The following is a 72,089-nucleotide window of genomic DNA, read 5'->3' as shown; positions in this document are numbered from 1 at the left end:
GTAGGTTATTTAGATATCTCAGGTTATGTTTAATTTATATAACGTTTTTACTGTACCATCTGATAATAAACAATATTCTCATGTCAACAAATAGTCAGAAAGTATTAAATCAGTTTCAATGTTACAAATCTATTGCTATGTTTAGAAAAATGGCAAGTATGTTTAAATTGTGTTGATATTATTTAATGTTTTACCATATTTGTTTTTTGATGTTTTTTCGTTTCAAAAAGTATGAGTATGTGTAAAAAGGTGACATATTACATGTTACGTAAAGTTAAGTCTTACTAAGGGGATCAAAAAGTATGCGTATGTGTAAAGCGAATAAAACGTTTCGTCAATTTCAGTATATGAATTAGTTTTTATTTCTTGTTTCCTGTTTCATCAAGCCTTGATCAAGGACATATGTGACTGATTTGTCCATTATCAAAAAACCAAAATTGATGTTTTTTCATTTACATGTTTTTATACTTTTTAGTTTCCGTGATTTATCGCTTTTAAAAAGGAAAAAAATTAACGCATTTTAAATTGATACAGAAAGCTTATCGAAATTCCTTTAGGGAAATAAAAATTTCAACCGTAAATAATTCCATTTTTTTCTTTTTTTTGGTTTTAACCTTTTTTGGCATTTTAAAAAACTTTAACAAATCACTGATAAGTAAAAAATTTATTTGGGTCTTTTTAATTCTTTTATATACGTAAATATGTTATCATTTAAAAATTAATTCTTTAACCCACTATATATAAAATAATTCCTCCAAAAAGGTCTACTTTACTGTTTTTTGTTTTTAGATATTTTTAAGATGCGATGTTTTTTTTTTGTTGTTGTTTTTTTAAAAAATAGCAAGAAATAAACTCAAAGATAACATATTTGTCGTTTAACTTGGTTTGAAAGTATTTGTTTCCTCATCATAATGATATACGATATATATATTTCGTAAAACAGAAACATTTAATTAGGTTTACTTATTTAAAATGACTTATTATGTGTAATATCTTTTTTTTGAAAAGACATAATATATTTCCCCACATATTTTTCAAAAGCCATGTATCTACTAATGATATTGATTAACTAATTGTTATTAGAATAAAATATATCTTTAGATGCATGTTGCAACGTGACTTTGTTCTTGTGCATGTAAATCAGAACCTTGCATTACTGTTTGATAAAGTAAGACAAAATCTACAATCATTTTGATATGATCATTTAAAGAAAAATAAATTAAGTATTTTAAGCAGAGCACATCAATTAATGTTGACGTCATGTGACGTGTCAACGTGTATGTGGCATTAAATATAATATGCATATATCTAATGATTACGCATCCGAGAGCTTGGTCTTACTTCAAGACAGACAACATGCCAACAGTGTTTGGTTCTTCAGCACAACATTTGCAAATACTAAATACCACAATCAGAACTTGATTTTACATTTTGCTAGTGTAACTGAACATGGTTTTACTTTAAGAAAAACTTTAGTGATAGAAAAATGTATATATATACATTCTGATATATTGTCACATTTCTGCAAAAACGTGTTATTTCCTTTTAAATTATATAAGAAGTTAGCCTGTTATTGCATACAGGTAACAATATATCAATTTTTTATAAGTTCTTGACCACGTGCCTAAAGTGATGCAATCCTTTATACAAGTTAGAACAAAACTTTGTATCATACATTTAATGCTCTCTTGATGAAATGTTAATTTGTAAAAGTGTAGCCACAACTTATTAAATGTCGTTCAAAAAAAGAGCGCTTCTTTGTCATGCATATAAAATGATTTCTATTCAAAAGTCACATGGCTTGGCATCAATCCATTAAAAGTCTGGAAAAGGGAAAATCATGCAAGAGCAATGAAGACACAAGTAAGGTGTAAACATTGCATACTATGTTTGATAAAGTCTGTTTATGAGATAAACTGTAAGGTCCAACACCAAACCTCATTAATTCCCCCACAGCAAAGTCAAACAGAACAAAAGACAAAAACAGAATTCCTAAGGACAGCCCAAATACGGCAAATCAAACCTCACTCGGAACTAAAATACAGGAACATTTACTCGGTTTGCTTGCATCCGTTAAAGAGAGATAATTGAAAAAGCAATGTCCATTACGCCTCCTGGCACTTACCAGCGGTTATAAACCTTCGACACCTAATGTGCTGAAATGAGTGATTCCGAAGAACCAGAAAAATATTATAACACTGCATTGAAAATACTGGGCAAAATTTTACAGCTGTTACACGGAACTTGACAGAGCAAGTGATAAAGTATTAAAATCAGGAAAACGACATACTCCATTCAAAGAATTACACTGACAATGACCTTATGTTGCCGGTACTTAAACATCCGAAAAGAAAATTGACCTTAAAACATGTCCTAAGACGAATTAAATTGATTCGTACTTTTGCAACTGTTCAAGATTATTATTTACATCCTCACATTTTGACAATAACATCATGTCGATGTTTTTTTCAGGAGAATAGATGTTCAAAATGTGTGTTTTGTTTGTTTTGTTTTGGGTTTTACGTCACATCGACACAGTATAGGTCATATCGCGACGTTCCAGCTTTACTGGTGGAGGAAGACCTCATGTGCCCTTCCGTGCATTATTTCAGGCACGAACGGGCACCTGCGTAGAACCACCGACGTTCCGTAAGCTAGCTGGATAGCTTCCTCACATGAAAGAATCCAAAGTCCCTGTCGGGACTCGAACCCACCGCTGTGAGGGGCAAGTGGTTTAAAGTCAACGACCTTAACCACTCGGCCACGAACGCCCCCAAAATGTGTGTGGCCAATCTGTGAACTCTATTGAGATGAATGTATTTCACAATTTTCGTTAATGTTTGTATATATATTGATTACAAAAATTATTTCAATATGCAAATAATAAATTAACTTCTATGGCAAACACTTTGTAAGAGTTTTCGATTACATTTTGATGTTCCACCTCATTGACCTAATTTTGGTCCCAGAAAAATATGTTATGTCAATATGATTTCAGCGTACCAATTTCCTCAAGTATGCAGTAAATAATCAAGTGTTTTTGTGTTTGCATTGTCATTTATGCCAACAACGCTAGTTTTATGCTGATGGCATGGGACATCTGCGTTGAGAGGGTTATCACAAGACGATAATCTTGGTGCTGTCAATGAGTATGACAGAATGACCATTTTACATTGAAAAGCAGATATTTGACGGCGATCATCAGTGGAAACCTGAAATAATTTGTATAATAATTAACAGACAATAGATCCGGGCCGGACAGTGATAACAAGCCCTGAATAACATCCAACGGGCAGAAACCGCCAGAGTTATAATAAAATTTGCAGATCGATTATTACATTACCGCCCTAATTTTTTACGTTATTAACTTCTTAAAATTGTACCTGTACACCTGGCGTTTGTGTTGCATCTATATATTACTGTCCTCGCACCCTTGCACCGGTTTATGCACAGTTCAACATAAAAACATGAACGGTGAAAATGGATTTTGAAACATGCGCAGCTGTCATAAGGCGGTAAAGTCATTATTTGATTAACAACTTGTATTCTTTGTAACATTATTGAAAGACGATGACATGTTGATGATATTGATAATATTCATACAAAATTAATCACACGAGACACTGAGTTTTGCTAAAGCAAACATAAGCGGCAATTATTATTACTTTGAAATCTTCTTTGTGATATTTCTCATTAGTTTTATTGCAGAAATTCCATATCAATAAAACTTTTTAGACGTTTTTCTTAACATGAAAGGAGTTATTAATAAAACATGAAATTAAATTTGGAAGATACTATTTTCAGGGAACACAATCAACGACGATCATTTAAATGTAATTATGTTCAGTAAACATATGTCTCAATCAAATGCAGGACATATTTGTAATTAAGGCTAGAATAAACTCAAGCCTCAATTAATCAAATGTACTATAGATTACAGTAGTTCAAGAGTGATAAACAGACACACAGACTGGATAATTATAGAAATAATGATGAGAAATGTTAAAAGAAATATAAATTATATGTTTTGATACGAAATGACAGTTCAAATTTGAAGCCCGAAACAGTAATAACTTGCAAAATGGAAGCAAAAGATCTATTGACACAATACTAAAACAAACGTGACATTTAGTAGCTATAAAACTTTCGGTTTTATATAAAAAAGAAACGGTATTAGTACGCTAAACACTTTTATCTAAGAATTATCAATTCCAATTGCACTTTGAGAATTTTTAGAATTCTTTTAATCGGACAATATAATACCTGTTATTTTAATATGACATTTGTCAAATAGAAACAGTTGATTTCTGTATATATTGTATTATTTGTGTATTTTAATATTAAACTCTTTTGTATTGTAGAAAATTAAAATGGATTATTATAATAATTACTTTATCTCATTATATAAATGATCAACTGTGCAATGCATTTATAGATGATCAATGTTCTCAAACTAGTCTATATTAATTAATAATTCATAAGCCAAGGGCGGTAAATGTAAATACGAGTATATCGCCGAATGAAGGATTCTATGCAAAAGGCACTGTAATCAATTAACACCTTTGTGAATGATTAAATAGGTAAGTTGTTTTCTGAGACAGGTTTTGATGTTTAATACTGTCATATGAATATCAAAACACAATATGTAAGGGATATTACTTTTACTTGTATAACATTGGAATTGTAAAGACATTTAGCAAATGTGGAGCGCAATTTAACAGATGAATACTTTTTAGTTTGCTTAACATGTCTTAATGATATGTAGATGATAACTTATCGAAATATAAATGCTGAGATTTAATTTTATTAGGATAGAACTGTTACTTCAGATTATCATGTATTCATGGAATCAACATCTATGTCGTTTTCTTATCTTTCCGTATAACTCATCTTATTTTAGGAGCAGGATTGTTAGGTATTTGGAAAGGGAAGGTCAAAGCTCAAAGATTTCTTTCCAACATCAAATAAAGCCTCTGACATTGACGCAATTGAAAATTTCTTGAGGCTATGTGTAAGCAGTTTTAATATCCGGTATTACTTTACCGCCCTGTAATTTCGTCAGAATTAAATAACAAAACTATAGGTTAAGAAGAATTTACTTCATATTCCTAATAGTGTGCATTGCTTTTGCTTCCAAATGCAGCATATAACATTAAATAACACTACCCGGATTCTGCAAAAAACAGGACACAAAAATGTAACAAATTTTACTGACTTGATTGGTGGGTTATTGATCACGAATGTGTTTACCTGCAGCATAATCAATAAAATGATACATTAAGCGAAATCTTTGATTATTGCTTTTTAATTTTCCTTTATTTGCTTTGAGTTCCACTATATAAAATTTCTCTGATCTTTCTTTTATTCTTTCACAATTTCGTTGCTATCATTATTGCTTTAATTGCGCATTTTCTAATGATATTCAACACAATAGAAGAACAAAAACCTCTGAGCTAAAATTAAGGTTTAGGATTTTTTATTTATTAAATCAATTATGTTTTCGTCTAGATATTCTAAATGGAACGTATATTTAGTTTATATAGAACAATCAATTACACTACTGTTTTTTTGTTTTGTTTTGTTTTCAAATTAAAATCGATTTTTCTGACTTTTCTAATATTATTGAATTTTTTAGACTTTATCTTCCGTTCTTAACTGTAAGGGTATTTTAAATTTGTAATTTATATTGTGAACTAAAAGATGTATATCTGTTCTAAAAACAACACAGATGTTTAACCAGCAGGTAAAGTAAAGTTTCGTTTTAACTTTATTTAATCTCATTTACTGTGTTTATACTATCATCGGCGTTGTTGAAATTATGCCAAGAGAAGGAAAGTGCCGTCACGCACACGTTGTAGAAGTCCTGGTAGCCCAGCAGTACAGGGTTGACGCTCACCCCGCGGTCAAGTGAAGAGGCATGATGTTCAAAATGCATAGACATAGTTTAAAATGTTATGTCTGAAGGGTTGTCAAGGAAAATGAAAAAAAAAGATTTTCGCTTGAGCCATAACATGTAATAATAATCATGGTAGGATCGTCTTTATGATACTTGGTAGAAGAACAGCATTTTTGTGTTTTTGCTCCGATAAAAGAACTTATTCCCTAAAATACTGATATTGATTCAGCAGAACATCTAAAATTCAAATATTTTACACCAATCAAAATAATTCCACCTTGAAAAATTATCAATACCTTAATACAGAAATTATATTTTAGATAAACAATGATTAAACTACTTCCTGAAAAATACGAAATAAATTATACATACAAATCTCTCTGATGTATTTATCAGTAGATGCAAAATTCAATTAATAATAATTTTCATACACACGCATGAATAAAAAGACGTAAAATACTGAACATTCTGTCAAATACAGTGATTTATAGAGAAACAATGACTCTTTGAGGAAACCATTCTTGTTCGTCTTTAATTTTCCTACTGGAGCAGATTACATGTATTCCTGTCGATGTTTATTATGTTTTGAATGTAAAATGTTCAATGATTATTAATAGCCCCACATTTTGTTTCTGAGTAAAACAAAAAAGTAAGCCAGATCTAATTATATTTATCTGTCTGATGTAAACAGAAAACTTACGATTCATATAAAGCTACATCGTGACAACATGATATGCCTCATTGGACTCAAAGATTTGATCAATTGTGTAACATAACGACGAGCCATAAGAACAGTAATTGTTTAGCATAGTATAAAATCTTGTTTCCTTTTAAGTATGTTAAAACAGATCGTTCCAAGTTTTAATTCCCTACTTGATATTTCGCGAGCAGGTGGCTTTTCCTGCGTCTGGGCATAATACATGAAAACATTTAATTTTATTTTTTTTCCCTTCAAAGTATGTATTTAGAATCGACAAAACAGACATTTTGTTATATAATGGTTCGGTAAATATTTTAAAACCGTCATGAAATCATTATGTATAGAAAGATGTCATGCAATTTACCTTTCTGTAAACGGAAAATAATATTATACACACGGAAATAAGAAATATAGAAGGAGTTTATTCATTAAATGGCATTGATAAATGGTCATGCTTTTATTTTGGACGTGCAATCTACTGTTTCAATAAAATGTAAATGTCTGCAGTGTATATACTTATTGACCAAATATGCACGAGCCTGTTAACACATCATGATTAAATAGCTGATTTAATAAATTAAGGTATTAGCATCCTAATGCACTACCTCCGCGTTGAAGAGTATTCAAATAGGCTAGAGAACTACTGTTAACTACATTGAAAATGAGGGCCATGGGTTCAATCCCCAGAAGGGTCAACTTTTTTTTTCTTTCTTTTTTTCTTTTAACATTATTTATGTATCTCTCGTGTCCCATTTGGAAAGAAAAAAGTGTTTAATTTTGATTTTTTAATTTATATAGGTATTTATTGGCTAAATTATGCTAAATCTAGTAATAAATATGGTACCTGATATGTTCAAAGTGTAATATAATCAAAACTAGACGGTAAAAGTATTTCATATTTTACAAGATCAACCAATATACTTTTTTAAAAATTTAGGGAAACTTTGAAAACAGGCATTTATTTGGGTAAATTTAAAGATTTTTTTTAATTAGGCTCCCTAAGTAGAAAAATGGTCAGACACGTGGTAAAAATGGGTGGGGTAGGGTAACATTTTTATACAGATTTCATAAATTTTAAGTAAAAACCATAATTTTGCTTATGTGGATTGTTAGCTGAATGGTACTATTTGTTTCTTACCAAAAATTAATGGAAAAACATTTTTCATTAGAAAGTTATTGCAGATTATTTAAAGGTTCCTCATTTCTGAAAAAGGGCCCTCATAACATCCTAGCTTGAGTTCAGAAAAGTGGCCATAACTTGATTTCCGTACGGTAAACTTTGTTTAAATTTTGCATACAGGTGTACTTTAAGGTATACATCTGACCAATGATGTCAATTTTTAGTTCCTTATAGTGCCCATTAGGGTCCTAATACCTTAAATGTAAAAGCTGATATTGATACAAAATGAAAGACAAAATTATAGATCTTTATAAAAATGCATATGCTGAGCTTTGCATGGATCTAAGTAAGCAATGCTATCTTTGCACCAGAGCAACATATGATCAATATAAGAAATATTTTAAAATTTTCAATTAAATGAATTAATAATAAACTGAAATTTATTGATCTGTCAACAAGTTTAATATAGAAAAAGAATTCATTAGAGACGGGCCAGACAGTTTTATATATGCCCTGGATAATATCCAACATCAAATACATATAAACTTTGCGGGTCGATTTCTACCTTGCGGCCCTTTTTTCAGTTTATTAACCTCTAAATATTGTACGTGTACGGTCGACGTTTGCGTTGCATCTACGAATATCAATTATAAATAGTCTATACAAATAGCTATTGATATATACATTGATGTGTTTCTTAAATCAAATGCTAAACGCTAGATATATAGAACGGTCATAAAGCAAAACGTTATGTACAATTTCATAGTTTATTCTGTCCGAACTTCATTTTCATGTCAGATAGGTTACCTTTGGGGTTTTGTTATCAATATAATTATAACAAATTTATACTGAGCAGTAATAATAAAGGTGTTCTGTCTGTTGCCAGAATGTATCCTGATTATTAAGATTTATATGTATGTCTCAAATGTAAAAGAAGTCTGTAATTTTCGTCCAATGAAGAATGACGAAAATATTTGTGTGGAAACCTTATTCTATTACAAACAAAACATGTCCAGCTAACACAAGAAATGTTTTCTTTATAGTTAACATGATAACGGAAATAGATATTATAACGGAATCCGTAAAGAACGCCCAAAACGGCAAAACCGTGCTGAATTAGACTGTTCATGGAAGTTATTTTAAACTGCAAGCCACTGTCCTCGCTCCTTTTTACCGGTTTTAGCAGAGTTCACCATAATAACATTGAAATGGTGAAAAATTATAGTTATAAGGCCGTAAAACAGTATAATTATGATAAATAAATTGTATTTTATAACATTATGAAATACTTTGACATGTTTATGATATTGATGACATACCAAAACCAATCACTCGAGACAATGAGTTTTGCTAAAGCAAACATAATTATAAATACTTTGAAACCTTCTTTGTGTTATTTCCCATTAGTTTTATTGCAAATATTTAGTATTGACGCTTTTCGAAACATGAAAGGAGTTATTAATAAAACCTTATATTAAAGTCGGAAGATAAGATTTTCACGGAACACAATCAAAGAAAATCATTTAAATGTAATTATATGACTTAAACATATGTCTCAATCAAATACAGGACATATTTGTACATGTAATTAAGACAAGAATAAACTCAAGCCTCAATTAATCAAAGTATTTTAGATTACAGTTGTTCAAGAGTGATAAACAGACACGCAGACTTGATTAGTATAGAAACAATGATGAGAAATGTTAAATAAAATATAAATTATATGTTTTGATATGAAATGGATGTTCAAAATTTAAAACCCGAACCAGTAAAAACTTGGATAAATTATGCCCAACATGCAAGCAAAAGATCTAATGACACAATACTAAAACAAACGAGACATTTAGTAGCTATAAAACTTTCATATAAAATAGAAACGGTATTAGTACGCTAAGTACTTTTATCTTAGTATTATCAATTCCAATTGCACTTTGAGAATTTTTAAAATTCTTTTACTCGGGTAATATAATACAGTTATTTTAATATGAAATTTGTCAATTTGAAATAGAAACAGTTGATTTCTGTATAATATAATATATTTGTAATTTGTGCATTTTAATATTAAACTTTTTTGTATTGAAGGAAATCAAAAAAATATTTTATAATAATTACTTAGTACCTTATAATTTGAATTATCAACTGTCCCAAAATTTATATTTATGTTCAAAAATCAGTCTATATTTATCAATAACTCATAAGCCACGGTCGGTAAAAGTAAATACGAGTGTATCGCCGAATGAAGGTTTCTATTCAAAAGGTATGGTAATCAATTAACACCTTTGTGAATACCTGATTAAACAGGTAAGTTGTTTTCTGCGTCAGGTTTAATTTTGATGTTCAAAACTGTCATATGAATACCAATAGACAATATGTAAGGGATATTACAATGGAATTGTACAGACATGTAGCAAATGTGGATCGCAATTTTAAGAACTTATATTAACGGATGAATACTTTTTAGTTTGCTGAACATGTTTTAATGATAGGTAGATGATAACTTATCGAAATATAAATGCTGAGATTTAATTTTATTACGATAGAACTGTTAATTTAGATAATCAATCAATTTTTTGTCGTTTTCTTATCTTACCGTATAACTGATCTTATTTTAGGAGCAGGATTGTTAGGTGGTGGGAGGGGGAAGGTCAACAAGCTGAAATATTTATTTTCAACATCAAATAAAGCCTCTGATATTGACACAATTGACAAGTTCTTAAGGCTATGTGTAAGTAGTTTTAATATCCGGTATTACTTAAACGCCCTGTAATTTCTTATTCTGATACCAATATCATTGTTGCATTGTTTCTTATTCCGGAGAAAGCACATATTTCGTGAATCGCTTTTTTTTGTTGAGTTTTGAACAGAGATAAGAGTTTTCTCGTTGGTATTTATTCACGACTTCAAAATCGTAAAGAAATGTAAATGGACATACTAAATGCATTATATTTACACTCGACTGTTAGTTGCTATTAGAGTTAAACAAATAAATGTTTAAGTAATTACAATTACGATTAATCTGAACCTGCATTTAAACATGATATGTGTTTGTGTTTAAAATAACGTTACGATAAACAGATAAACTGACAGGATTTACAAATAAAGTTAATATCGTTCAAAGCACTATTAGTCTTGGATGCATATTGTGAGGTGACAAACGCCCTCAGTTAATATTAAGAAAAGTTTGTTTTAAGGTTGTAAGAATTCAATCAATTTACAAGCTGTTTTTCACTTCTGTACAGTTTCTATATCTATACCGATTGAAATATGAACTTATCGTTTCAACTTAAAGATTATAGAAATATTTTAAACAATGCTTGGTAGTGTTTTTTTTTTCTTTCTTGAATATGTTATCATTGTGTCAAACTAGACGAATGTGACTGTTTCCAATGAAATGTGTAATATCTTATAAAATACAATTTCAAAATATGTACTTATTTACTTTCTTATACATATTCCTATTTCCAAATTTCCGTTTAAAAGCAGCACGCCTCCAGATTGATGCTAATTTTCATGAAAATTTCGTAAATGTATTTAAAAGTAAAATATTGTGAGTTGAACAAATAAAGCAATTTATATATTGCAATCGACACTTACAATCCAAGAAAATTACCAAAAAGTGGTCAACATAGGCCAAAACAGCCCTTACTGCGTTAGTAACGCAGTAGAAATATGGTGATAAATACTGCAAAAACAGTCTTAAACCGCATATAATATATAAAATATCACTTGGATCTTGAATGTTTCTACCTTTCTTAAAATATTAGTGCATTTTCTCAATTTTTATGAAATATTTTGGCTCATCTGGAGGCGTGCAGCTTTAACTTAACTGAAACATCCCGGCATGCGCGAGCATTTAAATGACATTATTATGATACGCAATGATCTATGTAAATGCTTATTGCTCTCTAATAAATAATAAAAATATGACATATTTTGTATAAAGAGCAGGAAATATGTCGTAAGAGCCTAATGATAATAGTCTGTGCATTATATTATAATCATGTAACCGCTGCTAAATGGCTCTTTAAGAGGAATTTGAATTTCGTAATTTCCACTGAATCGACTATTGTTTTTAAGTTTTTTTTCTTGGATTGATATTGTATTAAATAATTTCCGTCACGTCTTTATTTTATTGATATAATTTAAGATCGGGTTGCCGGGTAATTTTACATGACGTGATCAGAACTAAAAAACAGAATTGTAGGTTAAGTTAAACAATCTTCATATTCCTAAAAGTGTACATTGCTTTCACTTCCAAGTGTAGCGTATAACATTAAATGACACTGTCCGGATTCCGCAAAAACAGGACAAAACAAATTTTATTAAACATATTTTACTGATTTGATTGGTGGTTATTGAACACGAATGTGTACTTGCAGCATAAATCAGGAAAATTATACATTAAGCAAAATATTTAATTATTGCATTTTAAAGTTCCTTTGTTATTTGCGTTGAGTTCCCCTATATAAAATGTTTCTGATCTTTCTTTTAATGTTTCAAAATTTCGTTGCTATCATTGTTGCTTTAATTGCACATTTTCAAATGATATTCAACACAAAAGAAGAATAAAAACCTCAGAGGAATTTCATAAACATGAAAGATCAACTGAGAAAAAATCAATCCCTTGCCCACATTATTAACGTTAAGATTGTATTTTACGTGCATTGGTGGAAACAAATAAAAACATTTTTTAATTAAAATCTTGAAATGTAGTCGAACCATCACTGCCATAAACTAGCTTCTTACTGAAAAATTGAATTGAAAGCGAAGATATCAATATTTTATGTATAGATTTTTTTAAATGATAGGTGTGTTTGATGATGATTGAAATTTACTGACAAATTAAATTAAATTGTAAAATTTAAAACAAAACTTAGTGAAGCAGAAACTTTATTATATGTTATTGTAGAATGATGATTTCCTTTGGTCGTAAATAAAAAATGACATGCTTTACTACTATTACGTTACATCATGTTATTATTGTGGAATAGAAAAGCACGTGTAACATCATTTAAACAGTAGACAAGCTAGAAAATGGAAACGTGAGCTAAAATTAAGGTTTAGGATTTTTTATTGATTAAATCAGTTATGTTTTTTTTTCTAGATATACTAAATGGAACGTATATTTAGTTTATTTAGAACAATCAAATACACATTTGTCTTTTTTGTGGTTTTCTTCAAATTAAAATCGATTTTTTTCTGACTTTTCTAATTCAATTGAATTTTTCAGACTTTATCCTACGTTCTTTTCTGTAAGGATATTTTAAATTTTGTAATTTATATTGTTAACTAAAACATGTGTATCTATCCTAAAAACATGTTTAACCAGCAGGTAAAGTAAAGTTTTTTTAATTCATTCATCCTTTAAACTTTATTTAATCTAATTTTATGTGTTTATACTATCATCAGCGTTGTTGCAAAGAGAAGGAAAGTGCCGTCACGCACACTTTGTAGAAGTCCTGGTAGTCAAGCAGTACAGCTCTGGCGCTCACCCCGCGGTCAAGTGAAGAGGCATGATGTTCAAAATGCAAAGACATAGCTTAAAATGTTATGTCCGAATGATCAGAAAGGAAAATAAAGAAAGGGTTTTCGCTTGAGCCAGAACAAGTAATAATAATAATAGGATCGTCTTTCAATACTTAATAGAAGAACAAGGCTGATCACGTGTACCACATCATTTTGTGTTTTTGCTCCGATAGATAAAATAACTTATTCGTAAACATTTGATATTGCTTCAGCAGAACATCTAAAATTCAAATATTGTACACCAATCAAAATAATTCTACCTTGAAAAATTATCAATACCTTATTACAAAAATCATATTTTAGATAAATAATGATTAAACTACTTCATGGAAAAATATTAAATAAAATTATACATACAAATCTCTCTGAAGTGTTTATCAGTGGATTCAAAATCCAATTTAAAATAATTTTCATACACATACATGGAAAAAAAGATGAAAAATACTGACAATTATGTCAAACAGAGGAAACAATTACTCTTTTTGAAAACAATTCTTGTTTTGTCTTTCATTTTCCTACTTTCCTACTGGAGCAGAGTACATGTATTCGTGTCAATTTTCATTCTGTTTTGAATGTAAAAGATATACAATTCAGTTCAATGACGAATAATAGACCCACATCTGAGTGAAACAAAAAACAAGCCAGATCTTATTATATTTATCTGTCTGTTGAAAACAGAAAACATCCGATTCACATAAAACTCTTTCGTGACAACATGATATGCCTTATTGGACTGCTATTGTCACGCATATATTTAATTAATGTTGTAACATAACGACGAGCCATAAGAACAGTAATTGTTTAGTATAGTATAGAAATTGTTTCCTATTAAGTATGTAAACATATCGTTCCAAGTTTTAATTCACTACTTGATATTTCGCAAGCGGGTGGCTTTTATTGCGTCTGGGAGTAAAACATGAAAACATTTCTGAAAACATTTTCCTCTTCAAAATATGCATTTAGAATCGACAATTTAGGCTAAAAATAGATACGTTGCTATATATTGTTACGGTATTTTTTTAAAAGCGGACATGAAGTCATTGTGTATCGGTAGATGGCATGCGATTACTTTTCTGCATATAAATAAAATAAATGTTTGTCATTACGCTGTTTGAGATCTACCATTTAGACACAGTTAATTTGCATGTTTAGTTTGAGTTATCGTGTCCGTTTTAACAAGAATGGCAATGAGCTTTCTTTGAATTTGATAATATCCTTACCTTTAATACCGGTGTTTTTTTTCTAAAATATATAATTGTTTCCATACATTCCGTAACTAGCTAAACATATTCTAATTATCATAATTTTATATCACGTTTACTCAACATCAAAGGCATCAAACCTACAAAATTATACACACATTTTAAAAACGTTTAACTTTTACACTGGTAAATATAGTACAATAGTACAAACCTTGCTTAATAAGTTGTCACATCTTTCTATCGCATTGCTTAGTTTCTTTAAATATGTCAATTGCCAAACGAAAAACACCACTTATGTTTGCACGCTTTTGCTGATAAACATATCATATTGCATTGAAGTATAATAGAAGTTCATAAACAATTCCGAGTTAGATAAAGTTAAAATTAGAAAATTATATGACAAACCTTTTAACAAAAACATTTAAGATGCCTTTATAACTTTGTGGCCACGTCTGCCATAGAAGGGCATGGAAAAGATTAAGAATTCCCTCTTACGACCACGGACCTGACATTGAAATTAAAATTGATGTAAAAAATGTGGAAATATATCCATAAGCAAATTACGAGGTCAGCATAATTTTTGTTGTAATAATTTATATAAAAACTAAAGATATTTTAATAATATATGAAATCGAGGTTAATTATTATTCTGGAAAATGTTAGAACACGTGATACCGGTAATGCATTTTAAGTTTTTAGATTACCTGATTTTATACTTTATTCAACTGATGCCGATCAGAAAATGTTTAAAGCACATAAATATATAAACATAACTTTCAAAATATTGAGAAATTAAGATGGGCAGTGGGTAGTTAAATCACACACTTGTCATCATCCGGTTCCTCATAACACATGTAGGTGCACGTCACACTTTTTGTTCTTTCACAAAATCAATAAACATTGATGAGATTGGTATATGTAAAAGTTACTTAAATTACAATTTTCGTACATTTACGTGATAAACTATGTCATGGTATTAAAACGTCCCGGTTGAATGATATTGTAAACTAGCTGGAAGTAAACAATCGGCCACGTCTCAATCTGTTTGACAACTACAGCATTGCCAGTCCACTTATTCAAAGGAAGTGTATAATACAAATTGTGCAACATTATGTAATACAGGGGTAATAAAATGTAATCCTTAACACCCTGCAGTTTCAGTTAAAATTTTAGATGGAAAAGTCGTCTAACGATCTCTTAAAAAGAGGAATTTTGTGTTTGCGCTTATTTTAATGAACTATGAGTCCCTTATAGTTTCGTATATCTGTAATAGATACAAATCAAGTTTTAAGTACTTCCTGCTTTAAGTTATACCATAATTCTAAACTATTTAAATTACTGTTTTCCGGATTACATAACTTAAAATCACGCCTATTACAGCCTTTAATTATGAACAATTGTAGTTACCGTTATTGCATTTTTACCCTACGCAGAATGCGTTTGGGCGAAAAGCAACATTCGTTACTATGGAAAAATCGTATTGTAAAAAGTTCTATAATGAATGAAAAGTTTTAAAATTCAATAGTCCAATAATGTACCATACACAATGGTTTTAATTTATAGTTTAAGCCGTAGACCATTTTCGTTAGTTTTTTCGAACTGTTATGTAATCTTTCATGCGTCGAATCTTATTTCAGTGTTGTGTTTTGCTTAAAGTATTATAAGATGACCTCCATTAGAGCGACGATATGACATAAAATTGCACTTACCTGATTCTGTAGATGTCAGTAGAAAAAAATATAATGAAGTTATAAAAGATTACAAACCATAGCTTAATTGCATGATTTATGTTCTTGATAACATGTTTACGTGCAGCAAATGATATATAAAGTGGAAAGTGTCATTGACTTTTGCTTTTTCTTGTTTATCTAGATTCCACTCTATAAAGATCTCTGATTTCGCCTTTTATGTTTTAAGATTTTCCTACAATCTTTATTGCTTTACCGCTCACTTTGTCAGGATGATTTTTACAATTATTGACAAAAATCCAAATCTTGGAAGAATTTTATGAGATATTCATCTGGACAATGTACGTTATGAAAAAAAGCAGATAATTTGTTGTTTTTTTTGTACATTGATTGAATTGAGTATAGTCAAATTAATCTAAAGTAAAAACGTGTAATACAGTGTCAGTCCATGACATGCACACTTGTTTTCTCACATAGAAAGTAAATTAAGTAATATACATGAATATTTTAATGACTAAGATAATGGTTGAAAACTGTACGACATAAGCTTGGCTTTATTTCAACATTGAAAAGACGTAAGTAATAAGTAAAAAGATTACTATATCTTACCTATGCTTAGTTTTTAGTAAAATACTGACATTGTAAAGGTGTATTGAAATCTTGGAAATTCTTATTTTGAATAAGAGAATGTATTAACTGTTTTTGGAAAGCTGCACTCCGTATTACTGTTATAGTACGTTTGATCATTTCTATGTTTTTCAATATTTTGTAGAGTTTAAAACGTAACATATCTTTTCTGTGCGTAGTCAAAAGATGTTGATTGTTAATTTAAATAAAAACAATAATCAGGATGTTATAACATCAAAGTTATTAATAATATCTTTAATTTACCATTGAAAATGTTTATTAATGATCACAGTTCATCATTCGTCTTTGTTGTAAAGAAAAAATTTGTTAACAATGTTATACACATACACCCCTTCATATTAGTAATCAAACTTAAAAGTACTACCATATAAAGTCAAATTATTTTGTATATTATATCTAATAAAAGTCTTTAAAATTTAATATGTTTAGTTGTTTTATCTTTAATTCTGAAACATTTACGAATCCTAAATTTTTTTATACTAAATACAATGCTTGTACATATTGACTGGCATAATTTCCTGCATTTGTTCAACGATATTTATTTTGAAAATATGGAATACAGGATTCCTGTCTCTGATTTAACTATCCTGTCTTCTGAGGCGAGTAAATTAAAGACAGGGAGAAAATTTATATAATTTATTTTGTTTCGGTCATAGAACTTTGAGAAAAATCGTGAAAAAATATTGAAAAGCAGATAAAATAAAAGTTTATCAACATTTAATTTAATAAAATATAAAACGTGTAAAAAAATATTAAAAAGCAGATATTATGTTTTTGAAAATAAAAGTTTATCAACATTAATAAAATATAAAATAACAATGCATTTGCGTGAAGGAATGACAAATGCATTTTTTTATAAAAAAAAATGAAAGTTTAATTCTACTTGAATACTACTTTGAAACATTTGCTTTTATGAATAATCATTTTAAATCAAGAACCATAATCTTCATTGTTTCTGCATTTTCATTTTCATTTCCCGATGTAGAATATTCCCTGTATGACAAGGTTTCTAAAATATTTTGTTCATTTACAATTACGTATGATGGCACGTATAAGAATAACAAATGTGATACGATAGAAATTAGTTTTAGTAAATGTTTTGAATTTTTGACCCCTGAGGATTTTTTTGTCATTATTTTTTCCTTTTTAATCAAAACGTCATCATCCTCAAAGAAAGCAACACATATCATTTCAAATTGAAACCGAAATTATCCGAATAACATAAGAAAGACGCCCCCCCCCCCCACACACACACAAACAAACAACATAATTTTATGACTTTATCTATTACTTAAACCCGACGTATTTCTAGCAACACACTTCATTGAAATGTTAAATAGAGTGAGAAGCTTTCATTGATTATTGCATTTTTGTCGTTTGTTATTTTCATTCCACTCTTTAGGTTCTTTGATGTTTAATGACAGTAAATACAATCTTCAACGCTTTAATTGCGGAATGTCTATTGCTGATAATAATATCAGAAAAACAAAACTAAATCTCCGGAGGAATTTTATGAACTGGTAAAGCAGAAGTCAACGATCATGTTACAACTTTATGAATGTCGTTTCACACTACGAAGTGCGGCTGGAAATGCATTCTATCAGTGTCCTTATGATATATCAAGAGAGGGATAGTCTGAGGCATTATCCGATCTGATAAAGTAAGTGTATTCGTGTTGATGGAAACTGCTTTGCAGCACCAAAATGCTGTAACAATTTGGTATATATTTGTATCCTTGCAGTTTCATAACATTTATTTTTACATGTTCAAATTATATTCCATTTCTAGGTCTAACTTCAGTTTGTATGCTATTCATTAAAACAATTTATAATTAAACTTGGACAGGTGGTCAAAAAAATGGTTAGTCAAATTTAATCCTTCAAAATCTGAATCAATGTTAATATCCCGTAAAACAAGATAAGTAATTCACCCGTCCATTATTATGCAGGGTCAACCAATAAATGAAATAAATAATCATAAACATCTAGGTATAATTCTTTCAAATGATCTTCGCTGGTCGGCACATCTTGATTACACTAAAACTAAAGCCTGGAAAAGAATAAATATAATGAAAAAACTTAAATTCATACTTGACCGGAAGTCTCTTGAGATCGTCTACCTTTCATTTATTAGACCTATCCTTGAATACGGCGATGTCTTATTTGATAACTGTATCAAATTAGAAAAAACGGAACTAGAACTAATTCAACATGAAGCCGCAAGAATAGTGACAGGAACAACCAAACTCGTCTCTATTGACAATCTTATGTCTGAAATTGGCTGGGAAACTTTAGAAAAAAGGAGATACAATCACAAACTTATCCTATTTTACAAAATGAAAAATAATCTCACTCCAGACTATCTCTCTGATCTTGTCCCTTCTTCTGTTGGCTCCGAACATCGATATCCCTTAAGGAATGCCCAAGACATACAGACCATTCGATCACGCACAGATTTTTACTATAAATCCTTTCTACCATCTGTAATAAGAGACTTCAACGCCCTTCCAGTTCAAACCCAGAATGCACCTACGCTTGCCGCTTTTAAGCGCAGTCTTAAAAGTGAAGTATCAAATATACCGAACTTCTTCTACTATGGTGAGCGAAGAGACCAAATAATGCATACCAGACTTCGAACGAATTGTAGCTCTCTTGCATCTGATTTATTTGATAAGAATATTGCCGAGTCTCCATTGTGTGATTGTGGGATGGTTGAAAATTCCTATCATTTCTTCTTTATTTGTCCAAAATATGTACATCTACGTCCCAATCTACTAAACACTCTTTCCAACTTTTGCACTCCAACTTTGCATGTTATTCTTTATGGAGACCCTGCTTTACCTGCGGACTCCAACACTGCTATCTTCGCCGCTGTTCATAAATTTATAAGAGATACTAAAAGATTCTAATAAGTAATATACTAGTTGTCATACAACAGAGTGTTCACACAAGTTTTTTTTTCCATGAATGATGTACCAAAACGACAAATGATATAGAAACATCCGCAAACTCCTCTTTTCTCCATCTTTCTCTTTATTATTTTCTTTCAATTACATATATGTATTTGTAATTATTTATTGTTTCTTCGTTTTTTTTTCTTTATAGGGTTTAATTAAAATTATGATAAGCCATGTATTATGTTAATATATTGCTTTTGTTAAAGGATAGGACTACTATGAGCTATTGTAGCTCTCGGTCCAATTCCTTTCTGCTTAAATTGTAAATTATTAACATGTATATATTATCTGAATAAAAATATGTTTAAACCAATTAAACTTGTAAACGTAAACTCGTTTAAATACTATGTTTAAATGATACTTTCTGATTCTCGTATCGATGTTATAATTCAATATGTTTTCTTGTTTACTTTGTTTCTCTCTGATTATCCGCTTTGTAATCACAGCAATAAAATGTTTCTTTTATGCTCGACATAGATAAGATCCTGTTAGATCGTACGTCTTATTTAGAACCTTAGTGCTGGTTTTGAAGTACAGAGAAACGGTGTCAATACAAAAAATCCAGGATGTTCACTTAATAATCCTCTACCCCCTTTTTTATTCGTTTACTTTTATTGGCAAAATTTAATTATATCTAGATTTTTCTTCAGATTATTATGCAGAATAGTTAAGTTCGGTATCCTAAAGGTTATCCAACATGACAACATTAAAAAAGTTATTTTTGAGATTCTTTTTAATTAAGCCTGATCATTAATGATTTTTTTCTAAGTCATGTATTAATCGATTTCCACTTGTCATTACAATATCTCCTTATCTTCTATTTAAATCACATTTTCATTCTAGGTATTCAAATAAATTAATCAATTGTCTTGATTAGTGTACCAACATTAAGCAATAATTATACATTTCGTTGCATCGTTGCAAAACATGTTTATGTTTTTTGAAAAAGTACATAATTTGTTTACATGTTTGACATATATTACCGATCACTTTTACCAAAGAAAAAAAACAATATAACATAAAAACATAGTAAATAAGTAATGAATTGATCTACGACTTATAACCAACTTATATACTCTCGCGGCATACTTAAATGAAATATAACTATATAATGAGATGATTTCATTGGTTTTGATTTTATTTTGTTATGTTCATTCCACATTGTAAAGTTTCTTTTGATATCGCCTTAAAGACTGTTAATGCAATCTCGAACGCTTTAAGAGCGCACTTTCTCTTGATGATCTGTGGATGATCATCACAATGGAAACACTAAACTCGCGGAGGATTTTTATAAGCTAGAATTCATCTATGTAAATAACTGGGATATTATATTCCATGCACATTCATCGAAAAAAGTAAACAGTAATTGAAAAAATATATTGTATAGTATTCGCAGTTCAGACGGGTACTTTACAAATTATCAAAAAGTAACCATTTTCGGCGTAACACAGTCGGTAGACATGTTCATTGATTTATCTTACTTAATCTGCTAAGTGTTCATATCTTTTTATGATATGTTTTTCTTATAAAAAAATCATTTATTTAAGACACTTTACGCACTTCTCAGGTCAAAAATATTGCCTGTACATTTTTATAGATAAATAAATAAAGTAAGGTAACACAACATCAATAAAAAAGAAATAATATCAGATAACTGGCTAGGGTTTAGCTATGCTAATAATTTCATCTGTTTAACCAACTTCACCATCCAGATGTTCAGAGTGTTTTTACTAATTAACTATTTTAAACGCTTTACCTATTTAGATTATTATTGTAAACTACTGGGTACACATTTATTAAATAAACTCATTATTTATGTTTTAAATTAATAAGGCAGTTCAGATTTAAAAAAAATCTGATACAGCACATACACTAGACCTGTTTCTCACAGATGACATGCACTTGTCTCCGATTGAGTTCAAGAAATGCATCGAGTCAGTAATGAAAATAATGCCAATAAGGAGTTTAGTCTGTAAAAGACGTTTTTGAGATAATTTGTATACTAAGATGAAATAATTACAGACCCTTAATACATCAGGTTACACGTTGCCTATTTTACCCGCTTATTGTTTGCATAATATAAAAGCAATTTTCGCTCCAATTTTCTACTGTCAACCACAACGATGTATAAATAAGCTACTAGTACACAGTATTGTACGGACTAGCCAAAACTGAGTATATGTTTCGTAATCACAGCAACAAAATGTGTATTTTATGTTTGACATAGATAAGACCCTCCGAAGTTGAACTTCTAATTAAAAAGCTTAGTGCTGATTTTGAAGTACAAAAAACGGAGTCAATACAATAAACCCAGGATGCTCTTAATCCTCTGTTCTGTTTTGTCTCTTTTTGTACCACGGGCATACAGATTATATATAGAACACTTAAATTCGAAAGCTTTTTAAGGATATCTAACATGGCGAAAATAAAACATTATTTTTGAGTTTCCATTTATTTAAGCCTGATTATTAATGACTTTTTTAAAGACTTGTTTAAATTAATGTCCTTAAAGTTTCTAAATTTGATTACAAAAACTCTTCATCTTTTGTTAACATCACATTTTCATTCTTGATATTCAAATTTTAGCTGTTCAAAACACATACATGTAGTAATTTCCGTTATTGATCGAGTTGATAGAGGGCGCGGTTGTAAATGAAATTATTAATCAATTGCCTTAATTGTTGTACTAATATTATACAATAATTATATTTTTCGTTGCTTCGTTGCAAACATGTTTATGCTTATTGAAACAGGAACATAATATTTGACATGTTGATATATATTACCGATTACTTTTACCAAAGAAAAAAATGCAAAATAACATGAAGACATAGTAAATGAGTAATGAATTGATCTATGACTTATAACCAACTTATATACTCTCGCAGCATACTAAAATGAAATATAGACTTACACTTATATACACTTATTAGCTTTCATTGATTATTGGATTTTAGTTTTCTTTTGTTATTTTCATTCCACTCAGTAAAGTTTCTTTTGATAACGCCTTTGATGTTTAATGACTGTTAATGCAATCTTGAACGCTTTAATTGCGCACGTTCTCTTGATGATCATCACAATGGAAAAACTAAATCCCCGGAGGAATTTCATAAGCTAGAATGATGAACTGTGGACAATTACACCATTCATCTACGTAAATAGCAAGGATATTATATTACATGCACATTCATCGAAGAAAAAGTAATTGAAGAAAGAAAATTGTACAGGTACTTATTATTGAAAAGTACCCCTTACTGTTGGAGTACGGTAGTAGGTGGAGATGCTAAATTGTTTACCTTACTAATACTTATTGTTGATAAGTGTTTTACTTATCATATTTATCATTATCTCTCTTATTATTTCATTTTGTTGTATATATTTTATTTATTGTTTATTCACAAGATACTAAGCACTGCTCTCTCTCTTATTATTTCATTTTATTGTATATATTTTATTTATTGTTTATTCACAAGATACTAAGCATTGCTCTGTTCAATAATTATACACAATGAAAGGTAACACATCATCAGCCCATATATTAATAACATGAAACAACTCTTGAGGCTCGAACTCATGATGGTAAATGAAAGTGCGTGCAATTCACAGATATTCGGAGTTTACCGTAATTTACTATTCTAATCGCATATAAGTAAATGTACATGTTTACCTATTTTGTCGATCGAAGTAAATAAATAAATTTAGAAATTGGAACTATACCATTATCTTTGCGACATATAATCCGTTGCTTCATCGGATTGGATTAATATATAATGCACGTCTAACATTACATTATACTAATATTTAAACTTATAAGGAAGAGCAGTTTTTATAAGTCTGATATATACATATAAATTAACCAGACCAGTTTTTTTTTCTTAAAGATAGCGTGCATTTATCTCCGATTGACCTTTACTTCTTGTCAGTGATTAATAATAATGAAAATAAGGAGTTTGTTTAATTAATTCACGTTTTAAGAGATTATTTTACTTACATGATATGCTTATAGGTCCTAAATATATCAAATATGAAAAAAATATATATCTCATTAATGACAAAGCTTCCCTCTTTAAATTTGACTGAGTAAGGCTGGAAAGAGGGCACAGGTAAGGTCATTTGTCAACTTCTTGAATTTCTTTTTTTCTTCGCCGAGTGCTGTTGACAGTGTCTTGTACAAGTATATTTAAAGGTATATCGGGTGATAAGTACTCTGGTGCGTTTAAAGGGTGTAAAAACGACTTGATAAATTTATTCTTCTTGATGGAAACAACTTTGTAGGATCAAATTAAAGGTAAATTCGATTTTAGTTCAACAGAACCGAAGGTATTAGTATCAAAAGAGGATGTTCCGGTGTCCGGCGTCTGTCGTCATGCTTCAACATTCATCTCCTTCTCAGAAACTGCTGGGCATATTAACTTCAAATTTGGTTTTTAGCATTTTGTGTGACAGTCACACTTTAATTTGCTCATATCATTTCAATTGTCCTCTTTAAGGGGTCAATAGGGCTAATAAAGAAAACCCCTAAAACATCGTTTTCTACTGATCTTATTAATGTATGATTGCCAAACTGTGTAGCATTCTTTGATAGTATGTTATCCAATTTATTCAAATTAATTTTACTTTTAGGGCCTATAGAGCTAACAAAAGAAAATCTTAAAGCAATTTTTACTACTGAACTAACTGCTGGATAACTAATAAAACTTTAAAATTTAAACCTGTAAAAGGAAAATGCTTTACAATGATACGATTTCGCAATGTAGGTTATAATTAGAATATTTTTTACCTTGTTTATTTAGTCTCTCTCTGATATTACGTTTCGTAATCACAGCAATAAATTGTTTCTTTTATGTTCGGCATAGACAAATCCTCCTAGAGTGTGCTTCTGATTTAAAAGCTTAGTGCTGATTTAGAAGTACAGAAAACGGGGTCAATACAATAAACCCAGGATGCTCGTTTATAATCCTCCGTTCTGTTTTAACTCTTTTACTATTATGGGCATAAAACTCGAGATTTTGTACAAACTGTTTTATGTAGAATAGTTAAATTTGACAGGATTTTAAGGTTATGCAACATGGCGAGATTAAAACTTGTGCAGGTTTTGTTTAACTTAGCCTGTTCATTAATAACATATTATTTTCAAATTTTAAATGTATGTCTAGTATTAATTGGTTTCCTTAAGGTTTTCACATTTTAATAACAATACTTACAATTTATATTCAACATCAAGATTTTGGTCTTGGTTTTTAAATAAAAGTAATATGCTTCATGTGGTCAAATTGCATTGTAATAGCCGTTATTGAAGGATGCTGTAAATGAAATTAATGATATACTGTCTCAATTATTGTCCCAATTATTGTAATTAATCAATGTTTATATATTTCGGCGCATCGTTGGGAAATAGTAATCTTTTTTCTGGGAAACTAAGTTTATGTAAAACAGTCATCTGTTGTTCACAGAGAAAAATATTTTTATTTTTAAAGTATTACATATTACTTTACGAGACTAAAGCAAAATAACACGAGAACATTAAGATAGAATATAATAACAGTGTGGTAAATATAGTACAAAAATTGACACGACAGAGCATCGTTGTCATAGTACACAGTCTCCGACATTAAAGACATTAAAATCTTTTAGTCGAAGATATTCATACTTTTTTCTATTAAACGTTTTATATTTGTACAGCTTTGGTGATTTCCCATTTAAGGTTATTATATTGTATTAGATGAAGCGCCCAAGCTACAATACACTTTAACTGTATGGAAATTGTTGCATTAGCAACGGAACTGTGTTGATGGTAAATCTCTCAAAATCAATACACGTCATTCATGGAAATGAATACAAATGAATTTATACACAATTAGTGTGTCTATATGGTCCTAATTTATACGCTATAATTATTCAATTATTGGTATAACCAGTCAATAGAATACTGAATTGCCTTTCTAACTATTGATATTTTCATATATTAAACAAGAAAAATGCAGAATCCCCAAAGAACACGCAAAATGGCGAATGTAGTCTCGGTTTGGTTAAATATAACCAATGCATTTAGATTTCACTTTGCAATTCAAGACTTAGTTCATTTGAATGATTCTTTTTTGCCTGAGCAAGACTGCCTTTTAAGTTTACTCGTATATATATAAAGAAAAAATAATGTTTATTTTTTATATGTTAATAAATAAGTGATTTGATATTGGCCGAGGGCCAATACGACTGAACCGAGGACAAATAACAGGGCCAATATCAAATCACTTATTTATTGACAATTTTATTAAATAAATATTTGTACTTATAATATTTCACATTTTATCCTCGGATATTTCTTCTTATTTTAATTCTAACATATTTTAATTATAACAAAAAACTACTGTAAAAATAACTACATCTTATCAGTTTGTTTGGAAAATCTTCCTTTTGTTACTTATATTGTACATGTACAACAAAATGTCAGACTGTCTAATGTCTACTGTGATTCATGCGAGCTCCCAACATCTGAAAACTTTGTGTTTTCGTGAAATCTACACGTTGTAAATTTGTAACACAATCGGTAATATAAATTATACATAAAATTGTCAAACTGTCCGAGGGCGGTCATATTGGCTCTAAGCCGAAGGCCGATACGACTGTCCCGAGGACAAATAACAGGGTCAATATCAAATCACTTATTTATAAACATATAATATTGAACAGTAGAAATATATAACGCTATTTACTTATAATTAACAAATATATTGACATTGAATCATTCGTAAAATAGAATAACTCGTAACTCGTACTTTAAGATCAAACTATTTAAAAATATACAGCATATATTCTGTTTTCATTTTATTTTCTAACAAGTTAGCTGGTGTACCTTCCGGTGCTAATGAAGTATTTGGACTACTTATCAACTTCCACTGATTAAGAAGTATTTTGACTACTTATTAACTTCCGGTGATTAGGAAGTATTTTGACCGCATATTAACTTCCGATGATTACGAAGTATTTTGACTACTTATCAAGTTCCACTGATTGAGAAGTATTTGGACTACTTATTAACTTCCGATGATTAGGAAGTATTTTGACCACATATAAACTTCCAATGATTACGAAATTTTTGGACTATTTATCAAATTCCATTGATTAGAAAGTATTTGGACTACTTATAAACTTCCAGTGATTATGATATTTAGACATCTTATAAATACCCGGTTAATAGGATTTACTTGCACTACTTATAAGCTTTCAGTGATGAGGAACTATTTGGATAGTAATAAGCCTCCGGTGATAAGAATGTGTTTGGACTACTTATATGATTGTAATTTCTCGTATACAGGACAAACATAATAATGTTTCTTTATAAATATCAACCTTTATCGTCAATTGATGAATAAAATTGTCTAGAATTTCTCACACTTTACCCTTGTTCTCACTATACATCTCATTTAAATTAAACTTAGTAAAGCTTATTGATTCCGCAAGGGTTTGTTCTATCTCGACGTTGTCCTTTACGATGTAGAACTCTTTTATGGCTGTGTCGTCATTGCTTATGTAACATTAAGGCTAAGACGACATTAAGTAGAAAGTTATCATTAGGTACTGCGGCTTATAATAGGTTTGATTAGATTTTCCTTGCATTGCGTAAAATATGTTAAGTGAGCCGTTTAATTGAAATATAAAGTATTTATTTCCTTGATATTTATTATAACTATTATTATCTTAAATGCGGAAAAAAAGAGAAAAAACATCAACAACAAAGTCGACATTGTTCTGAATAAGTGGAAACAATTTTTGTCTGATTATTTATATTTAATTTATTTATTGTTTCATAAAATTGAAATTATGGAGAGCGTTAGCTGTCGAGTATTAGACATTTTATCTTAAACAATTTATTAAAGTTGTTAAATTTACATAGAAGTGTTCTTTGTGACCTTTAAATAATAAAATAACAAAAACCACTCACACAAAAGTGATTTTGGATCACGGTGCGCGGCATCTGTGATACACTTGTACTTGTAGATTGATTTGAATATCCGGTAAATTAAAGTGTTTAAATTTTATTTTTAAAGCCGCACGGTTTGTTATAGATATAATAATATATAACATCTTTATAAAAAAATTGGAAAAGTGTGATCCCTCTGAAGAAAATAATCGTATAAAATTACATGAAAATTGCAGACTAGGTTTGATTGAGTCTGGGCATGAGGAATAATGAAACAGTGCAACATCCCTCACGCCCTCTAGCACCGGCTTGAACGGTACTCAATTTTCAACACTAAAATTGTTGGAATCAGTGATCATGAAGGACCAGAAAAATATTTATGGTTTAAATATATCTATGTGTACTTGTATTATTAGCTCCTGTATAATTTTTAACTGCATCATCTCTTTTATATCTTTTTATTAAATCAAATCTCAGTTTAATGTCCTAGAATCCGTGACCTTTAATATTTAAAACTCACTGAATTGCCTAAGACTCAATAAACAATAAAGATTACTCACTGTGCATATTCAGCCTTGTGACTCAATTTCCATTTATTTATTATTTGTTGGTTGCACTTTGCCTTCGTAATCTTTAATACAATATTATTTTATTATCATACATTTTGCCACTTGACAATTTAAATTAAGATAAACCATTGACCTTTAAGCTGTATTGTGCATTGTTTCCTTCTCATCATACTATTAGTCAACGCATTATATCATTTTCATTGATGTTTATTGCATGTCCGGCATAAAAGAACGTGCATCTAAAGATAACTAAAGATACATGTTGCAAATGATTGTTAAAAAACAATGGGAAATTAATTAAAAACAATGGGAAATCCATTAGGAAATATTATTTACTTTTGAAATAAATAACAAACGTTTAATGAAATACTATTAATCTTTGTTTTAGGCTAGCAGGACAATGGCAACTTTATTTACATAACTGTATCTAATTTTGTTTTAACATGGTTGATGTCAATGTAGTAAAAGACACAATTGAAGTAAGTGTAGAAAATAATTCTGATTTGAGTATGCTCCTGTATGCCTGCTTGCTTACGAGCAAACTTTAAAATTATCATTTTTGACGGAATTAATGAATGTTTAGGGGAACTAAAATTTTGCTATGCTATAGTCATTTATTGTATAAATATGCGTCTGTCAATGTTATAGTCATTACTTGTATAAATATACCTCTGTTGATTTATGAAGCGAATGTAGACACTGGAAAGAAGTACTTAAATAGTACAAATATTCGTGCAATATCTGCAAATACACAATCTGATTATCAGACGTAGTGTGAAATAAATTCTAAGCAACATTTTGACAAACGTTCTTTTCATTGTATTGGTATAATTTTCTTTTACTATAAAAAATAACTTAGACTTTGTGTGTTTCTTAGTTCGGTAAACCAAAACGCCTGTTTATGACATATTCCGTCATATCCCGTTCATTCAGTCCATCTAACCGACTTTCCTAGTTAACTAACGAGAAATCACCAATTTCTTGACTATATGAGCCGCGTCACGACAAATCCAACATAATGGGTTTGCGACCAGCATGGATCCAGAGAAACTGACAGCGAACAGCATGGACCCTGATCAGACTGCGCGGATGCGCAGGCTGGTCTGGATCCATGATGGTCTCAAACGCACTATGTTGGTTTTGTCGTGACGCGGCTGAATTATTATTTTTGAATCAGTGGGGAGAGACATATATGCCCATTAGACGGAGACACTTAGTCTCGCCAGTGGATGGAACAATCGACCCCTTGATCACAAGCCCGGTACTGTCCTTTCTGAACTAGCGGGCGGTTCTAGGTGCACAGAAACAAGTACACGACATCTGAACAGAAACATTCGCAATAATTCAATTTATTTTTCTTTATTTATATAATCCTTTATATACAGTAACCTGATTCTATAAAGATGTACTTTTCCAAACGATTTTGCACCTGAAAAAACGTACCCTAGAAAGCAGATAAAGAAGCGTATGTGGTCCACACTGATTTTCTTCAATCCTTTGATCTGTAATCTGATGTTAACTCCACTATGCATTATAACGGTAAGATATTTTGTATACATAATGCAAGTAGAAAGTTTCAATACCTTGTCGGCTTAATATGTTTTGTTTAAGAGTAATACTATTATGGAACTTTCGATTAAATACTACTTAATATTATATGTATTGGCCAATTAGTAACTGGAAATACAGGATAACTATTTATACAGAAAACCAACAAAAACTTTTTCTCAGTGGTTAGATTCCAATTTGGACAAAAATACATTTTCTTTAAAATGTACTATAAATAATTAATCTGGAACAAACGACCACCCTCGCGAATTTTCGTATATTTTGATCTACAATTTTCTTTTCTTTATTCTTCTTTTTTTAAGTATTGCTTATATTTAGCCCGTTTCAAAATTAAGACAAGCATCACCATAATTAAGCGGAATGTATAAATGTACCTCTTCCTTTCAAAGACATTTTCTCTTTACTATAAACTTTTGATTCACATTTTTTATATCCAATGTATTTACCTAATAACTAAATACCATGCAGTGTTTCAATATCAGCTTTTTGACTTGAAAAAGATTTATATTGATAAAATGTATGGCCTGATAATATAAAACCATTAAGTTGACACTGACAAAATAATATGCGTTGTTTATTATTTCTCAATTAGCAGACGATATATATTTATTGATAATCCCTAAGAAGTAATTATCAAATACATTCAGATATATCTGATTATGATAAAATCAATGATTCAATTGCAGAAGGATTTTTAAATTCTTATATCAATAAATATAACATAAGTAGGAAATAAGTAATGACCGCTTCAAAAAATAGACATAATGAAACATTGCGTTTTTGGATCTGTAAGTTATATATGATATATATCAGTTTTGTGTTGCGAAAGGACAATGTCGATTCTAAGAGTTTAAAGTGTTTTTAACCTTAAATATGGTATCATTTACGTTTCAAAAAGGTTATGCTGTAACTGTATTCGTTTATACCAAATGGAAAAAACGTCTCAAGGGATATATATCTATAGCAGTATACTTTACGGAGAGTAGGTTTAAATGTAGGGACTATCAAATTTAATTCATTGTTATTAAATTTCCTTATTTCCTTTTTTTTTCTTTTTTTTTTTTAAACCGAGATGTTGATAAACTTTGGTTATGTTATTAGATTTATGTGCGTATGTTTAGTTGTTCACAAAATGAGACAAATTCGGACAAACCATCATTTTTGTATGTTCTTATATGTCTTCATTAGATATATACAAATGTATTTGCTTTACAAGAATAATTTAATATATGTCTCAGTCTGCTGTTTAATGGTATATCATTGACACAATGCTTAGATATTTTAAGCCGCGCCATGACAAAACCAACATAGTGCGTTTGCGACCAGCATGGATCCAGAGCAGCCTGCGCATCCGCGCAGTCTGATCAGGATCCATGCTGTTCGCTGTCAGTTTCTCCACTTGTAATAGAGTTGGTAAGCGAACAGCATGGATCCTGATCAGATTGCGCGGTAGCGCAGGTTGGTCTGGATCTATGCTGATCGCAAATCCACTATGTTGGTTTTGTCGTGACACGGCTCATTTAAAGATCCTGTAACACAATTTTTATGGTGTTATATCATAAATATTATGCTCAAATTAAGATTTATCAATTTTGTAAGTTCCGAAAAGCATTATTTATAAAGATATTACTAAATTTAACATTTCATAAAAATAAAGGGAGGTAATAAAAAATTTATTTTCTATAAAGTCTAAGTCAAATGTTTCAATAAGAAATGAAAGCATATTTTAATGATTACATATAATATGTACACATATTTACAGTACAGTACATATTTTACATATTCTTCGATGTTTGAAAATTGTTTTATAAGCATAATTATATACCTTTATTATATGATCTAAATATAGCTGCAATGTCTATTGGGGCCTCCGTGGCCGAGTGGTTAAAGTCGCTGACTTGAGATCACAGGTCCCTCACCATTGTAGGTTCGACCCCCCCTGGTTGGATTCTTTCATGTGAGGAAGCCATCCAGCTGGCTTGCGGAAGGTCGGTGGTTCTACCCAGGTGCCCGCTCGTGCCTGAAATAATGCCCGGAGGGGTACCTGGGGTCTTCCTCCACCAATAAAGCTGGAAAAAAATCGACGAAAAAAATCTCGGCGGGACGCTCTAGGATGGCCCGACTTGAGTGTACGGTCGCCCATATGGGCTTTCCGGCGGCGACCTTAAATAAACGCATTAAAAAAAAAAAGCTGCAATGTCATTGGTCCAAATTTGTTTTTATGGCATATTTCTCGATTAAAATATCATTACTTTACTATTATACTTTTAGGCTACACCACAATGATGAGTATAAACTTAAATTATTTTTGTATGCGCAGCGTTCGCGTAGTCGTTGCACGCCTAACACATGCGTCTTTTTTCCCCGCGCTTCAACGAGGCAAAACTTGTACATGTATTTTTGTGATTTTTTTTATTTCTTAGCCAAATTATATAATAAAACAATTATTGACCAGTGAGCCATTGAATATGATGTGATATTCACCGACAGAAAGTCATATTAAACTCGTCTATCGCGTCGGTCAATATGTCATCTGTCGGTGAATATCACATCATATTCAATGGCTCACTAGTCAAATTTTCAATCAAATGTGGTATACAACCTTAATAACAACATACAGGATCTTTTAAAGGTACGCTCTGTCTCAGAAATGTTCAAATGCTTCCTTCTGTAGCAAACATGTGTTGTTGTTTTAAAAATAGATAAAACATGTGAGCTACATGAAAATAGTTCTAAATATGAAAAAATGACACAGGCAGCACACTGTTATCAAAGTGGTATTTTGATTTCCAGTCAAAATCCTAAATAAATGTAACTGCATTTAGAATAAAAAATAAAAAATAAGAACAACACAGTACTGTTTTGCTACATTGTCAATGAGAAACTTTTGGCATTTTAACAGGACACCAACATAAATAAATAATTAAAAAATATAAAATATAAATTAATTAATTAATTAATTAATTAATATAAAAAATAAATAAATAAATAAAAATAAACATTTAACATATAAAATAAAATTGTTTTTTCGGGCTTCTTTGGCTTTTAAAGAGTTCGGGGATAAACTCATGTCATGTTAAATCTAGTTCGTCTTTTTGTTAACACGTGATAAATAATATCCTCATTCATTGGTAATGCTTTTACGTTATATCTATCCTAAGGTCTCAGAAGACGTCTTTTTCTATTATACACTAATTCTCGTATTTCGATTACTTAGTCGATGATGAGAATTATATTCAAAGACAGACACTACAGACGTAGGAAGAACATCTTACAAGCCGGCATATCCATAAATGTCTCTTTATCAAATGGTATAGATCCGTAGTCTCGGAACAGTTGACACGCCACTAAAATAAAACTGGTGGTCTGTACAAGAACAGAGAGAAGATATAAATATACTAAAACATTAAACACATAGAAAGGTCATAGCTTTTAATTATTTTAGAGGAAAAAAAAAAACAAAACAAAAACGAGCTGACATGGCAGATTCCTAGCTGTTGAGATTAAAAATCTCACTTCCGTTTTCTTGCGTGTACATTGTATTTTTGATGGTAACGTGTATGCTATAAGCAAATAAGCATCGTTTTCCAACGATTTTAACAATTAACATGCAGCACAGACTTTCAAATGTATAGGATATATCAATTTTCTTAGAACACCGGCGTTTCTCTTTTTTTCCCTTTTTCCTTCCTTCCTTCCTTCCTTCCTTCCTTCCTTCCTTCCTTCCTTCCTTCCTTCCTTCCTTCCTTCCTTCCTTCCTTCCTTCCTTCCTTCCTTCCTTCCTTCCTTCCTTCCTTCCTTCATACCTTCCATCCTTTTTGTATAATTACATCAAAAGCACACAGTGTATCAGAAATGAAAACTTTTGTTTATTCTTCAGAATGGGCAAACCTGTATTTAATAGTATTTTAGTAAACGATCTAGAGCATGTATATTAGATATAATTACAAGCCTTTTTTGGAGGTAGATGATAAAGTAAATGTAAGTATTGTAGATTGAAGTGATGTATAAAAGTTACGTACATTTTTTTTTATTTTTTTATTTATTTATTTTTTTTGGGGGGAGGGGGTAGATAAGTTTTCTTTATCAACAATTAGTATTTCTTTCTAGTCATTACTTTTTAATAATTTTGAAAATTATTTCTATTTATTTATTTATTTATTTATTTATTTATTTATTTCAATATTATTGATGTTGTTTATATAAAGCTGTGAAATCTAAGCGGAATACATCGAGTAATTGTATTTGTTTTTCTAGTCCTACATGTATGACAGAGTTTTTTTTTCACAATGCCTTTTTAGAATATTTCACCATTTCCTCATTTTCTGTTTCACCTGTGTTTGAAAATATAAGAGTATATATTATGCAAACAATACATTTATTACATAAAGAGACGCTCAAAAGTCTGACGCGGGGAGCCAGTGTCTATACTCCAGAGAGAAACATATGGAGAAGTATGCGCAATTGATCAGTCCCTAATAACTCTTGCTTTAAATTAAACCTGGGGATATGGTAATGAGATTTTTCCAATTAAGGCGATGCAAAAATACATCTAGGGAAATTTGCTGAAACTTTTCGGATTTTTAGCGACACACAAAATCAGTTATTATTTCTGCGACTCTTTCTGTATCTTAGACGAACGGTAACTTCGATAACCAATCGATCCGCAGAATTTCATCTAGCGTCGCACTTTGCAACTGAACTTCCTTGGATTGGAAGTGCTAAATGTTACCTATTGGACACATTGATGACAGTTTGATCTGTTTCAGGAATATATTGGGCGGTTAAGTCTGGAACAATAATATTCATTTTATTACGCGTAGGAATTCATTAAACAGATTGTAAAATGTGATTTTATCTTCCAGGAAACTTTTTACTCTGAGAAAGAAAAAAAAGTCACATATTATTTAAAATTGTATGTGAGACTTAACGCGGATGTATTCTATTTATTATTGGTGTTTATTTATTAATGATACAAATCACTGTTTTTAATTTATTTCTTTTAGAAATGTGTTCGATGGAAGCGTACCGCGGCTATATTGAATTTGTGAAAAATATTTTCTCATAGTTAAATATTAACTAAATCGTACGTTATTTGATAAAAGATAAACTAATTCTATATAGAAAAACCATGTAACTAGCAGTCACTTATTATGTCGTCTGCTGCGTTTGACCTTGCAACCGGAAGTGCTGAACGAGTATACCGGAAGCGGTGACAAATTATATCTAAAAGGATCTCATTTTGAATAAATATGTTGTTCTGAATAGATGCTGATTGGTACTTAATTGAAAAGCCTGGTCATAAGAAGTGAAAATGAGTTCGTGGCAACAAATCTGAAGGAAGCTTATAAAAATAATTGCTTTATTGATTGAGTTTCGTACTGAAAAGATAGGTTGTGATTTGAAAGAGTGCGCTGAATCATTTGAAATTGATAAATTTGCTATTGAAGCATATATGCCTAGTTTGAATGATCACTTTTAAATGAACATTAGACTTGTACTATTTATATCGGTAATTTATTTTCCTCGGATAAATGTAGATTTAATTCTTTTATACTGTTTTTTAAACTTAACAATGTATCATATGTCAAAGAAACAAAATTGTTCTTAATTCGTTAAAACGGGATTTAATTCGAAAGGTGCAGAATGTTGAAATAACACTGCTAACTACAATATACGATGTATCCAAAGAGGCGAGATTAAAGCGCGGTCGGCTTAAGTGCTCTTAAATTGAAAACATCTTGTGAAGCAAAGTAATTACTGTGGATAACAAAATAGATATCAACTAGAAAATTAGATGTGAAGTAAGCATAATACCACAGGATTACGTTTTAAATAGCCTTTTAAATATTTTAAGATTTAGCGATGTAATAATATAATGTGACTTTCTTTGCGGATTATGCGAATAAGTAAACATGGAATATTACCGTAATTTTATGTACATTTATGTAATCGGGTGTCATTTGTTCATCAATACATATTCAAAGGACGAGACTAAATTAAAAACACACGGGGATATTATTTTTGGGGGATTATTTCCTATGCACGAAAAGGGTAGAGAGCAAGGTGAAAACTGCGGCGACATCAAACGAGAAAAGGGGATACAACGACTCGAGGCCATGTTGTTTGCCGTTGATCGAATCAACAAAGATCCGACCTTACTTCCTGGGTTAAAAATAGGAGTTCATATTTTAGACACGTGCAGCTTTGACACGTACGCGCTCGAGCAATGCATGGATTTTATTAAAGCTCAAATGACAACCATAGACCTAGCGGATTATAAGTGTAAAGACGGTCGGACGCCGGAATATGTGAGACTTAAACCGGTGACCGGAGTCATAGGTGCTGCTGCAAGCACCGTGTCTATCATGGTGGCCAACATACTCAGACTTTTTAAGGTGAGAAATATGTTTGAAAAGTTATAAAATCAGCATACCCACGCTAAAAATTCTCACATGTAGTATAAATTAAATGCGAAATTATTAATATAATTATGAAAGGCACATCAAATATAGTCGCAAAATGTAATGAAATCCACATCCCCTCCGCCTAAACGAATGCCAAATATGAAAAGGGTTCCAATTGATGGTTTAATTCTTTCACAGGTTTGCCTGTTGTCCTGATAAAAAGGAGAATACGCGAAATAAATGTACAGATATATGACTATTTCAGACGCAAGTTGAAGTTCCAACATCATATCTTGTAGAATTAACACTATAAACAGTTTTCAAATACCAGTCCTTCAATTGCAATGTGAGTTTCACAAGTATTATTAACATATTAACTTTTTAGACTATATTGCAAGTAATTTCATTTGTACAGTCATTAAAAACAATTTTATTCATGTAATAATGAAAAATTTTTTAGATTTTAATTTATACACTATAAAAATACAGAACAATTGTCTGTAACAGTTGTCATGTTTTATTTAGGTGAGACGTGAGTTTTACGACAGTTCATAACAGTGAAATATAATTATATAAATATCTAAAACTTGTAAAATCATGTTCCTTTTAACAGCAGTATATGTTAAACAGATGGGGCCAATTTTTTGTATCTCACGGATTAATTGTATAAACTGGTTTGAAACAGTTATCTCATACTATGTGTATGTTCGGATTTATCCGGTTTCTTTGACCGTCAACTGGTGTTTAATTCCGAGATTTAATTACATATCATTTACAATGATCTATAATTCATAAGTTATATAATCTATACTTCTATGTACACAAGATAACGATTTTAATTCTAAATAACCTACAAATTTAGCAATAAATAATATATTATCCTTTTATATGGCCCGATTATGATTAATTACAGTTATAACATTTCATAATATGTATATGAATTGAAAATTCCCGTCAGATGCTTTAAGCATGAAAACAATGCATGATAAACATTTTCGCTTGCCGGAAATTGAGAGTTATAAACAATCATTTTGTAAATTAAACGTTCGTTTTAAGTCTTTTCAAAAATTGTTACGGATAAAAATGAACAAAGAAAACGGAAACCATAGAAAAAGAACCCTTCAAGAGTCTAAAAAATCAGCGCCTATTTCTTTATAAATATAATGCAATTCCATTTTGATAACGTCTTTTTCCTTAATCATCGTCAAAAAGGCCCCCGTGGTCATGATAATTCATCAATATATGTAATTGTAATAAATCACCGTATGGGACTACTTTTTTGCGTTGTCTGAAGTGTCTAGTTTTTTTATCACGTGATTGCTGCAAATCAATCGGCCTGTAATTTATCACCTATTTGAGCGATTTTGGCTCTATCTGGTAAATCAATGCCCATGCAGACACTGTGATCGTTCACCATTCCAAATATACTCTTTACTGGGCTGTGAAATATTAATCAGATCTTATCATTTCTTTGGATATTTCAGAAGCTTTCACCAGCGTTCCAACGTCATATTTGACGTACGGGAAGCACACAATTTAGGAGATGTTATTAAATCAAAATATTTTTCGCCGAATGAGAAGCTTTTTATTTGACTGTGTCAAAAAAGTGTTTTGAAATAATACATTTCCTGTTTATACAAAGGAAGAAATATATATACTTGAAATGATACATTTCTTTTTTATACAAACACGAAATGATTCAATGTACAGGGAATGATTGTAAATTTATTGTGAATAATACACAATCTCAAAAACACGCACATTACATATAAATTGGATAAGTTTTAAATGTTTTAACCATGAAACGAAATTTGTTCAACTGTGGTGGCGTTTTTAAGCATTAAGTTGCTTACTTCAATACAAGTTTATGTCTTTCCATAACCTATGTGAAGATATCAAGACGGTGCTAATATAACCCCTCTTGCGTGGTTATATTAAAGATATGATCATTTTATTTCATAACTTAACTTACTTAAGACAATTACACTATAATTTCATGTGTTTAAATTTTGTTCACAAAATCGAGTGAACAAGTAAAATATTATCGCCTATGTAACAAATCATTTTCCCATGGCGCCGGTCCGGAGCTAGCTGTACCAGCAGCTTCGGTCTGTAAGGTGTGACCGGACTCATCTCAGTCTAAGTATTCCAATAATCCTGACATATTTCAGATGATCCTTGAAAAAATAATTCATCAGAAATGCTATACCATTGCAAAACATGTATCATGGAAAAGGTTAACAGCGTCATTGACGCCATCAATTATTATATAATGCAAAAATATGTCTCGTCCCGTATCAAACTCATCTTTACAAAGCAGAGGAAGAACTTATCTTTTAATTACATCTCCTTCGTGCCATCTCTCAAACGTGTTTTATAATTATATTAAAATACCCCGCAGATTTTATAAACATCTGTAGATCAAAGAAATATATGCCCTTGATTACTTTGCGGTTTGCGGTTAACTCAGGACCTAAGTACCAGCAGGAACAATATTTACTTTAATCAGAATAAAACAAAGTGCAAAACATTCGTCAATTGCCTCATGCAATGAGAAACAAAAGCAGTGATTAAATGATTCTGTACTTTTTACCGTGTGAAGTGACGGGTAGAGTGGCAATAAATTGCTGCATAATACAACACCAAGAGGTGAAAATATATAAATTATTTTAAAGTGCCATAAGCATAAACACATTTGCAAAAGTTTCTTTGGATAAAAAGATATATCTTTCGTTGGTATTATAGGATAAATGAAAGGAAGATTAAAGCGTGAAATCAAAAGATTAAATTTCAACGCCTTAAGAGATAGCTTTGTGCGAAAATGAAATTAAAGTTGCAAATTGAAATAACGAGCATTAGTCAATTACCCGTACATTTAGAGAAAAAAAAAATAGTTGTGATTTGTCATCACTTTAGTTTCATTCCCAATCGTATTTTAAATGTTGAATTTGTCCGTTATCAAGAAAAAAAAATCACCTTGATTTTTCATGACTTCAATAACTGCATTCGCACAATAACGCAGTTGTTTTAGGATAATTACAGAACAGAATAGAACAACAATTCTATTCAAGACTTGTTCAATTAGTACATCATCACATATACAAATATATACAAGTTACAATTTCCAATATGCATAATGTCACAGTGAAATATTTACATTTCATATCAATTATCTTGAACTACAATTAATTTTTAGTAAATTAATGTAGTTCTAAGAGTAAATGCACTTTTGATATACAAAACTGAATGTTTCAACAGCAACTTGTTTGTTGAATTAAATTTATATGACTGTATCTTTTATAAAGGATTGGTTTATTACTTGTAACTTTAAGTATATAATAACTGAATGATATATAACACTCTTTCATTACTTTGTATTTATGTTCGTTAATCTTTCAACTAAGATCAACATTTGCTTCTTTTTTCTAGAGTTTAAAATGTTAACAGCTTCATTATCTCAAATAGAAAATAAACAGTTAAATATCGCTGTTCCCATTCTCAATTCTATATTGATTTAAAATAAAAAAAAAAATTGTTTCTAGTTGTATTTTTTATTTGCGCTTGAGTATCTGGTAAAGAATGTAACTCTTTGCTATTTGATATCCGCATAGGTTTTCATTTACATGGTAATGGTAATGGCTGTTGTTACAAATATAACCTTTAAATAAAATAATACTGTACTCTACTGTACTGTACTGTCCTGTTCTGTTCCGTACTGTACTGTTCTGTACTGTTCTGTTCTGTTCTGTACTGTACTGTACTGTACTGTACTGTACTGTACTGTACTCTACTCTACTCTACTCTACTCTACTCTACCCGTGTAACATTTATGAGGATAATTCAAATATATTCTGCCAAGCTAGATACCAAAACTATTTTATTGCAAAGTAGGCATCGCATCCACTAGACAAACTTATATTTAAAGGTATGTGATTTTATCAGGTCATTGTCTTTCAGTCAGAACACTGATCATATCAATTCATGTAAGAATACACGTTTATACAACAGTTATGATTTGTCATGAATCCAAGATGTCATCAAATGTTGGGGCCCTACCGCCTTCGACATCTTCAGGGGATAGAACTTTGGCCAAAGATCGATGATAGTAACGTATACCTTACTATTCCTACGTATTTAAAAACATTTTTACCCACATTGGAATATGCATTTTAAAATATTTACTAAAATAATATTACAAATTGAAAAAAATGCATTGTTCATTTTAGACAAACTTTTATAGATTTCTTCTCAAATCGGAATGCATGCTTGCACTACGTTGTTTTCTGAAATAACGATAGGGAGTTAATATGTACATAATTACGCAATTTAAAATAAACACTCAGCGCATCTGATTTTTAATTTTTTGTAATTATGCAGTGAAATGAGAAAACAAAAATACACTTTCAGTTTAGAAACAGTGCAAGCACGTTCTCCAAAGACATAACAAATTATCCGTTCTATCGAATCCTTACTTTAAACTTCACGCAAGTGATTATTTACGCATGTATACACGCAATCATTACGGAATTGAAATGAGCCGCAAAAGACACGCTTAAAAGTTTTACGCTTTTACGCTTTCAAATAAGATTTGTGAGGCATTAACCAATTATCTGCACGGTGCCTATGACGTCATAAGAATTTAATAACGTAAAAATCACTGCCAAATTTTTCAAATTAAATGTGAGCTATACCGTATATCCAGATGTACATAAGATAGATAACAAAACATTACATTAAATGTGTGTTTTTTTTATTTTACTATTATAACAGTTTTTATGATAAATACATTCGTCTTAATAATAATAACAAACGCATTGTCATATTTTAAGTCTTTTTTCTTTCTCTCACGAATGCTTAAGAATTATAAGAGTATCAAAATGTCAGAAAATGGAAGATATCAACAAACCTTTAAAATATTTCTCTTTATGCACTTTTGATATTAGATGACCCGCTTCTCTCGTACATACATCATAAACAAAATAATGTGTTTTAAAAGCATTGCAATAGTTTTATCTATATTTTAGGACAGACGCGCGATATAAATTGATGCTAAAAATAAGATTATGACATTTAACTGTGATATTTTCAATCATAGACTAGTCCTCATATATATATGCAACTATCATTTTATATCAAAGTGCTAAATTAATGAAAACAAATCACGAGGGAATATAATATAAGTATTGACAGTTTCATGGGAAAAGACAGAGAAATTGATTATATTTAAGTATATTGCAAATGGACTTTTATTGATTCAGCTTCATCCTAGTTAGGAAGTAAATGAACATCGATGCTTTTCCCAGGTAATCAATTAACGAAAGCTATTAACGTCGTCAACGTATCGCAATAAAACATCTGTTCAATATTCTAGATTGTAAAATGTGCCTACAGTAACAAAAAAGTAACTATAATTATACATATTTTTAAAGGAACTCAAACCTAATATCATGAGATTTGAATTTCTGACAGATCCGCTTGGACACATAAAACTGAAAGATATGCCAAAGATAAATATATATTATACTCAACTATTAATTGAAAATCGTAACCTTATGCTGTATGCTACTCTTTTCATTTTTCACAATTAAAATGATTTTATGGAAAAACGGAGTGAGCTATTGTTTTAATTTTTTCACAGAAGTTATTGTTCTAGAGTTATATCGAATTGAACATTAATCTCAAGAAACTATTTCCAGCCCGCGTCATATCAAGAAAGCTTATTGCAGCCACATTAACATTATAGTTTGAGTAGCTGTGATCTTTTGATATAATTTTAACTTTTTGACAAATAACTCGAGAAAGACTTTGATTAAGATATTTATAGATGAAGTACGTTTTTTTCCTCAATTTTCCATTGGAATTTAAAAAAAAGGTTTTTTTTTAGGTTAGGAATTATCAAGTGTTTAAATAAATGATTTACGGATTTTTCAGGCATTAACTTTGTAAAGAAATTTCTCTATCATAACAAACATGCGCCATCGGTTCTACTTTTCAAAACCCGGAGATATAAATTTTGCGAAGAAAAGTCAGTCAATACATGCATTGAAGATCAAAAGTTAGTTTTGTAAAGAATAATTACAGTAGTCAATAATATGAGTGACTAAAAATTAAGTATAAAAGGCACATTATGCCTCAGAAACAAAATATTTTACTTCTTTAGAAATAGCAAAAATGAATTTGATAATGTTTAGATAATGGGCCTCCTTTAGTTAACTGTAGTTAATACCTGTGAATACCCGTGTGTTCACAGTGTTCAAATATCAAGTTTTTTTCTAAAAAGAAAGAAGATAAGTCAATACTCTCAGTGTTCCAACATAACATGTGTCATGTGTTTATCAAAAGTAGTCAATATTTTAGGTGTTCAAAGATCAAGCATTTATTTAACAAAGAATAGAAGTCAATAACATGTTTTTTCTATAATGAAGAGAAGTCTATACCCTGAGTGTTCAAAAATCATATGTTGTGTTAAAACTTTACCTTTTGTAGTCAATATTGTGGGTGTTCTAAGAGTTTAAGTTATACAATGAAGAGAATCCAATACCCTGTGCGTTCAAAGACCATATAATATTTGTATTTAAAGTAGTCAATATTGTGAGTGTTCAAAGATCAGAGATGATTTTTAATTTCAAGCAGTCTGAATCGGAAAGTAACAAAGTCTGGGATTGAATCCTTAATCGGGAAACATTCTTGTAAATGTGGCCTGTCTCTTGCGTCTAATGTATGATAATATGTTGCATTAACCGGTTATTGTACAAATATAAGTATAGGATATCGAAAATAGTCGTCTGGATTGAATAATATAATATTCAAACTATTCCCATAACTGTATAGTTATCTGTCCCCAGTTCGTTGAGAGTATATAAATACCAAACACAACAGTTTAACCAGTGTGAGTTTGAAGAATAAATCAAATCAAATCACGACTATAATAAAAAAAACATTAGTATTTTGATGATCAATTTAATACTATCGTTGAGAAAATAAGATATGATTTTATATGAATCCATGGAATTGATATCATGAGAAACTTACCGAGAAGAGATATTTTTGGTAGTTCTTTCAACGGAGCTGTCAAAATATAACAAAAGTTTTAGAAAATTGTAACATTTCTAGCCCAAGTTGTAAGTTATTATTTCGTACTCAAGTAAAAAACGTAACCCACCTTCCGTTCGTTTTCAAAGTAGTTCATTCGGGAAATATACAGCTAAATGCACTATCTGATATAATTATCCATACTTAAGCTAAATTGACCACTTTTGTAATACTAAGCTGTCAACACTTATCGCTTTATGCTACGTTATCTAAGAGGTTATTATCGTATATATGATTTCATACGAAGAGGAGTATTGAAGGAGAACATTTGAAGAGGTTATTTAGTTGCTCTGATTATGGTACGTATGATAAAAGACGTATGGTAAATAAATAATAATGATGAAATATTTAGAGAATCATGAGTTGTTAACGATTTCACAAAGTTGTCAATATGTATAACGCATATGAAATGCATAAAAAATGAAATGTAAAACTGCATTTTATTCTTCAGATTAAGCAATGTGTTCGCGCATGCGCCTTCCTCTTTAAAGAATTTTTCCCAACATTATTTCTATTTTTTAGTTCTCCTACTTTTAGAATGACTTTCATTAAGATACAAACAAATAAATATTTCTCGGCTTACAGGGAACCGAACAGAACAGAATATATATCTTATTAGATTTATACCAAAACTACAGCATCGTAACATATTTACAAAATTGATGCATTTACATATAATACAGTTACATGATAAACACAATATTTCATTTTACCATTTTAGCTAAAATATACGAACTTTGATTTCAGATGGTTTATTTGTTTTCATGTAACAATATTTCATACAGACTGAATCAGTTTCTATGTTTAAAAGTTATCAGTTTTAATGTACTTGCAGATATGAATATTTATGAAGCACATGAATAAAGCCGGTCTCCTGTGTCAAATAACAGATGGCATTGCCCGGTTAGTTTACGAGTAATATCTTGAATATTATCTAGATATTACCGTTTCATATTCAAATATATCATAATTCAGGCATAAAACTGTACCAGAATAATAGTAACCTCAGCTAGGAATATAAAACTGATTTTAAATACATCGTACAATGCACTTCGTTGGATATTCTATGAAGTATTATTATTTCCTTTCATAATGAACCGATATTTTTATTTTTTGGTTGTCGTTCTTCTGAAACGTTAGGCCTATGCATTTACTTAAAATACAAGGCAATAAAATGGTTACATTTTAAATCTAAGACAAGTCGCGTGCTTTAAATAACGTCATTGCCGCGCCCCTTTAATGAATGAATGCGTTCTTAGGATGACGTCATTTTGTCGTTATGAATGAAATTGTAGTTTCATACGCTTCTATAAGAAAAAAGTACGTAATAAGAATATCAGTTATTTATCAGTTATTTTCGTAATTTCTGTTCTGAAAATAATTGATATGTAATATGCAAGAAAAAGAAACAAACACTGGATGTCGGTAAAGATGGGAATATCTAGCTCTCATGTAACTGTTTAGCGGAAACTCGGCAGAGCCTCGTTACCGCCGTAAACAATTACCGGCAGCCAGTGTAAGATTCTTATAATAAACGTGAATATGTCAATTATTACGAAAATGTGCACAAAAGACACACATAAAAATGTTTTGAACATAGTAAATATATACCACATCATGATTGTCTTATTTTAGAAACAACAAAAACAACATCAAACAAACAAAAAACACTTGCATTTTCTTTTCAATATTGTTAAAATTGGAAATTTCCAAACGTGTTTTATGCTATAATTGCGTATCTTGTTAAGGTTGTACGTTACGTCTTAGGGTACATGGTGTCTTACTTATTGCATTTGCTAATTTAGGTACATGTGTATTTCTAAAATATGTACTTATTGGGCCTTGATGTTCATTATCCTGCCAAGTTATTCGGCGGCTGTGAGGAACAAAATTAAGGTTTCTCCATCGGTAAATCAAAACATAACCTACTAAATAAACAAGATAAATATTATGAAAGTAATAATCATTATAGAACCAACTCACACAACGCGTTTCCAAAGAAATTTAGTATCGATAGTCGTTTTTACTGTTATAACTTTTCTTTTTTATTTGAAAATAATATACAGAGGTAAAATATTAAGAAAAAACAAGTGCAGTTTTCACATACTGTAACCTTAGTTAACTAAAATGTTATAAACAATACTCAAAGATATTAAATTATTATTTGTATGTTTGTTGTTGTTGTTTTTTGTTTGCGTTTTTGTTTGTTTGTTTGTTCTTTGTTGGTTTGGTTTGGTTCTGGTGTTGGTTTTGGTATTTTTTAGAAGATTTTTTTCTTGTGCATCTTGGCAATCATGGATTTCGTATAATTATAACAATACTGTGATTTTTGCTAATGGGGTAACGTACATGTGGCAAGGACTAAAGCTTACATTAGCAATCTGCTCTCCGCGAACATGCTCAATAAAAACAGGATTCACGCTACTTTTTTTTTCAATATTGGGTAACCTAGTATTTAACTATTATATCATATAATCTTTGTGGATCTAGAAAATGCGTTTGTGATTGTTAAAACGTGAAAATAATGCAACAACTGAAGTCACATTGTAAAATCTGGAGGGGTGTTGTCTTTTCCACAGATGCATTCAAACCTCCTTTAATTATCCTTTAGTTAGCGTAATTGACCACTTGTTAAGCATTAAGTTATTAGCGTTAATCGTTTATGGGAAATCATCTGGGGAGCTTCTCATCATACGCAAAGCTTACATAAAACGGAATTGAATTGCCAAAGTACATACAGATCGAAAGATAGAAAAAATACATACTTAGGTTAAAATTTGTTAATCTAGTGAGAGATTTATTGTACAGATGAAACGTATCTAAATGGTTTATCATATTACATATTACGTAGCTCGTTATTGATTATAAACATCGTGTTATCAGTTACATTTTAAAGCTTGCATGAAGGGCTTCCAATTTTCTTACAGAAATATGAAGCCGACAAAACAAATAATAATGTATTTTATTTCTTAAAACCTATTATGAGTGTTCTTTTACAGTTTCATAATCTACCAAAGACAGAAAATTGGATTTAAAGCTTAGAAATGCCTTTAATGGGCCACACTGATCTGGTCAGAATAGAAAGGAGCTCGCTAGAACTTCATTTCTTGCATAGCAGACTGGCTTTGTCGTGAGTTTTACCCATTTCCGGGAAAATTTTATCGGGATGGGGGTTTCCAGATAGTTGCGTGCCCTACGGGAACTTTATTTCGCATTTTATTTAATGAAAACCCCGTTTTTAAAATTTTACGTCAATTCGGGACATTTAGAAGGGAAAAAATTTCATGATAACGTCCCAAACCCCCCGTTTTATTAAAATCATTACGCTAAATTTTTAAAGGGCGGAAAAAGAAAATTTTTTTTTCAAAAGAACAAAATTTTCTAATTTTTGGTGAAACCCTTTTAGATATGAAAAAATTTTGGAGAATAAAGCAAAACAAATTTTCGTTCGGATCGGATATCCGTCATCGGGAACCCACCCATGGGGGGTTACTTGGGAAGCCCCGGTTACCACCCCAGGGGAGGGGCCCCCCCTTTGGGGCGGAAAATTCCATTTTAAACCCCCAACATTGACACATATCATTAGTGCAATACGGTTTAAAATCAGAATGAAATGATATATCTTACTTTTCTGGAAAATACTGCATTTTGAGGTAGCTAAATCTCAATCCAAGGTCCTTGCTAATTAGAGTAACAGTCTCATTATAATGAAAAAACGACAAGGAATATAATGTTATACATTATGAATTAATAATAATTATAATGGTTGAACATCTCGGGTAATGTGTCCATTAGTTTTTCTTACACTAATAAGGGAAATGTACCAGTGGTTGTTTTTGTTTCATGCCAAAAAAGGCACATTCAGCCTAAAAATGATTAAATTTATATTTTGCAAAATGTTTTTATTACTATTTAGAGATATGTTTTGCTTCTATTACATTTTGGCAATCAGTAAAGTTATTGTGTATGTAAGGCAAAATAACGCTTTGTGTACATTTTGTTACTTTTACTATTTATTTAACATTCAATGCTGCCTTCCTCGGATAATATGCATCTAACGTGCCCTTTAGCCATTATCAGGGCTGGGAATCAAAACTGCGTCGTATCCTACAAAATGTAAACAAACGCCGCCATCTTGGAACGAAAAACGTATGTTTTTGTTTATAACTTCTTTTGTTGGAAATGACTGAAAACCAGATATATGTATTAACACGCTACACTATTTTCCGCTTCGTTCGGTATATGTTGCTTGCACAACTATTTTGTAAAACAAAAGTTATAGCGAACTTGCATCTCGAAGCGGGGCAGAATTTTTATGAAAATGTGTGGATACGACGCAGTTCATATTGCTTTATCTATCGTTTTTTTCCTTCAAATCAATTATATATTTGTTTCAGAGTTCATCATAAACTTCGAAATATAATTTTGCATCATTTACTAAAATTTCATTAATAAGAGATGTTTATTTTCTTAGAAAATAATGATTTTTACGAAATGATACGACGCAGTTGAAAATAAAATATGATACGACGCAGTTGTATTTTTGGCAGTCTTTTCAACAGAGATAATTCTGGCAAAATATTTCTATTTTATGGAATAATCACTTGCGCTAGATAAAAAAAACCCAGATCATTTGCGGTGTATAGCAATGTTCTGTTGCTTTTGATTATTTAGAATACATTGTGTCATGTCCAATATAACATTTAATTTGAAAGTTTATATTGCGGAAGCTACTTTTCAGTTAAACATGTTACCTAATTGATCATAATATCTGAAATATTTTTTTATATTTTCCTGTCGGTTCAATATTATCCCTAATTTTTTTCGCAAAAAAAATATAGAAATCTATTAACTTGAATTCATGTTGGCTAGCTACGCTCTAAGTTAACTGTGGTTCTGCAAATTCTGGGTAATGGCTGCTTTTTTGTGGTTTGTTTTCAAACTTTCACTCTACACATTAGCTTTATTAGGGGCGAGGACCTCAGGTGCGCTTTTGTGCATTATTTCAGGCAAAATGTTGCACCTGCAGAGAACCATCGACATTTTGAAACTAGCTTCATAGGTTTTCCACACGAAAGAATAAAAAGTCCGTGGTGGTTTTTGAATTCATAGCAGTTCAGGTCAAGTGATTTGAATTCAGTAAACATAAACAGCTCGGCCACGGTCGGACACACCTGTCTGATTTGTTTTTTCAACAAAATTTGTTAACGTCAGCTGTACAAATAAGCAGCTTTTTTAATAACTTCTGGCGTGAAGTTATAAGATTATAAATATTTGAATTAATTATAAAGAGAATAACATTTAAATTTCTTATTTCGGTATGACTAGCAGAGAAATTTTCAATGTAAACAGGGGGTAATCCTCTGTGAAGTCATTTTCTGAAAACCTTTGTTTAAGTTTTCAGGCAATTCATTATCAAATAAAAATCACATTTTAGTATGAAGGTATGTTAAGATGCCATGTAGAGCTCTAGTCTGTTGAAAATTCGATGCGATAATCTGACCTTAATTTTCTGTTCAATATTGTGAAAACTTCTTTAATCCTGTTGAAAGATCATGTCTGCCTATATCTGTATCAAATTTATCGGTGCACAGCGTAAAATACCTTTGCAAAACGGACACCTTCTTTACAAAATAATCTGTAGTTGTATCATATGTAACACGATTTTGAAAATTTAAAGTTTTTAATGGAGAAGAATGATACTTAAGTGCAAATATAGAAAATACATTCCGTAGACCTTTCCTCATCGGCGATAAAGAAATGCAATACGACAAAATCAGAGGTAAAGTTCCGCGGCGCTGAACATAAAATGACTAAACGGAACGCATAACCTACTTGCAAAAATATATTGTAGCTTAACCATTTATAATATAATTTTAAAAATTTAATGTTTCAGTTTTAAATAATAAAGGTCATCTGTTCTCACCGATTATTAAGAAAATGAATACAATAAAATCGGCACGTAAAAGACATAAGTAATAACGGAATTGACGGAAATTATTGCTCATTACAAGTAACAAAGGTAGGCATGCAATTTGCGCATAGCTCTCTTCCGATAGCAAGAGACCTTTTCAAAATTTGTAATTCTTTCTCTCTTTTTCTTTTTTTTTAAAAAAGGTCATTCCTGATTAATACTAGTACAGGGTTCAGGAGAGGTTACACTGGAATATTGAATTTTGTATCAAAAGTAGTAATCACTCCCATTTCGAACTCACGGGAACAATTTTAGAAGCATGCTAAGGCAACACTGGAACACGTTGTCATATGGGTGTGCGATCACGTGTTTATTGCACAATGTATATTGCATTTGATACAGTTTTTCGGAATTTGTAGATGCTTAATATGATAGGTACTTAAATGCAGCCTTAATAGAATTGTATTACATTTCCATTTTTATGGAACCAATGAGTGACCTCTGCTTTTGACTTAAGTTGTAAACAAGAAATGTTGTTGGACGTTATTAGCATACCTAGCACATAATTTAAATAGTTTAAAACCAATATGCAGCCTGCAATGAAAATACAACTGCGTCGTATCATATTTTATTTTCAACTGCGTCGTATCATTTCGTAAAAATCATTATTTTCTTGGAAAATAAACATCTCTTTTTAATGGAAATTTAGTAAATGATGCAAAATTATGTTTTGAAGTTTATGGTGAACTCTGAAACAAATATATAATTGATTTGAAGAAGAAACGATAGATAAAGCAATATGAACTGCGTCGTATCCACACAATTTCATAAAAATTCTGCTCCGCTTCGAGTTGCAAGTTCGCTATAACTTTTGTTTTACAAAATAGTTGTCTAAGCACAATATACCGAACGAAGCGGAAAATAGTGTAGCGTGTTAATACATATATCTGGTTTTCAGTCATTTCCAACAAAAAGAGTTATTAACAAAAACATACATTTTTCGTTCCAAGATGGCGGCGTTTGTTTACATTTTGTAGGATACGACGCAGTTTTGATTCCCAGCCCTGATTATTAAAACACAAATTTGCCTTTTTTACTCTCATTCCTGAATCTCAACGAGCCCTTTTTTACTACAAATTTGTTTTATTTAACGATGTAAAAATAAAACCTATATAAAATGTGTTTGTGAAATTATTGTTCGCGTGAAATAATAAGATATATACCTATTTATCAGGCAGTCAGGAATATATTAATAAACATCAAACTGTTAATGCTTATTGAAAAAACAAATGAATGAATATATTGTTATTTTTAAGATAAAATTACTATACGTTAGCGTATTAAAGAATTCAAGTGTAAAATATTTAAAAAGACTCTTATCTTCGTGAATAAAATCATAAGAATTAGTTTGTGTTATCAAATACAAATAAGTCATTATTTATATTTTATAACAAGCGAGCAGGCTTTGCTTCATTTACTGCTTTGATATGTACTCTGCAAGCGTAAAGATGAGTTTGCTGATTGTGTTATGGTCAAAAATAGTAACAACACGTATGCAAGGATTAATTGGTACATACAGATACGTATATGTTACAGCAACACGTAACGCATACTTTGATAGCTTGCACTCCATCATACTTGTAATGAGTATAGTCATTTTTATTATTTTGTTATCTAACTAACCTCTCAGATAAGTACATTTTGTATAATATGAAATATATTGACATTTTATATAAAGTTTTATATCCATAATTGAACGTCTTTATATTAAATTAAAATATCTCCGATAAAACGTTTCAGGCATAGGGGCAACGATGCTTTCTTGATAGTGCTTTACGGACTCGTCTTGCGTGACAAGACTCCTGTCTCTCTAAACCTTTAATAAACTCATCATATAAAATTATAGAACCGTTTCCGTAAATATATAAACAGACTTAATGAAATCAGATTGAATTGATGGATTGCATGCAATTTGCTTTCTGCTACGGAAAAGGATACAATATGCACGGAAATGAAGAATCTGCAGGTAGCAGTCCATTAAATGGTATTAATCAAAGATGTTAGAAATAAATTTGGGTTAGAAATATGATTAATGTTTAAATACGTTTATTAATCAGTAGTCAGAGACAAAAAAGACAAAAAACAATGAAAGTTAAATCATAAATAAAATGTGATATATTCAAAGCAATGTATATGTGTTTCTTTTTTACATAAATTTAAAGTGATAAACAAACACGCTAGATAGACAAAGCATCAAACTATCTTTTTACAAAGCATTTAATTGCACTGTACATGTACTTAATACATGTATATAACATTGGAAGCTTTCATTGCATATTGATTTTATATCATTGATAACTCTTGTCAAAATTAATGCACAGTTAGAAAGTGCCGATGACATAATTTAATAATCGTGTAATATAAGCATAATGTACAACTTAGGATAATTGATACACGGTTTTAACCAGCTATTAATGTGTATATTGATCTTTACAGAATGATGTTTGTACATGTGACATTAATCTTGATAAAACAAGTAAAGAAACATGGAAAGATCTTATAGCTACGATAAGACTTACCGTTATATATCAGCAAATAAACAGTTCTTGAACAATTGAAAGAAACATTATTGTAATTGAACTAAATGTTGTGCCTCAAAAAGAGTTGTAATTGACTTTTACATGTTCTAGAATGTTATCCAAGAGTATGTTATTTTTTATATTTTTGTTTGGTCTGAAAGCTAGCTGGATGGCTTCCTGACATAAGGAAAATAGAAAGCCTCTGGATCCGAGCTACAGCGGTGAGTAAACCGTGCAGCTTAAAATAGAAAAAGGTCGCATTTGTACCAGATGAAATGATATAAGTGTTGGTCTTTTGATTTTTAAGTCCTTTTCGACTGATATTGTGTCACGTTTTAGGTCGAATTGAATTTGAAACAGTCATTTGTCTCTATATGCTGTTCTAAAACTAAGCACTAAATAGGTTGCACTCTTTTTAAAATATTTAACAATTGTCACATGATAAAGAAGTTTACCGTTACGAAATTCTAATACGCTCAAAATACGTGAATCATTTCTTAAAAAGAGCATTATGGATCATCAAAACGATCTTGCAATTTATCAATTGATATTGGATATTCTTGTACAATTTGAATTGCATAATTTTCCGATTTATTCAATGCGTGGATGAAGGCATTCACTCGACCTTAACGAGATTTATATGAAAATCTGTTTTACAGGATGCCTGTCTCTCTTTTTGTCGCCATATTCACCGAGGCGAGTAAATAAAAGGCCGTTCAACTGATGTAATTATGATTCATTTATGTTATGTCATCAAAGGTTTGAAAGAAAGAAAATTGGTAGATCTAAGCTTGGTGCGAAATTAACGTAATGTTTTATTTACGTGATATAATTTACAATAGTTTTGCTGCAAGCCCACGGTATATGTTGCCATTTTTGTCATGATATAAAAAGTGTGTGAATTATCCTGTCCAGGAGATATTAAAACATGAGAAAAGCTGGTACTAACGTCGATTTGAGCAGAAATAGACGAGACAATATCGTTCTTTTAAAATATGTCTTTAGATTCAGACATCTGTTATTGAGTGACTTGATGGTTTGATACAATTGGCTTGCGTTTGATCTTTTTGGACAGTATAAATTGACTTACTTTTGTCATTGAAATATGTTTTATAATCACTCACATAATATTAACAGAACAACTGGAGTTTGATCTTTTGAAGTACAAAATTTTATATAATACCATCAAAACATTAAGAGGAGAGAGTTTTCCTAGAATTAAAATAAAAATATCTAATAGCTGTTTTTTTCTTGTTACCTGTTTTCCACAAATATCTTTGTAAATTTTATTTTGTCACAATAAAAGTCCCAAAATACTTTGAAAAGGACAAGATACAATTACTTTGTAATAGCAAAAGAAATGAAACTGAGAGTAACATTAAAGATTCATTAGAAGATAATGTTGTAATTTGGATGTTTAATGAGAAGTTTCGTCGCCAACATGTTTATGTATGTGCAGCATGATATATAAATAGAGAGGCTATAAACTTCATTGATTATTGCATTTACAATCATCTGATCTATTTCTGCACTTTTTCTAGATAATATCCACATTCAATTTTGGAAAAAAAACAAATAACCAAAGACAATTTGATCATTTACTTAGAAAACTGTTATTTGCAAAAGTATTGTTTTTACGTGCACTGACTAAAACCAGTTCGATGAAATTGACATAACTAGTGTAACGTAACACTAACCTGAATAATATTACTTTTTAGTTATGATAATTATGATAATTAAAGATAGAATAAATCCACTACGTCATTTTAATTCTCTATATAATTCAGACTTTTTTTTCTCCGCATTTTTTTTTGTGATTCATAGAGTATGGTGATACTTAAGTCCGTATTTTGAAAACAAACTATGTTCAGTAGACAAGTGAAGCACGATTTATATTTTAAATTAAAATCCAAGCACTTTTTTTAAAATTTCAAATACAGTTAACTGTTATCACACATAATTTTTTAATGTTTCAATGGCTTAGAATAATGGCTTCCTTAGAACTTTTGCGCTTGCTTAATTCTGAAAGTTCAATCATGCCTTAATTTGTATTATCGAAGTAATAGACATACATGTAAATTCTAGAACATCAATTCATCTCTAAGACTTATTATCTCGTTTGGAAAATAATAATCTAAAATAATTTGGAAACGGAAAATTCCTGGAGGGCAATAAAAACAAATAGAATTGAAAAAGTTCTAAATCGCAGATATGGTTTCATTTAATCATTCATGGAAGCTGCATCACCTCAATGTTTAAAGTCTGCAAAAATACATGAAGATGTCATTAAGTACATACACACACTCAGCTATGAATATAATAGTAACTGTGTTGGTTTTTGATGATGTGTAATATATTCAAACATGTTGTTTATCTTTACCATGTCTATGCACATTATGTATAAATCTGATTGCCAAGTGTTTTTATTTTCTTTCTCTTTTGTGCCATAGGCAAAAATAAAACAAAATTATGTCGTCACAATATAAAACACCAAAATAAATGATCATATGTACGAGCATCTTAAAACATTTCCCAACATTATCTTTTTCCTGTCGTCATAATAAAGTAACCCCGGAAAAAATGTAGTCAATCAGCTAGCATGCTTTTTTTTGTTTATCCCCAAAAGACAGTGCGGTAACTGGAATGCAGGTAACTATTACATGTATTATCTATTCTCCGGTTAACGCATTGTGCATAAATGATTATTAAACTATTTTACTTTGACACATTTTCAGAAGTATGGTTCTGCTTTTCATTTGATGAAAGAAAAAAGATATATACCCGACAAATCTACTGTATACTTTTCCCATTTTAATTTAATCTTTTTAAACAAAGCATTTTGAATTTGCTTAAAATCTTATCAGTCCTATCTAAGATTGTTTTCATAAATACCTCTAGTCAAAGTGTTTAAGTGTTTCATTTATCAAATCTAGAGAAACATTTTTGTATGATTGTGATACTTTTAACAAATATTGTGTTTTAAGTAATACATGGGAAACTTTTATTTGTTACTTCAATCAGAACTGTGTTGTTGGATATAAAACATCACACATTTTATTGAAGTTTAAGAGAAAGAAAAAATAATGCAACACAAAACTTTCAAAACTTGTTGTTTTTATTAACATTCCTTATTATTTAAAACGCTAGTTAAGATACTAGTACTTGAAATGATACAGCTTATTTTCAAAAACGAATTTGTATAATATATTTCTTAATGAAAATTCTACCGGGTACAAACATTTCATGTCTCTATTTCTGTTATGTATTGTTTATGATATTGCCTGTTTGATTTTCTGTATTGACAGAACAATTTGTCCATGGCTATGAATGTACAACTTCAAAACAAATGAAATGTTATATTTGTCATAATATATGCATCATAAAGTTATTTACTTGTCTAGGTACACATTGCTTCTTCAGGGACTGTTGTAAAAATAGAAGTGCTATAGAAAAAAAAAAGGAGAATAGAAAACGAATCTTTAAAGAACGTCAAAAACTGAAAAATTTGAATGCTGCAGCTTCGTTTTGATTGAGTTTGTATATGGACGGTACTTGAAAGTGCAAGCTACCGTCCAACACACCTTGGCACCGACTCACATGAAAAGGTGAAAATTTGAATAAAAACAAACCCAACAAACCCAATGATGTGTTCATACGGCGGTTATCATGTATCCACCTTCAATGTGACAGGTTGAAACGCGGCGTGTGGTCTTCATATAAAAAAAAACGCATGGCCCTAAACGAGAAACTAAATACAATGGAACGGCGGAATTATGAGAAAGGAAAAAAATACAAATATATTAATATGCCTACATAACTTGCAATTTATGCTATAGTTCGTTTGTTAAACTACAAGTTACTCAGAAGCATTGTTGATTTTAGTAGTAAATTTTATGAGGTAAAAACAACATACACAGGGGTGCTTGTTTTTTAAGATTACATATTGTGTACTTTAAGAACCGCAAACACATTCAGCAAAACATTATCGGTCTATCTTTCCTTACTTTACTTCTACAATGCTACAATATACTCTTAGAGAAGTCCTTGAAAATGTCAATTTAACCTATAAAAATAGCTTCATTTACTTTCTTACCTCAAATTGACAAAATTCTTATCTTCGTTAACCTAAATCTTTGTCTGATCAAAATGGCGTATGAGGCGGACAAGAAACTAGAAGCTTTCTCTAGAATCAGAAATCATAACACTCCAAAGTACAGATCTTTATTGTAAGACCGGATATTAAAACTTCTTATATACAAATCAGAGAAGAAGCAATCAATTGCGTCACACCATAAGAGCTTTGTTAAACAATATATTAAGAAGGTCTTGTTACCTTAAGTACTTCAGTATATTGACACCTACCAATTCGTTTAATATAAAATAACATAATAAAAAAATGATTTATTATTTTTTATATTTGGATGAATTCGTTTTTTATTATCTCAAGCTGGTTAAAACGATTTTTAAAGAAATACAAGAATTGAGAATTGTTATTATGATGTTACTGAATATATTGATAGACTATCAATACAAGTTAGCATGTAAAATCAAACTATGCCCCCTATGTTATTCAACCAAAAAATAGATGTGTGACATATAAAGAAAACAACAACATAACAACAATTATTAAATTTTATTATCCATATTTTAACTTCTTTGTTTCATAATTCACATACAATTCAAAAACATGTCACATTACTATCATAATTCAAATAAAATTCGAATGACTAAAAATATCTCTCGAGTTTAAAGTGAAAAAGGAAGATATTTCACACCAGGTATCAATAAACAATTAAGGTTTTGCAAAGGTAATTGGTTTACTGCGGTTATTGGCATAGAATCAATTAATCGGACGGAGTATTTACTGCCTGTCACGTATTAATAATTGATGAATCTAGTGGAATTCGTGAAGATCTAAATGTTGCAAACGCAGATGATACTTGATCAAAATGTGTGTTCCATGTAGTTATATATATAAATGACTGTCGTAAATGTATCAACATATTTTTTAGTGGAATTAAACCATTCCGAAAATGTGTTTTTTAAATCTTGAATCTATTCTTAGCAAACACACGAAGTTGACATTGTTTTTGAATAATTTAATGGCTTTAATGTATCTTCAAAGAAATATGATCATCATAAAAAAACAATATTTTTACATGCTGGTTAAACCCGTTTGTAGGTTCATTAAAATTGCATTGGTAAAATAATAATTATCATATTATGCATTGCGTAATAACCGCTCCCCTGTTTTTTCTTAAATCATGGCGATTTCTGTAAGAAGGCTATTCCTTTTTCATCAATGACATGCTGTAACTGCTGTCTGGAATCTTTTTCCGTTCTCTGCTGTCTTACTCCGTCTTTACATCTTTATTCTGATAATTAACATTTTTTGTTACATCATATATTTTTCACTCCTACCATTAACTACATACTCATATCAAATGTATATAACATAAAGATTTTTTTAATTAAAAAAATACTCTTTGTACTTTCAAACATATTCATATTATGCATGTACATACATTGACACATTTTCAATTTTAGCAAATACATACTAGGATAAGACCTTTATAAGCATCAGCTTACGGTTCTGCGTTGTAAACTTTTATTTGTTAATTGCAAATGTGTATACTTGTTTGAATAAAGTATGTTTAAACAATAAACGTCTTTTTAAAATAATTTTATTAAAATAATTGTATTTTGAAGTCTGTAAAGCAGTTGAAATTATGCACTATGTCTTTAAATTGCGTGCTGGGTTTATTTCACCTAACAGTTCATAGTTTAATATTAAGAAACCATTTATTCTTTTTAATTTACACAACAATGTTTTCGCATTGATTTTATTTCTTGTTCTACGTACTTTTCAATTTGTCACTACTGCCATTTAAAGGACGTTTGATTAATTCAGGCTTGATTGTATGTTCTTCTTAATTACAGACATTCCCTGACACGAATGTTTACCTTTATATAATGATATATTCAAATAAGCCCTTGACTTTTGGTTCCTTTAGATTTGATTTCTCAAATTTAATATCACACTTCATTAATAACTTTTCAGGAAAACGGTTAGTTAAACCTATTTAAATTATAAATAACGTAATTAAACCTATATAAGCCAATACGGAATTCTGGCTGTATACCAGAAGATAAATACTTCGATGTTCGCGATATCGCTTTTATGCTGACACCTGGACTAGAAAGCAAACATACATAAAAAATAAAATTACAAAGACAGCAACAAAAGAAAAACTAAGAAACAAGTAAACATATACTTTTACATACGACTTGCATGGTGTTCAAATATCACAAAGAGATAAGGAAAAAGTGAATGCCATCTTTGATTGAACAACAAACTTGCCCCATGAGATTATTTTATATTATCAACATGTCATCACCATTCCAAAATCTCTACCAGAATTTATTACAAAGAATGTAATCCATTCATCAACTGCTGCCTGCCTTAAATTTGTGATCCAGAAATACAAATAAATATATGTAAGTCATATACATGTATATAATTGATATCTCTTCTTCATATTGTAGTTGCATTTAAGGATTCTTTTAAGTTTATATTCAATACATAAATATGAATATAGTAATTTAATGATCATACTGTAACGAAATGCTTCCAAATTTAAGCAAACCTTTAGGTACTACCGTTTAAGTATTAATCTACAAAACTGACCGGAATATACATACTTCTGAAATTACAGCTCTTTTTTTTATAAGAAAAAGGCAAATTATCAATAAATACAATTGTCAAGGAGAATCAAATTATTGAGTTCAGATGACCAATTGATGCCATTCAATTATACCCCATAATAACAAGCATGTTGCATTTTTAACTGATATGTTCAGAAACAGAATTAGACACAAATGTAAATAGATTTTAACATAAAATTAATACGCAAGCACAGAGAGTGAAGCGATACTCACATTAATTTCTAGTCGACATATAAGACGTTTGGAATCTGCTTATAATCACATTTTAAACATAAATATTTATATCATCATATGATGTACTCCTGCTTTAATTATATAAAACGCTCTGCAAAAATGAAAACGCTAACAAAATAGTTTGATTTATTTGCCGAGCAAAATCGGCAGCCTAAACAAGTTTGAAATTATGTTGACATAATTGATTTTGCTTGTGTGAAAACTAGGTCAACGAGGTGGAATGTCAGAAGTTTAATGAAACAATCTTTATGAGTTTGCTGAAAAAGTTAATGCGTTTACTCATTTCAAATTTTCTTCGCGTATATTGAAAAAGGTTTTTGCAATTAATAACGATACAAATATAAATGAAAGTTTGTACAAAAATTCATGCAAATATTGATATAATTTAGAATTGGGTTCATATATCGGTCACAGGCAATTCTTAAAACTTCTTACCTCGGGCAATAAATTGTCGCTAAGGCAGTGTTCCCTTTGATAACTATGCTCGTATCATGTGTGTTATCCATGATAGATATAATCATTTTAGTGGACAACAAAATAGATATAAACATGTAAAAGAACAACGGAATAGATACAAACATGTAAAATAATCTGTTACACTGTATATCGTTTACGTTCATAAAATATTTTTCAATTTTGATCTAGAAATTATGATCTCTTATAGTTGCAATACTTAAAATGTCGAATCAATCCTTTTCAGATCAGTGGCTTGACTTCCAAACAGATGGCACAATAATTATAATACGTGTATTTGCATGATAAAATAGTCACACACCTTCACGGAATTAGCGATTTAGCTTATTATGCCAATATGCCCTATTGTATTTATGAATAACGTTTAATCATATTGTATCTTCGCATAGCGAAAGTAAAAGTATAATGTGTGAGTGGCCAGTAAGCAATAACCTGTTGGAACCGAAAGTTATAAACCTTTACCAAGCTTGTCCATGCAGTCTGTCCAGGCTCTATAATGTAAGACAATCACTGTCCTTTAAAATCGAAATCTTTTTGAATTTAAATGGACATTTCCAAATTCAGAGCAGGGCAAATCTAGCAGGGTAACAAAGAAAAGCATATGTTCTTGAGCTTCAGTCGAGTAGTATTATATCTATTTTATATTTAAAATATATTCTATTTCAGATTCCACAAATCAGTTATGCATCGACCAGCTTAGATCTAAGTGACAAGTCTAGATTTGAATATTTCTCAAGAGTTGTCCCTCCTGACTCATTTCAAGCTACAGCCATGGTAGAAATAGCAGCTAAATTTGGATGGAATTACGTAATTACTCTAGCAGATGACGGGAATTACGGCGAGAAAGGTGTCAGTGCTTTCGAAGAAAAAGCAAAATCATATGGTAAAATACCTGCTTGTAATGTTTATTATATATCAAGACATTCGATTGTACCGTTTTTTGGGACGTTCTAAAGAGACATACTTTTTTCTCTATTCTATTTTTAAATACAACGCAATTTACAAAGCAAAATATCTCAGTGAAAAAAAAAGATATGAATAATTATCATAAGATAAAGAAACCAACCACGTTCATATAACTGATACAGTTTCTAGAACTGCTTCTGAATATGTTTGTATGTATTTTACTTGGTCTGTACTTTTCATTTATTAAAAATTTTGTAAGCCCTATATACTCCATATATTTCGAAATGAGAGATTTGCTGTTACCAACAATATGTTAGAAATTCTTTCTTTATAAAATAACTTCATCATAATTTAATGTAAAAATTCCATGTTTTCGCGGGATTTTTTTTATATAATCTGAAACATAATCAACTAGACTATGAAGCCCTTTATATCAAGTCTCCAAAGTCTTTGAAACGCTTGAAGTAGCGGCGGTTTATGGTTTATCTTTTATATCTATAAGTTCTAAGGAAAAATAGTTTAAACATAATAGGAAATAGACGAGAGCGAAAGACGATCATCATATTACTCTACTCGACTGAAATAACTGGAGCATAACGCAACAGCGGTAATAAAAGAAAAAAATAGTTGCAGAAAACATTGTGTTGTTTTGTTGTTAGATAATATTAAGCAGTTATTATAACGATCTTATGTCAGAAGTATGTTGTTAGTGTGAATAATCTTACCTTTTCAGGAATATGTGTCGCAAGATCACTCAAAATTTCACGTCTGGCAACCAACATCGAATTTGATAAGATAGTCAGCGACCTACTCTCAATTCACAAAGCTCGCGCTGTAGTCATGTTCGTCAACGAAGACAATTGTCGAAATCTGCTGGCATCACTTAAACGATTGAACAAAACGACCGAATTGACATTTCTAGCTAGTGACAGCTGGGGAGCCAAAATACATCCTGTTTATGGTCAAGAAATATTGGCAGAAGGAACCGTTAGTTTACTTCCAAAAAGAATGGTAATAAAAGGCAAGTGCTTAAAGATTAAAAGCCAAGTATGTTCAAGGTGATGCTCAGAAGATAACAACATTGCATTAGACAATAGATTTAAACGAAACTACGATACAAATATACTTTTTTGTCCTTGGTTGCTATCAAATGTGTTATTAATGCAAGTCCAAAAGGGCATACCAATATACTGTTAGGTAAAAACAACAGTTATGAAATTATAATTTATTTAATGAATAAGTTTTATTAAAATGGAAGTTTAAAATGCACTACGTGTAATAACTAACAAGTGCAACACACGCTAAACTGTTTTTTCACAAAGATATTGGCAAGATGTCTTTATATACAGCAGATAAAGAATTGATTTTAAATTTTGATTTTGTTTTAATCTTTTCATTTGCACCGCACTATTGCTCCACTCAAAATGGTTTTAAAAAATGCAATACTGTACACACTCATTAATACAATTTGGTGATATATCTGTTTGTTATTTTAGAATTTGATGACTATTTTCTGAAGCTTGATCTAACGCATGCGCAAAAGAACCCATGGTTTCTTGAGTACTGGGAATCTATATTTGAATGCAGCATAAAACAAAAAGTAAACACCACCATTTGTACTGGTAAGTTTTTACCTTCATATATAAAAAACTACATGAAGTTAATTAAGATATGTCAATATATTATTGCGAAAATTGTACATCAAAATTTTTAATCCGTTTGTTTATTTGTTTCGTTTTGTAGCACTAGGACAATATCAAAATATTAGAGAAAAACAGAATCCTTAAAGAAAGCCTAACACGGCAAAATTGTAAAATGAAAAAGGCTCGGTTTGATTGAGCCTGTTCATGGACGGTACTGGAAAGTGCAAATTACCGCCCACGCCCCCCTAGCACCGGCTCAAGCAGAATCGAACATTTAAACACAATAAATGGAAAAACATGAATTTAGAAACATCCGCAGATGTCCATATTGAAACATTCAAACATTGTTGGTGAAGGGTACTCTTAGAGGCCTCTTCATGAATATTTTTTAGCGGGAACGGTCTATCGTAATCTATTTCTAAATGTCCTTGTATAAAAGAGTCCATGTGTGTTGACTAGATTCAAACGTAATTGCAAATGATACTTCGAGGTCGCGAAGCCCCTGACAGATTTTGACTTGCTATATATTTGAAACAGTACAAGCACAATGCACACGCATATACTCGAAGATAAAGCCATTATTAAATGGGATCTGTTAAACAAATTATCATATAAATCTATATGTAAAAATTTAATTTGAAAAATACATTACTTGCACTTTTGTTTAGTATATTTGTCATTTTCATTTTGTCATTCAATTTCAGGTCATGAGGATATTGTAGCTTTCAATCGGGAACACTATGAACAAGAAGGCTACGTGCAATTTGTGATAGATTCTGTGTATGCTTTAGCGCATGCGTTACATGCTCTTCTAGAAACTCGTTGTCCCGGAAGGTTTCATGAATGTATCATCAGAACCTTTCTTAACGGCGAAGATGTGCTAAGTAAAATACGAAATGTATCTTTTATAGGTATGTGATCATAAAATACGAAACGCTGTTCTATCGTCTAAGATAAAATACAGAGGTTTCCTTTTGCTTCATGAAACAGTAGTTCAAGATTTATATATTAATATAAATAAGATATGTTTTCAGTTGCTGGATTTGTAAAAAATTCTACTATAAGTTCAAATAAATTTATGTAAATAGATGGGCGAGCAATGACTTTATTTAATTCATTCATCCTCCTTCAACTTTCGTATGTTTACTTATTCTGCCTTATTTTTCGTCAATTAATATTTTTCATAATGTCCTTTCTTGTTTAGTAGAGGTGTATACATGTGTACATTTGTAAATCATGTTTTGCACGCGATTTTCACAAATCTGCATTTGTTATCTGCTTTGTTGCTCTTGAGATATTAATTTGAACTATCAGGTAAATGGTTATCGGCATAAACAAAATTTTTTGTCATTATTAACTCCAGGTATTGGTGGTGATATTGTTCAGTTTGACAAAAAAGGCGACGGTCTAGGAAATTATGATATTTTCCAATACCAACAGATCGATGATGGATCTTATGACTATGTTACAATTGGAGAATGGACAGACAGGTTTGTCTCATAATATGGTTTAAGTAATATATCTTAAAAATGTTAATACTTGAAATGTTTTCATATTCTATTATTAGGTCACCTATAACATAGCATGGCAATTCTTTTTTTAAATTCTTACTTGCCTTTTTCCGAAACTACACGAATTTTTCATCCCTTTAAAGGCCCATTATGCCTCAGAGAAATACTATCTTTTTTTCTCTCAAAACCCTTGTTACAGTTGCCAAAACTACTCAATTGCCATAAACTTTTGTTTGCTTCTTTAGGTCTGATGACAGTCAGTATGGTTATAGTGACAATAGGTATAATTATAGTGAATTAGTATTTTGTATGAAAGTTAAATACTACTTTTTTACATTTTGTTACCTTAACAACACATTACCACAGGGCTATTTTATGCAGTTGTTTAGCATCAAGCATGCTGCAAGTCCACCTTAAAAATTATATAATACATATTTGATATTTCATACGCAAGAATAAAATATATCTGAAGCATAATGTGCCTTAAAGTTATACTTTGCTTTAACTAGACATACTCCACTTTCTGCACATGCGTCACCCCCTGGATGATATGTAGCGCTCATGTTCTCGTCATAAATCTTCAGCACATATTATTTGTATAAACATATAAAGAAAAGAATAAGAACATCAAGGCCCAAGGGAAATTATTTCTTTAAAAAATGTTATCGTTAGTTAATAATACTATCTACAGATACGGAAGTAAGATGGTTTGCTGGGAGACAAATTGGCAATATGCTTTATGCATTTTTAAAACCTGTTTGAAGATTAATTGTTAGAATAAAAAATATTCATAATTGCATTGTCTTTGACTACATGCATGTTGTAAATCATTCATCAATTTAATTATACTATTTTATAGATTGATAATATTCAACGACACAATGAAATTTCGGAGCGGATCAGACAAGCCACCGAGATCAGTGTGTAGCGAAGAGTGTCCTTTTGGTCATATCAAGAACAATACTGTCGAGAGTGATACATGTTGCTGGGTCTGTATCCGCTGCAGGGAACATCAAATGTTAAAAGACGAATACACCTGCCAGGATTGTCCGGATGGATACACCCCGAATAAAAACCTAACTTTGTGCATTCCACTTCCTGTCATGCATCTGACATGGGATTCGCTTTGGGTTCTTCTTCCAGTGTCAGTTTCAACTCTTGGAATATTTGCCTCCGGATATGTGTTTTATGTTTTTATCAAATATAATAATACGCCGCTTATAATGGCGTCTGGGAGGGAGCTCTGCTTTGTTCTTCTCTGTGGAATACTTTTATCATATGGAACAACATTTATTCTCCTTGCTAAGCCGACAATCATAATTTGTACAATAAAAAGGTTTATTCTAGGCATATCTTTATGCTTGATTTATGCATCAGTGCTTATAAAAACAAATCGTATTTATCGGATCTTCAACAGGGGAGTTAAAGCAATGGTTAAGAGACCAAGTTACACAAGTCCGAAATCTCAAATATTTATTTGTCTGTGTTTAGTTTCTGTACAAATCGTTGGAGGACTCACTTGGATCGGATTTGAGAAACCTCAAACAATGTATGAAAAACATTACACAGACTTTCTTGTATTGACTTGCAAAGCTAGTCAAATAGCCATTCTTCTTTCTCTTGTTTACAATATGATGCTCATAATTCTTTGTACTGTGTTTGGATTTATGACTAGAAAAATTCCACAGAACTTCAACGAGGCAAAATATATTGCCTTTACTATGTACAGTACATGCATAGTTTGGTTGGCATTCATTCCAATTTACTTTGGTGCAAATCATGATTTTAAGGTGAGTTGTAAATATTTATACCTTTTGAATATATCATAGCATCTATTTATGTAAAGTAACCGATTACATAGGCTTCTGATTAAAGGTGTTTTTGCCTAGCTTTGAACAATCTTCTACAGTATATTGTTATAACCACAAATCTTATAAAATGTTCTTATTCTAATTGCACAAGCGTTTAATTATCTCATATCATTAATTGAAATGATTGTTATTGTAAAGAGTGTCAGGAACATAATATTAGCCACAAAACAAATGCACTGTTTCTTCTGATAATTATTGCATCTACAAATTCAAATCCCCTTCTTTGAAAAACTTTTAAAGTACTTTAGAATTAACAACCTTAACACATGTTCAGTGTTAAGAAAAAATTGTAAACACATACAATTGTATAGATATACAATATATGACATTCATTTTGAAACAAATCGAAATTGAATGTGAAAATCAATGTAAAACTCTTATCATTTATATGTAAATTAATGTGAAAATCAACAATTTACATGAGAAAATCAATGTGAAGGGTACATGCCATAAAGTAACATGTGTGATATACTGTCCCTGAGATATTATTTCGTTCAAGGAAATTTTGAAATTTAAAACTGGATTATAACAGACATTTTACATGAAATTTTAAAATATAAGTCTGCTTTTTAAAACATGATCTATGGTTGGCCCAAAGAATAATGACACACTTTTTGTGAACACCACATCTAGGTAGCATTGTCTTTCATAAATGTTTGAACGTACAAGGTTTTCTTAAGATTTTTTATTGTTAATTTCGATATAGATATTATATATCCTGACTTCTTGTTATCGATTTCCTGTTATCATGTTTTTCTTTCATATTTACAGATTGAGATTACGTCACTTTGCATGTGTGTGAGCATAAGTGCCACCGTGGCTCTCGTGTGCTTATTTGGACCTAAAGTGTATATTGTCATATTTCAACCGCATAAAAATGTACGTCAAGGGGCTGTCCCATCATTACAATCAGCTAGTAGAAGTTTTCCCAAACCTTACATTCCAAATGTTAACAATCAAACCGCTATATGTTCCAAACCCACATACGCTTCTTACGAGAGTAACAATGGACATGTGACGGGTGTTACAAAAGTTGTGAATTGTGTACATACAACAAGTACAATAGAGCAAACGAATGACATATTTTCAGACAGTATGGAGGAGGATGAAGACGAATTTTGTGATGAAAGTTCTTTTATTCCAAAACCAACTGAAGATAAAGCAACGTCAACATCCGAACAATGATTTTCAGTAATTTATTTTGTTCTTGTTTTTTTTTAATTACAATCATTAAATATCTCTTTTCGCTTCTAAATTCATGCGTTTTCATACCCTCTAGATTTCTTTTTAATGTTTATTTATTTACTTATATATTTTTGCACTAACTTTTTATAGTCATTTTGTTGTTTCATATATCGCAACAAAATGAACATGCAATATAAAGTTGAATGTGTTAAGGTTACAAATGTGGAAAAATAAGTAAATGTAATAACAAGGACGAAATAACAATACAATCACACAACATTTTCATACTTAAAATGGCAAGCAAATATCTTCGTTTAATGTATCATCATAATGCTAACTATGTTATCTCTGTTGTTTGAACGCAAGTATATTTACATTCCAAGCCCCTTGCCATAGTTTAATTTTTTCTATTGCGTCAAGGTTTCAACATCTGATCGTTTAATTTTCGCAGCGTTATTGTATTATTTTATATACTCATAAAAAGTCGTTATTTCTGATTTTGGCAAGATTATTAATATATATGTATTAAACGAAACATCAAATAAAGTTTTTATAAATGTTTCTTTAAACTTAAGATAGTTTTAGGTCTAACTTCATGCTATGGATAATTTTACATGCAATAAATAAATTGTTAACTATAGCGGGCAAATCGTTATCATGGTATTGTAAGATTAAACTGTATAATATCAACATTTTAAAAAGAAAGTTTTGCACCAGTTCAGTCTTATCTAAAATTCATTTGTATTCAATTCATTAGAAATTATTATCTATTTTGAAAAAAAGCAATATTATAATATTATGATTTTGTCATACATGCTTAATAAGAACTTATTCAAATATAATTTTTATGTTGTCTCTTACGTGAGAATTTGTTACAATTACTAAGACCTACTTTCCATAAACATTTTATGATGCTAGAGCATTTGTCATTCAAGAGTATTATAAGGCCGTACTTATGTCTGTACTAAAAAGAAACATTTATCAACTTATTGAATACGTCAACATCAAATACTGTTTTAAGCCTTTTTTCCCTTTTGTATCTGTTTTTTGATACATCATAACATCACTCTTTTATGTCAGAAAATAGTTTACATATAAAATGGTTGTTAACAAATTGTGAATAAAAAGTGTAAATTTGTTTTGACATATTTCTTATTTTCTAATTATCTTCCTTGAAAAGAGCCAATGGAATAAATAAAGAACACCTTGAATGTTAAGATATGCATGATATGAATCATGTTCATTTTTTTGCAGTTTGTTTTATAAAAATGACGAAGGCATCATTTGAAAATCATTATGATTTTGTTTTCTTGAATATAAATAACACAATAAGTAGAGGTACTCATAAAATATGGAAAATAATTAAAAAAATGTTTCTATGGTAACTGCTGAAGAATCAAATACTATTAATTGATATTTTGCAGCATCGGAGACTTGATACAATCTTGACTGACTTCAAACACATGCATTAATCGACCATTTAACTGGAAAAAGAATATGCATTAGATGATTCATTAGCGCTGTTAATTTCTCACTAATTTGCAGATTATATAGGAGCAAATTAATTTGCAATCAAGCCAGCGGCCTCCGTGCCGTAAAATTAAGTTTTTGTTATTACATCTAATCATTTGACCCTATGAATAACGTAAAGAAGTTATAATTTGTCCATATAAAAAGCTATTCTGCCCTACGGAAGGTCATGGTTCTACTCAAGCCAATTCCCGAAAATATTCACGAATTGAAACTTGTTGCCTTTCTTTCCCAATATAGCAGGAAATCTAAATATTTGACCATCACAGTGTCGGTGAAACAATCATAACAAATCTAAGTCAAGCATGGCATATCATGAATTTTGTGTCAACATAATTTTGCTATGATTTATTTTTAAGACGGAATAGATTATACTTATGTCATGACAATATTGTATTCTATCGCCAGGTTTGACCGCGTGAGACGATGCCTTAGATTTTTCAACTTCAAACCCTAAGAATTAATGTGTATTCGTGAGTACCAAAATTACAGGAATCTATTTGAAATTTAGTGACACAGACTATAGAAAATTATCGGAATGTTATTGTCATGCAGGTTTTCTTTTACATATTTAAAAAGACAATTATCAATGGTTCGAACGTTTACTTTTTTAAATTAAAAAGGACATATTACTATATAAGTTCAACCTCTTATATTTTCAGAGGAAGTCCTGTATTTTCCTTTCTTTCTGTCAGAACAAGGTTGGTAAAGAAAGGGGGATATCATTTATGATTATAATATAAAATATCTTTTAACGTGTATTTAAGCTTTAAATAAATGAATTGGCATATTTATGTATAAGGATTACAAAGTATTTTTAACTGTCGAATATTCTAATTTATTAAAAGAAAGTATTAGGAAAGAATTAACATGTATATAATGAAATGAAACAACTGTAGAAATTATGTAAACATGGTACATGTGTATTGTATTACATTTCATTATTTTCGACTGGCCTTATCTGTACATCAGTATCAGTACAAACGCAAACTTGTCAGTCTACTTTAACATCAACATGCTAAAAAAGTGGAACCTTTACTAACAATTATCCGGTAATATTTTTGCATAAGAGAACACCTTTATAATGACAGATTCCAGAATTTATTTTGAATCAAACATTTAAATCACCACCAAGTGGCGGCTATATTGATTTGACTGATTATGCGAACATCACAGGCAGCAACAAGATCGTCAAACTAATAAAAATGTTCTACGAAAGACAGCGACATAAATCAATTGTCTTGTTACATTTTTTTCAGTTGATGTAGATCTTTCTCATTCATCATGATTTTTGTCGGCTTTAAAGTATGATATATAAGGGTGACATTCTCTATTTCATACACGATTTTGGGAATAGAAAATATTGTTACACAATTTTAAACCGAAAAAATAAAATGGAATAGTTCCAAAATCACATTTTCCTTTAATTTTCACATCGCAAGAATAAACTAGAATAGTTCTAAAATTCCCTTTATCAATGCAAAGCTTTTATGAATATCATAAACAAATGTAGACTGATTATAGCTTTTTTGATCCAGATTTCGCTAAAGTTGACATACGTTATACATGTATATTATACATCTTTAGGAAGCAACTGCATGGTATATGCAGTTATTATTGCTAAAGTCCTTATTTAGAATGGCGATATAATATTTTTGTCCGGAACTTTATAATTCAATAAATATATGTACAATGTTTATGTGAGTAAGAAAAGAAGGGCATTCTATGTTACAGCCCTTTCGAGAGTCGATTATGGATAAATTTTATTCTTAAAGGAATAGGAGTGGATAGACTGATATCTGTCTTATATTAATATCTATCATTTAAAAATAGGTACCATGGCAGTTTTTCTGTTGAAATCAACCGTATAACTGAGAAATTCGTGTTTAAGACACTATATTTTACTTGAGAAATAGTTCATGGGCGCCGCCATTTTGGCGTTTTTTCACTCTCGCGAGACAGACGAGACCGAGATTATGACGTATTACAGTCACCCACTTACAGTATAAGTGTACACGCTGGTACAACAGAAATATATCTTGATGAAGAACTTATTAATCTTATTACGTTAATTATAATCGCATACATGCATATATTAAAACGCTTTTACAAAATGCGACGACAATAGTATAACTAAGTAGTATAATTATGTAGATATCGATATTGAAATTATTGCATGTTTCGGACTTTGTCAAACTGAATGTTTCCTCCGATAATGGATGGTTGTTACATGTACGTCAACTTAATAATTATCATTATCTTCATTTCAAGGTTTTCTTTATATGTTGTAATCAATCAAGTTTTGAAAACATCGTATGTACTGAATTGCTTTAATTAATTAATTGAATACGCCGCGACATTAATTAACATTTGTCCGATGATCAAGCTTGCTGATGATTCCTGACCACAAAATTTCAGCAATGACTGCTTTATTTTCAAAGATAAACCATTTAATTTATTTGGTCAATTTAATTTGGGTATTATAAGTAAAATGAGGGAGAAACTTCTTTAAATTGACGATAAATCCTTTAATTCTGTACTTAATTTTCGCTAGACAAACTGTCCTTTGTATGTGTGAATCGGGTACATCGCCGGTCATGTATCTTTTTTCAGTAAATCCTATATGCAGAGATCTGCCGAAGACGCGATTTGACGCCATTGGCGCTAAAAAATGAGATTGCCACAGGAAAATCGGCAGCAAGACTAATATCGTATGAAAACATAACTGTCCGTTGGGTTATTTAGTCATCCAGTCATAACTGGTACCAACAGATTCCCCTGTAACTACGCATATTCTCGATGTTATCCATTTGCCACGATATTTACTTACCCAGTTCCTTTCCCACACAGATAAACAATCATAAATCTACTTAGTATTTGAAATGATTATTGGTAACCGAAAAAAATGTGTTGCTAATTAAAGAAATGCTTTTATTTACAGTATAATCTGACAGGTGTGCAACTTGATTATCCCTAAGGTCACTGAAGTTCACTGATGAAGTGTAAAAAATAGATGTCTATTTCGTCATCAGAATATTTGACAAGGTGATTAACCAATCAGGGAAACATTGTGCATGACTTGTTTTCATGATCAAAAGGTCTGTCGGTGTATGCTTTCTACACAGAGGCATACAAGGAGCAATAAAAATCGTCAGTATACAGTGTGACAGGGACATTTGGTGCAAATTAGGAACAATTAAAATGGATAATGCACAGTATTAGACATACGTAGTAAGAACCAGCAATTGTGTGAATAAATTATGCAAATTATATTTTTGAGCAACCAATAAAAATGTTTTGCCTGCAAGTAATATTAGGCTACGATTACGATGTAAATAAATACCACGCAGCAACATACGTTGACCTCTGATTGACAGAAATGTTTACAATTTACTTTTCAAAAGAGTTGCTTATACGTATATTCGTATTTTTGAAATGTGTATATCAATTATAATCGATGTTCACACCTTTTTATTTGAAAGTCAGAATCAAACTGTAAAAAATTAATCACTATTATATCATTCTACATTAAAAATCTCACTATTTTGTATTTCAACGTTTCATATTTTCGTTTTCTTTCTTATTGACAATTACACGACATTACTTGCTCATAATACAATGATGCCTGTGGGCTATAACATTGTTTCGTTCACATTGAAATTTAAAATTCAACATGATTCGTCATTTAAATTAAAACAAAATAGTGTATGCTTGAGTGACATATGGTATTTGAATACCTTTGACACATTCTGCATTAAAGGATCAAAGAAACACAATTATAAGATATTTAATATCCTAAATTATGCCCCAACTTTAACTTCGAAAAACATATTTTCAAAATTATCAATGATCGAGCATTATAATAAGAGAGGTCTATAATATATCTAATTTATATACAGTGGATTGATATTGATGAATATATCCCTGAGTATCATTCTCTTTATTTAAGATACGGTACAAGAAATACGAATATTGACGTTATTATTTATGTATTGATAGAATGTTTTCGGCCTTATTATGAAATGGCCATGCCGAACACCTGCAGGTTTTCCGCAATTGATAATGATTTTACATTCAAAGAATTGCCATAGTGCAAGTGGTAAACATATAATGTTAGCATTATTGTCTTAAAGTAGAACATAAAAGGCATCGTTTGGCCATTGATTGGTAATGATTAACAATTTTCAATACTATTCAACTTAAATATTAAAATTATATTCTT

At 30.5% G+C, this 72,089-nt stretch overlaps 1 protein-coding gene across 1 annotated transcript; it reads left to right on the top strand.

Annotated features, from left to right (window-relative positions):
• The first annotated feature begins 34,510 nt into the window (after positions 1–34,510).
• LOC132738891 (metabotropic glutamate receptor 3-like) lies at positions 34,511–67,469 on the top strand. The gene is made up of 8 exons (XM_060726501.1): positions 34,511–36,193; positions 59,888–60,104; positions 60,861–61,148; positions 61,624–61,749; positions 62,475–62,681; positions 63,134–63,260; positions 64,141–65,071; positions 65,924–67,469. The coding sequence occupies exons 1-8, from the start codon at positions 35,711–35,713 to the stop codon at positions 66,335–66,337; spliced, it is 2,793 nt and encodes a 930-aa protein (XP_060582484.1). The 5' UTR covers positions 34,511–35,710; the 3' UTR covers positions 66,338–67,469.
• Positions 67,470–72,089: the final 4,620 nt, after the last annotated feature.

This window comes from Ruditapes philippinarum, unplaced genomic scaffold (assembly GCF_026571515.1).
Source record: "Ruditapes philippinarum isolate M1 unplaced genomic scaffold, ASM2657151v2 ctg444_1_1_1_1, whole genome shotgun sequence".
NCBI classification, from domain to species: domain Eukaryota; kingdom Metazoa; phylum Mollusca; class Bivalvia; order Venerida; family Veneridae; genus Ruditapes; species Ruditapes philippinarum.
This window is presented reverse-complemented; position numbering and strand designations above follow the sequence as displayed.

Coding starts and splice junctions, on each gene's coding strand:
- LOC132738891 (XM_060726501.1), top strand. CDS start 35,711: ATGGAATATTACCGTAATTTTATGTACATTTATGTAATCGGGTGTCAT. Junction 60,105..60,860: donor AGAAAAAGCAAAATCATATG/GTAAAATACCTG, acceptor TTACCTTTTCAG/GAATATGTGTCGCAAGATCA. Junction 62,682..63,133: donor ACGAAATGTATCTTTTATAG/GTATGTGATCAT, acceptor TATTAACTCCAG/GTATTGGTGGTGATATTGTT.